The sequence below is a fragment of the Nicotiana tabacum genome, chromosome 15, assembly GCF_000715075.1.
Source record: "Nicotiana tabacum cultivar K326 chromosome 15, ASM71507v2, whole genome shotgun sequence".
NCBI classification, from domain to species: Eukaryota; Viridiplantae; Streptophyta; class Magnoliopsida; order Solanales; family Solanaceae; genus Nicotiana; species Nicotiana tabacum.
The window spans coordinates 42,515,791-42,587,879 of NC_134094.1; positions in this window are offsets into that span (position 1 = coordinate 42,515,791).

Genomic DNA, 72,089 nt, shown 5'->3' on the forward strand with positions numbered 1-72,089 from the left:
GTGAATAATTGGATAATTATTGGTTAGTGAGAGATTAATAAGTTAATCAAGAGATTAGTGGATAATTAATTAAAATTATGGGTAAGCTTAAAATGCCTCAATGTGGTAGCCAAGGGAGTAGGTAATAAGTGACTCTTAAGTCACACTTTTAGGTGGCAAATTAGTGAGCTTAGTTGGCTTACTCACCATACAAAGTGGGGCCCACTCTCTTTGATAAAAGGAACCATCTTCCTACATTATTAAAGAGAAATGACAATGTCCAACGTGAAATGCTACAAGGTCCAACATGAAATTCTGATGGGATGACGCTACAAGGTCCAATGTGAAATACTCTGAAATGCCACAAGGTCCAACGTGAAATGCTAATTCAAAGAAAGCCCTGTACAATCTTTCTCAATAATATCATACAGATATTTCCCTACTTCGATCCGCCGTTACGTGTTTTCACAAAAGAGAATCGGTTCAGGTATGTTAAGGCTATCCCTTCTTTATTTTTGGCATGATCTATACGACACAAACGAAACAAGCAAATGCACAATTTCCATAAATGACTCTATTCATAAAAATACTAGAGATGCTTATGTTCTTGATTCCCCATGTGTAATATTATTCTATCATTTGTTCATGGTTCTCAGAAAATATGTAAGTTGATAAAGTTTATTTCATGATATTAATCAAAGGCGTAATGGTCCTATGACATTTCGAGAGATTTTATTGACGTATTTCATATGCATTGCATTCATTTATACATTAACATTGACCCATAACCAGATGGCATTATATACGCATATATATGGATATGGAATATGGCAAAAGGTTACGGTGTTATATACGCACCACCACCTGAACAACTGGTATACGTTGATATTTTCCCACAGTGGCCGAGATGATATAATGGGATGCCCTCAGAGGCTTGATGATGTTATGAATGCATATACCCATGCATGGTATGAAATTTATACGCATATGCATGACATTACAAGTTTTAAATCTTTCACAGAGCTATTCAGACATACATGTCGAGTCTTTTACTCCATGTTTTCTCATGTCTATTCTTTACTAATTTTCATTCCTTACATACTTGGTACATTCATCGCATATACCCATGCATGGTATGAAATTTATACGTATATACATGACATTACAAGTATTAAATATTTCACAGAGCTATTCAGACATACATGTCGAGTCTTTTACATCATGTTTTTCTCATGTCTATTGTTTACTAATTTTCATTCCTTACATACTCGGTACATTATTTGTACTGATGTCCCTTTGCCTGGGGATGCTGCGTTTTATGCTCGCAGGTCCCGATAGATAGGTCGAGAGTCCTCCAAGTAGGCTATCAGCTCAACGGAAGATGTTGGTGCGCTCCATTTGCTCCGAAATTGCTTATTTGGTCAGTATGATTTAGACGTGTATTGTTTAGTATGGCGGGGCTCTGTCCCGACCTTTATGACAATTATGTATTCTTAGAGGCTTGTAGACAGATGTCATGTACGTAAACGATTGTATGGACTTGTCGACCTATGTTCAGTGTACGAGTGGTTATTTTGGTCTTATAGGCCCGTATGTCTTATGCATAAGTTGATATTTCATGTGGTATTCTACTTATCTCACGGCAGCCCCTCTGGCTCAATTATCTATGATAATATGATACAAAAAGATGTGTTATGTTGGTACTCGGTTGAGTAAGGCACCGGGTGCCCATAATGACACATCGGTTTAGGTCGTGACAAAAGTGGTATCAGAGCAGTTCTGTCCTAGGGAGTCTACAAGCCGTGTCTAGTAGAGTTTTGTTTATGGGTGTGTTGTGTACCACACTTATAAGCAGGATGCTACAGGGCATTTAGGACTGTCACTCTTTCTTCTTACTCTAGATCGTGTGGTAGAGCTCAGTTGTAAGAACTCAATTTCCTAAACTCTATCTTATTCATAATACGACGATGCCTACATCCAGAAAGACGATTGGTAAGGGATATAGCTATGGAAGAATTGAGTCAGAGGAACTCGATTTTTGCATCCTTCTTATGATGGATAAATGTAAGGTCTTCAGCAGATCATGTATGTACTAAGACGTGTAAGCCTCTTGATAAGGAACCTTAAGGCAAGAATATCTATCCACCCCTATGGTGAAAGGCAATGAGAGATTCAGAAGATTGATATAAGTTTTAGCAAGTAAAAGATGCAAGATGAAAAAGGGTACGAGCTACCCAGCTAATGAAGATTATCGCAGAGAAATATAAGCCTTTTGAGTTACCTTCAACAATAATAGAGGTATGTACAATTGGCCACACCCATCTCATTTATTCCCTATGGGGGCTAACCGAAGTAGTATAAGAGAAGGCAGGATATCAGGATCTAACTGGGGTTAAGGTAACCTAAAAATGGTGAATGGATTGTTTGTGTTAGTTGACATTTCCAAAGGATATTGCAAATGTGCTAATAGATCTCCTTGTGAGACGCCCAGATGGTGCACTCTAAAATAGTACAACTAGATATGAGTACTACCAAGATAGGCACTGGAAGCCTGGAAGGGATAAATATTATCTTAGTGTGACTTCCGTCCCTAGTAAAGAAAGAATGTTAGGCAACCCAAAGAGCCAGTAGATGGAGCAAGGGGAGCTAAAAGCAAAAGAATGTCTTGTTCGAGTTTTCAGAATAAAGTGATAGACATTAAGCGACATCTGCTATGGGGGTAACGTCATCAGCAACTGCAACTCGTGTCCTCACCATCTGTGAGAGAATGGAATGATAAAAGTTCAAACTTCGAGACCAATGAACTCGCACGATAGGAATGAAGGAAGTGAAACTGTCCTAATAGTTCCGTAGCCTCTCGAAGATGAGTACAGATGTGTCCGTAACGATCCGCAAGACTCTACTAAACTCGCTTATGACTGGTAGCACCTATGAATTTAGAGCTCTGATACCAACTTATCACGACCCAATTTCCCCTCTGTTGGGTATCGTGATGGCACCTAGTCTTAGGGAATAGGTAAGTCTAATATTTACTAAATAACAGCAATAATTAAATTACATCTAACAATTTTTGAAATGGAAATCTCTATAAAATTTACATTTCCCAAAACCGGTAGTATAAGTCATAAGCTCTACAGAGTTTGCTACAAATTTCTAAATACAACTGTTCAAAAATAGGTAAAACAATGTGAATACAAAATAGGAAGGTGACTCCAAATCCTGCAAACGCAACGGTAGCTTTACCTTGAGTCTCCACAGAAGCAATTCGCACAACTAGCTAATGCTCAACGGACTTCGAAATACCTGGATCTGCACAAAAATGTACGGAAGTATAGTATGAGTACACCACAATGGTACCCAGCAAGTATCAAGACTAACCTCAGTGGAGTAGTGACGAGGAACAACCAAGACAGCTACTGGACTAAATAACCTGAACAAGTATAAGTATAGGAACAACAAAGTATGATATCTACATAAAGACTACGCGAAATGGCAAACAATAAGGTAATTTCAATAAGAAAGGAAAACAACAATTATCCGCGGAATACCATAATAATGACACAGAAGAATGAACGGAAACACAACTTAAATCCAACAATCACAGATAAAGAAGGGACAAGTAATAACTCCACAACAACGACCGCTTTCACATCAGATTTTAGTCAATAAACTCCGCGAATCTCGGGCTAATCACAATTCATGGGTCTCAATAACTGAACCCTAACACTTGGCATCTTGTGCTGTCATTACACTTCATAAATGCACTGACGACTCACGTGCCAAATAAAGCCACTCTCACATAGAAGGCAAGTAACAAGGGTGTACATCTATACTCAACAATATCAAGAAAACCTCGTAACCGATAAGAGTGCTTAACTACGTGTATGATTGTGCAAGTGTCCTAACATAGTTCATACCAGCTAGTAAGCATAAGAAAAGGAACGGACAACACGTAGAATCTTTTCTCACAACTTTCACAAGATAAAGCTCACACAGGTAAGTCTACCACTACACAGATATCGACAGCAAGAATTCCCCCAGGCCATCACAAATCATCACAAATCAATCCCTGACATAGCCCACCTTGTCTCGCCACATGTGCAATAGTAAAATAAAAGCCTGTCTTGTCTCACCACACGTGCATAATAATGTTTTCACCTTGTCTCGCCACATGCGCAACCCACACATATATATATATCCTGCCTTGTCACACCGTATGTGCAAATAACAACAGCATGGCAGAAACCTCGTGCAACCTAATAACACTTGCACGACAGAAAACTCGTGCATCACAATAACAACAACCGCACGGCAGAAACCTCGTGCATCACAACAACAACCGCACGGTAGAAACATCGTGCATCACAACAACAACCGCATGGTAAAAACCTCGTGCATCACAACAACAAGTAGAACAGCAACAATGACAATAAAACAAGGTACGATAAGTAAATCAACTCAAGAACCTTCGATCGCAAGAAACAGTAAAACTAGTTCGCAAGGAATAGCCATAATAAAGAATAATAGGCGTAAAAAGAACAACTCAATAGGGAAGAGAATAATATGAAACAATGATCCCACAATATACGGTTCAACAACAAGAAACTAACACGAGTAAAATAATTCCAAATAAGGGCAAGTCAACTAAGGCATAGGATATCTAAGCTTCTTTTGGTTTGGACAATTACGGAAGAGATACAACCAATTCAAATAAAAGTGGGAAGCGAGAAAATCACCATAACCTCAATTAAGGGTGAACATTTACAAAAAGGGACAACAATAACTTCAAATAAAGATACGCGGTTAGGGAAAAGATAACATAGCAATGGAAGAGATAACAATTTCAATTAAGACACACATGAATCAAGTAAACAGTAAGAGTGGATCATGAAGTAATTGATTCTAATTAAGCTAATTAAGTAGGTAAAGGTGAAATTACATAATCATAACAAGTACAACTGCATATTCAATGAATGCAAGGACCTAGGAACCCTAAAAGGCCAATTTCAACAAATAAGTCCGAGCACGTACTCGTCACCTCACGTACACGGACTACAATCAACATACAAGACTCAAATCCTAAGGGGTAGTTCCCCCACACAAGGTTAGGCAAGATACTTACCTTAAAGAAGACACACCGATACTAAAATTATCAAATTCCGATACCAATTCGTCCCTCAAATCATGATTTTTCATTTTGAAAATTTTCTTCAAAAATCTCCATTTTCCTCAACTAAAAACACAAATTAAATGATAAAAATAAAGATAAAATCATGGAATAAAATAAATTCTAGGTGAAGAACACTTACCCAATCGATTTTCTTGAAAAACCCACAAAGAATCGCTCAAAACCGAGCTTTAGAACTCCAAAAATGTTAAAAATGGCTAACCCTCAGAATAGAGAACTTTATATTGTGCTGAAATATTTGTACATCGCGATCGCGGAAGAAATAATGCAATCGCAAATAAGAAAAATGGCTACAGCCCAAAATATACAATGAGATCGCGTAGTGAAAGAGTTTCCTGCTGCCCAAAGCCACTCTTTGGGATCGCGAGAGAAAAGATGCGATCGCAATTAAGGAAACATACTGCCAAGATGAAGAGCACTATGCGAACGCGGACATAGGTTTGCGAACGTAGAGAAGAAGAAGGCACACCTTCATGATCGCGGCTCTACCTATGCGACCGCATAGAAGGATATCAGATACCATATTTCAGAATTTCCAAAACTTGAGAAAATGGCCCGTGGCCCATCCGAAATGCGCCCGATGCCTCCGGGACGTCAACCAAATATACCAACACGTCCTACAACACGATACAAACATAGTCAAGGCCTCAAATCGCATCAAACAATGTCGAAATTACAAATCGCACCATGAATCGAACTTATGAACTTTCAAATCTTCAAACTTCAAAAACTCGTGCCGAAACCTATCAAATCAACACGGAATGACGTTAAATTTTGCACACAAGTACCAAATAACATAACGAAGTTGTTCCAACTCTCCGAATCGCATTCTGACCCTGATATCAAAAAGTCCACTTCCGATTAAAATCTCCAAAAATTTGACTTTCGCCATTTGAAGCCTAAATCATCTACAAACCTCAAATTCACGGTCCGGACACGCTTCTAAGTCTAAAATCACCCAACGGAGCTAACGGAACCACCGAAACTCCATTCCGGAGTCGTCTTCACACAGTTCCAACTACGGTCCAAATTCTAAGACTTAAGCTTCCATTTTAGGGACTAAGTATCCCAAATCACTTTGAATCATCCGGTATTTGAATTCAACCATGCACGCAAGTCAATACATATAATATGAAGTTGCTCAGAGCCTTATGCTACCAAACGGGACTTAAATTCTCAAAACGACCGGCCGGGTCATTACAAGTAGGTCTGTAATGTCATTTATGACTTTTTTTTACAAAATATAAAGTCAATCGGACTTGATTTGATAGGGTTTGACATCGAATGTAGAAGTTAAAAGTTTATAAGTTTATTAGGATTGAATTGGGGAGTGATTCGTGTTTTTGATGTTGTTGGATGTGATTTAAGCCTCGCGTAAATTTGCATCGTGTTTTAAGACTTGATGGTATATTTGGTTGAGGTTTCGGGGGGCCTCGGGTGAGTTTCAGATGGTTGACGAATCGATTTTTGTACTTAGAGATGTGCAAAAGTTTTCTGGTGTCTGTGTTTGGTTTTCTTGTACGCGATTGCGTGGGAAGGTCTGCGATCGCGTAGGCTAATTGGGGAAGCTGAGGTATTTTGTTCTATGCGATCGCCAAATGTGTTATGCGATCGCGTAAGCTGGAGGAGTCAGTGCATCGCGAACGCATGGGCTAGGCCACATTCGCAAATAGGAATTGAAGCAGCAGCTGAGGTCACGCGATGTTTTTTGCGATCGCATGAATAGGGATGCGATCGCGTATGTTGAGGAGGTAGTTCACTGCGTTTGCCTAGACATGTCTGTGTTCACATAGGGCTAAATTTCTGGGGTGTTGAGTTGTGCTTCGTGATCGCGATCTAGGACTTCTGGGCAAAATATTAAATCGCAAAAACCAGGGTTTGAGTTCATAACACAAATTGATTTTGGAAGCTCGGTGGGAGGCAATTCTTGGAGAGATTTTCAAGGGAGTGATTGGGGTAAGTGATTCTTACTTTGTTTTGGTTACATTCCATGTTTATGTCTTTGATTTCATCATTTAATTAGTGATTTGGGTTGAAAAATTAGGGGAAAATGGAGGAAGGTTCTTAGGTTGAGTTTTGGAGATTTGAGCGAGATTTTGGTATCAGATTTGTGCAATTCTTTTGTGGTTTGACTCGATATCGAATGGGTGTTCGGTTTTTATAATTTTGGTCAGGTTTCGAGATGCGGACCCAGGTTGACCTTTTGGGGAAATTTTCCAATTCTTTGCTAAACTCATTATTTCATTATTTAAACTAGTTTCCTATAGTTATATTTGAAGTATGAAATTATTTTGGCTAGATTCGAGTCGTTCAGAGTTGGAAAATCGAGGGAACGGCCTTCTAATCAATTGATTGAGCGTGGTTTGAGGTAAGTGCCTTGTCTAACCTTGTGTTGGGAAAATTCCCCTTAGGATTTGGTACTGTGGCGATAATTTGTGATATGTGAAGGTCGTGTACGTAAGGTGGCGAGTGCGTACACGGGCTAAATGTTGGAATTCCGGTTTTACCTACGTAGTTTCCTTTTAATGCCTTAACTTAGTTACTTTAGCATGTTGTAGTCATCATGTCTAGCCTAATTTCACATGTCTACTTATCTTATCTCCTATTTGCAACTTGTATCACATGTTTAGTTGAATTACTTGCTTTTCTTGATTTCTGTATTCATTACTTAACTGTGGAATTCTTTACTTGAAATTACTATCCATGAAACATCTTGCTGTTGAGTTTGGTGTAGAATTGCAAGGTCGTGGTTCTTTTGAGGCAAGGTGTAATTGTTAAATATCATTTATTTAGTTGTTGTGTTTTGGCTTTCGTGTTATTGTTGAGGTAATTGTTTAGTTGTTTGCACAAGGTTTCTGCCGTGCTATTATTATTGTTGCACGAGGTTTCTACTGCGGTTGTTATTGTTTGCACGAGTTTTCTGCCTTGCCTTTGTGATTATTGATACGTATGCGGTGGTATAAGGTCTAGGTGTTGAAACACATATGGTGAGATAAGGTGGGATTGATAGGCGTGGCTAGTAGGGGAACTACTAGAAGCCATGTAGTGTGATAAGGTAGGCTCGTGATGCTATTTCGGGAAAATGATTTTTAAAACCAAATATAAAGGCTCCCGCAATGATATAAGGAAGGACTGTGAGTTATTTGATGATTTGGGACTACGAGGCGGTACCTCGGGAGTGCCCCTGTTGATTTTCTTTATTTGCTGTATTCTTTGGTTATTGTTTCCTTAACATGTAAAATTCTTGTTTTCCTTTCGTGTTGTATTAGCTTTCCTTGATTCCGTGTTGTTATTTCCCGTAAATTCCTTATTGTTCACTTCCATTTCATTTTCATTATACCATTATATCTTATGTCTTGTTTCTTATTATTTCCAGTAAGTCCTTGACCTGAGCTCGTCACTACTCTACCGAGGTTAGGCTTGGCACTTAGTGGGTACCATTGTGATGTACTTATACTACGCTTCTACACATGTTTTGTGCAGATCCAGGTACATCCTATCAGCCTTGGTGTTAGACGTTGTGTGGCTTGCTTATTGGAGACTTCAAGGTACACATGCCCGCGCCCGGAGGCCACGGAGTTCCCTTCTATCATGTTCTTTTCTTATTTCTTTACATCTTTATAGACAGTGATGTATAGGAGTGTTCAGTACTGTATCTAGATATTATGACTTGTATTTATACCGGGTTTTGGTAGATGTACATGTTGAATTACATATTTCATTTTATATAGTTGTTCATAGGTGTTATGAGTCACAAGCAGGTTTAGTAGAGTCTCGCGGATCGATACAGAGACGTTTGTACTTATCTTCGAGTGGCTATGGAACTATTAGGAAAAGCTTCACTTCTTTGATTTCTTATCGTGCAAAATCTTTGACTTCAGATTCTAAATTTCTGTCTTTCTATTCTCTCACAGATGGTGAGGACAAGTACAAATAGATTAGATGTCAAGACACCCACGCCGCCTGATAGAGCCACGAGAGGCCGAGGCCGGGGTAGATGCCGAGGACGTCCCCATGGTGCAGCGAGAGCACCAGCACGAGCTGCTACAGAGGAGCCACCAGAAGCTTCAAATGGAGGGCAGACACTTGAGATGCCTATTACTACACCAGCCCTCCAGGAGAATCTTGCCTAGTTCCTGAGCATGTTCGGCATTTTAGCTCATTAAGGGTTTATCCCACTTGCTCCTGCCACATCTCAAGCCGGGGGGGGGGGGGGAGGGATCACCCCTCCTGCCACCTGTACCCCAGAGCAGCGGGTTCATGTTGATCAGGTCCTAGAGGTCATACAAGTACAACCGGTAGACCTAGTTCAGACCAGGGTTAGGGCAGCAACTTCTGAGGGGGAGCAGCTCAGGCTCGAAAGGTACAAGAAGTACCACCCTCCTACTTTCAGTGGCTTGGCATCAGATAATGCCCAGGGGTTTCTTGAGGAGTGCCACTTTAACCTCCATACTATGGGTATTGCAGAGTATAGTGCGGTTTCTTTCACTACGTTTCAGCTTAAGGGAGCGGCTTATCAGTGGTGGTGAGCATATGAGTTAGGTAGTACGACCGAGGTAGCTTCACTCACTTGGACTAAGTTCTCAGATATGTTCTTGAGGGAGTATGTTCCCCAGAGTCTCAAAGATACATGGCGCGCAGAGTTTGAGTAGTTGCGCCAGGGTTCTATGACCGTGTCGGAGAATGCGGTCTGGTTCAGTGATTTGTCTAGGCATGCACCAGCCTTGGTTTCTACTGTTAGAGAGCGGGTCCGTCGTTTTAACGAAGGACTCAACCCCAGTATCAGATTTAGCATGGCACGAGAGTTAGAGATGGACATCGCATACCAGCAGGTAGTGGAGATCGCTAGGAGATTGTAGGGTATGCTGACCCGGGAGAGAGGAGAGGGAGGCCAAGAGGTCTCGAGAGTTTGGCACATATTGTGGTACCTGTTCCCCAGCTGCAACTCATCAAGGTAGGGGCTATGTGAGTCACCCTATTCATTCATCACTTCCAGCTTCTAGTGGTATTCCGGCCATTCCTAGGCCTCGGACTCCTTATTATGAACCACCATTATCTAGTGCACGTCCTGCACGGGGTGCTTTCAGTGGTCAGTCCAGCCAATCAGGCCCGAGCCAGCCTCAACAGCCACGTCCTCTAAGAGCTTGTTTTGAGCGTGGTGACACTCGTCATATGGTGAGGGATTGCCCCAAATTCAGGAGGGGTGCACCTCCAGAAACTACTCAAGCTCGGCGCATTCCACCGGGTCCTCAGGCTTCTCAGTCCATGGTCGTCGCACCAGCTACCACCCAACCTGTACAGCCAGCTAGAGGTGGAGGTTGGGCAGGCAGAGATCGCCCTGGAGAGGGAGGCCAGACCAGATATTATGCTCTTCTTGCTAGGACGGAGGCAGTTACTTCTGACTCAGTCATCACAGGTATTGTTCCGGTCTGTCATAGAGATGCATCAGTCTTATTTGATCCACTTACTCATATGTGTCATTTTATTTTGCTCCGTATTTGGGTGTATCCCGTGATTCTTTGAGTTCTCCTGTCGATGTGTCTACACCTGTGGGAGATTCTATTATTGTTGACCATGTGTATCGGTCGTGTTTGGTTGTTCTTAGTGGTTTTGAAACCAGAGCCGATTTATTATTGCTCAGTATGGTAGATTTTGATGTTATTTTGGGCATGGACTGGTTGTCACCCTATCATGCTATCCTTGATTGTCACGCCAAGATAGTGACGTTGGCTATGCCAGGTCTGCCACGGTTAGAGTGTAGAGGTACTTTAGATTATGTTCCTAGCAGGGTTATTTCATTTCTAAAGGTTCACTGGATGGTTGAGAAGGGGTGTGATGCGTATCTGGCATGTGTGAGAGATGTTAGTGTTGATACTCCTACCACCGAGTCAGTTACGGTTGTGAGGGATTATCCAGATGTATTCTCGGTGGATCTTCCGAGCATGCCGCCCGACAGAGATGTCGACTTTGGTATTGATTTGTTATCGGTCACTCAGTCCATTTCTATTCCACCATATCGTATGGCCCCAACAGAGTTGAAAAAGTTAAAGAAGCAGTTGCAATAGTTGCTTGATAATGGCTTCATTCGGCCTAGTGTGTCGCCTTGTGGTGCTCCAGTCTTATAAGTAAAGAAGAATGACGGTTCTATGCATATGCGTATTGATTATCTCTAGTTGAACAAGATACAGTGAAGAACAAGTATCCATTGCCACGTATTGATGACCTATTTGATCAGCTATAGGGTGCTAGAGTGTTCTCTAATATTGACTTGCCCTCAAGCTATCATCAGTTGAAGATTCGGGAGCTAGATATCCCGAAGATTGCCTTCAGGACTCGGTATGGTCATTACGAGTTCCTTATGATATCTTTGGGCTGACTAATTCCCCAGCAGCATTCATGCACTTCATGAACATTGTATTTTAGCCCTATCATGACTCATTCGCCATTGTGTTTATTGACAACATTCTGGTGTACTCCCGGAGCTGGGAGGATCATGAGCAACACCTGAGGACTGTGCTTCAGACCTTGAGTGAAAAGAAGTTATATGCAAAAATTTTGAAGTGTGAATTCTGGCTAGATTTAGTGGCATTTTTGGGTCATGTAGTATCGAGTGAGGGGATCAAGGTAGATCCAAAGCAAATTGAAGCAGTGCAGAGTTGGCCCATACCGTCTTCAGCTACAGAGATCCGGAGTTTTTTTGGTTTGGCGGGGTACTACCATCGATTTGTAGAGGGTTTCTCGTCTATTGTAGCACCTATGGCTAGATTGACCCAGAAGGGTGCTCTATTCAGGTTGAGTGAGGAGTGTGAGTAGGACTTTCAAAAGGTCAAGACATCTTTGACCAGAACCCAGTATTGGTGTTGCCTTCGGGTTTGGGGTCTTATACTGTGTATTGTGATGTGTAGCGCATTGGTCTTGGTACAGTGTTGATGAAAGATGGTAGGGTGATTGCCTACGGGTCTAGGCAGTTGAAGGTGCATGAGAAGAACTATCATGTCCACGACCTTGAGTTAGCAGCTATTGTTCATGCCTTGAAGATTTGGCGGCACTATTTGTACGGTGTCCCTTGTGAGGTCTACACCGATCACCATAATTTACAACATCTGTTCCAACAGAAGGATATTAACTTGCGACAACAGAGGTAGTTATAGTTGCTTAAGGACTATGATATCACCATTCTATATTATCCCGGGAAGGCCAATGTGGTGGCCGATGCCTTGAGTTGCCAGGCTGAGAGTTGGGGCAGTTTAGCATATCTATTGGTAGTAGAGAGGCCATTATCCTTGGATGTTCAGGCCTTGGCCAACATGTTTGTTAGATTGGATGTTTCTTAGCCGAGCCTAGTTCTAGCTTGTGTAGTTTCTCGGTCTTCTCTTTATGATCGTATCAGAGAGCGTTAGTGTGACGACCCCCATCTACTTGTCCTCAAGGACACAGTTTAGCACGGGGATGCCAAAGAGGTCACTATTAGAGATGACAGTGTATTACTGATGCAGGGCAGGCTATGTGTGCCCAGTGTAGATGGCTTGCATGAGTTGATTCTCGAGGAGGCTCACAGTTCACGGTACTCCATTCATCCAGGTGATGTGAAGATGTATGAGGACCTGAGATAGCTTTATTGGTGGAGGAGAATGAAGAAGGACATAGAGGAGTATGTATCTCGATGCCTAAATTGTCAGCAGGTGAAGTATGAGCATCATGGGCTATGTGGATTACTTCAGAAGCTAGAGATTCTGGAGTGGAAATGGGAGCGGATTACTATGGATTTTGTTGTTGAGCTCCCATGGACTTAGAGAAAGTTCGATGCAGTTTGGGTGATTGTGGATAGATTGACCAAGTCAACTCATTTCATACTAGTGGTGACTACTTACTCTTCGGAGCAGCTGGCTCAGGTTTATATTCGCGAGGTTGTCAGTCTTTATGGTGTGCCTCTATCTATTATCTCTGACCTAGGTACGCAATTTACATCGCGGTTCTGGAGAGCCATACAACATAAGTTAGGTACTCGGGTGGAGTTGAGTACAACATTTTACCCTCAGACAGACGGACAGTCCAAGCGCACTATTCAGATATTGGAGGATATGCTTCGTGCGTGTGTGATGGAGTTTGGGGGTTCTTGGGATCAGTTCTTGCCACTTGCGAAGTTTGCCTACAACAACAGTTATCAGTCGAGCATCTAGATGGTCCCGTATGAGGCTGTGTATGGTAGGTGGTGCCAGTCTCCGGTAGGTTGGTTTGAGCCGGGAGAGGCTAGGCTATTGGGTACAGACTTGGTTCAGGATGCTTTGAAAAAGGTCAAATTGATTCGGGATCAACTCCATACAACCCAATCTAGAAGAAGAGTTATGCGGATTGGAAGGTTCGTAACATTTCATTCATGGTTGGGGAGCAGGTCTTGCTCCGGGTTTCGCCCATGAAGGGCGTTATGAGGTTCGGGAAGAAGGGCAAGCTGAGTCCTAGGTATATCAGGCCTTTTGAGATTTTTGAGAGGGTTGGAGAGGTGGCCTACAGACTTGCACTACCACCTAGTCTAGCTGTAGTTCATCCAGTGTTCCATGTTTCTATGCTCCGAAAGAATCACGGTGATCCGTCTCATGTGTTAAACTTCAGCTCAGTCTAGTTGGACAAGGATCTATCTTATGTTGAGGAGTCGGTGGCCATTTTGGACAGGCAGGTTCGAAATTTGAGGTCAAAGAACATCGTTTCAGTAAAGGTTCAGTGGAGGGGTCAGCCAGTCGAGGAGGCAACTTAGGAGACCGAGCATGATATGCACAACCGTTATCCTCATCTTTTCACCACTTTAGGTATGTCTCTATACTCGTTCGAGGACGAACGTTTGTTTTAAGAGGGGGATGATGTAATGACCCGGCCGGTTGTTTTGAGTGTATTAGCCCTAATCCAATATTTATTGCCTTCTGCGTTATATTGTAGTTACATGACTCGCTGGGGTGCTTGGTGTCGGGTTCGGGAGAGTTTTAGAGTGAAATGGGACACATAGTCCCTAAATTAGAAGTTTAAGTCGTAGGAGTTGATTGTAGTTTGACTTGTATGAAGATGAATCTGGAATAGAGTTTTGGCGGTTCCAATAGCTCTGTGGGGTAATTTTGGTCTTAGGAGTGTGTCCGGATGTTGATTTGGAGGTCCGTAGGTCATTTCAGCATTAATTGGCAAAATTTGGAAAGTTGGAAGATTTTGGAAAGTTTGATCGGGAGTAGACTTTTTGCTATCGGGGTCGGATTCCAATTCCTGAAGTTCGAGTAGGTCCGTTATTTCATTTATGACTTGTGTGCAAAATGTGAGATCAATCAGACTTGATTTGATAGGGTTCGACATTGAATTGAGGTGTGATTCGTGTTTTTGATGTTGTTGGATGTGATTTAAGGCCTCGACTAAGTTCGCATCATGTTTTAGGACTTGGGTGAGTTTCGGATGGTTGACAGATCAAGGTTTGGACTTAGAGATGTGCTGACATTTTCTGGTGTATGTGTCTGGTTTCCTTGTATGCTATCGCGTGGGAAGGTCTGCGAACGCGTAAGGTAATTAGGGCAGCTGAGGTATTTTATTCTATGCGATTGTCAATTATGTTATGCGATCGTGTAAGATGAAGGAGTTAGTGCATTGCGAATGCGTGGGCTAGGCCACGTTCGCGAAAAGGATATGAAGCAGCAGCTGAGATCAAGCAATGTTCTTCGCGATCGCATGAAGAGGGACGCAATCGCGTATGTTGAGGAGGTAGTTCACCACGTTCGCGTAGGGTTAAATTTCTGGGCTGTTGAGTTGTGCTTCGCGATCACGATTGAGGACTTCTTGGCAGAATATTAAATCCCAAAAATGAGGGTTTGAGTTCATAACACAATTTTATTTTGGGAGCTCGGTGGGAGGCGATTCATGGAGAGATTTTTAAGGGAGTGATTGGGGTAAATGATTCTTACTTAGTTTTGGTTAAATTCCATGTTTATGTCTTTGATTTCATCATTTAATTAGTGACGTGAGTTAAATAATTGGGGGGAAATGGAGGAAAGTTCTTAGGCCAGATTTTGGGGATTTGAGCAAGATTTTGGTATCGGATTTGTTTAATTCTTGTATGGTTGGACTCGATATCGAATGGGTGTTCGATATTTGTAATTTGGGTCGGCTTCCGAGACGAGGTCTCGGGTTGATGTTTTGGGGTGATTTTCCAATTCTTTGCTAAAATCATTATTTCATTATTTAAACTAGTTTCCTATAGTCATATTTAAAGTATGAAATTGTTTTGGCTAGATTCGAGCCGTTCAGAGTTGGAAAATCGAGGGAAAGCCCTTCTAATCGATTGATTGAATGTGGTTTGAGGTAAGTGATTTGTCTAACCTTGTAAGGGGAAAATTCCCCTTAGGATTTGGTACTGTGGCGATAATTTGTGACATGTGAAGGCCGTGTACGCAAGGTGACCAGTGCGTACACGGGCTAAATATTGGAATTCCGGTTTTAGCTACGTAGTGTCCTTTTCATGCCTTATATGAGTTACTTTAGCATGTTGTAGTCATCATGTTTAGCCTAATTTCAAATGTCTACTTGTCTTATCTCCTATTTGCAACTTGTATCACATCTTTAGTTAAATTACTTGCTTTTCTTGATTTCCGTATTCATTACTTAACTGTAGAATTCTTTACTTGAAATTGCTATCCTTGAAATATCTTGTTGTTGAGTTTGCTGTTGAATTGCAAGGCCGTGGTTTTTTTTAGGCGTGGTGTAAGTTGGGAAATATCATTTATTTAGTCGTTGTGTTTTGGCTTTCGTGTTATTGGTTAGGTGATTGTTTGATTGTTTGCACGAGGTTTCTGCCGTGCTGTTGTTATTGTTGCACGAGGTTTCTGTTGTACGGTTGTTATTGTTTGCACGAGGTTTCTGCCGTTCCATTGTGATTATTGATACGTATGCGGTGGTATAAGGTCTAGGTGTTGAAACGCATGCGATGAGATAAGGTGGGCTTGATATCCGTGGCTAGTAGGGGAACTACTAGAAGTCATGCGATGTGATAAGGTGGCTAAAACGCGGGATGCTATTGCGGGAAAAATGATTTTTATAACCAAATATAAAGGCTCCCGTGGTGATATAAGGAAAGACTGTGAGTTATTTTATGATTTGGGACTACGAGGCGGTACCTCGGGAGTGCCCCTGCTGATCTTCTTTATTTGCTGTATTGTTTGGTTATTGATTCCTTAACATGTAAAATTCTTGTTTTCCTTTCGTGTTGTATTAGCTTTCCTTGATTCCGTGTTGTTATTTCCCATAAATTCTTTATTGTTCACTTCCTTGTCATTTTCATTATACCATTATATCTTCTGTCTTGTTTCTTATTATCTCCAGTAAGGCCTTGACCTGACCTTATCAATACTCTACCGAGGTTAGGCTTGGCACTTACTGGATACCGTTGTGGTGTACTCATACTACGCTTCTGTACATGTTTTGTGCAGATCTAGGTACATCCTATCAGCCTCGGTGTTAGAGCGTTGTGTGGCTTGCTTATTGGAGACTTCAAGGTACACATGCCCGCGCCCGCATGCCTCGGAGTTCCCTTCTATATGTTATTTTCTTATTTCTTTAAATCTTTATAGACAGTGATTTATAGGAGTGTTCAGTACTATATCTAGAGCCTGTGACTGGTATTTACACTGGGTTTTGGGAGATGTACATGTTGAGTTACAAATTTCATTTCATATAGTTGTTGATGTTTTGAGATTTAAAATTGTTATTCCATTACTCCGCATGTTTTGTTAGGCTTACCTAGTCTTTGGAGACTAGGTGCTGTCACGACATCTTACGGACGGGATTTGGGGTCGTGAGAAATCATGAAGACATCAGGCTGTTGATATACAACAAATTGTTCTAAACGAATTATATACAATTTATATACATAGAAGTTGCAATCTATAAACAAAATGCTATTGACAAATAAAATGTTCTTAACTTCTTGCACTAGACCTTTTCACCCTAAATTTGAACTTATTCATAACAGCTGTCACGACCCAATTTCTCCTATAGACCGTGATGGCATCCAACGTCGCCGCTAGGCAAGCCAACAGTGAACTAACTACGTATTTACTCCTTTTAATAGGTTTCCAACTAAATAAATTCCATTTATTAAGAAATTTAAGAAGTAGAAAGTGTAATAAATAAAACAAAAGCAACTAAGTGCAATCATAGATATATAAATACTCCAATACCATAATGTCTACTAGAGTGTGTACCAAGACCTGGTGTCACAAGTGTATGAGTACTAGTAGAATATACAAAACTCTAACTAATGTATGAAATAACATAGACAGAAAATAAGTACAAAAGAAAGGCTTTAGGTGATGTAGAACGGCTCAGGAAGCAACTCACCACTAGGCCTCAGGGTATCGGGGATGCACGCCGGTGTGACCGCCAGATGCACTTGCCTCAGATCCTGCACAATTAGTGCAGAAGTGTAGCAAGAGTACATAAACAACATATACCTAGTAAATATAAAGTCTAACCTCGAAGGAGTAGTGACGAGGGGTCGACATCGACACTTACTATGGGCTAACAGTAAAGAAATACATAATTCTAAATAAGCATGGGTTATGTAAATAATAATAATAACTCAATAACTAGCAGAAAGTAAATAATTCTTTCATGTATGGTATGTCCCAAATAAATATCTGTCTTATATAATTTTAGCCTCTCAAGCTAGGGAAAGATATCAAATATATAATTACACTTCGAGTGTTATCATGCACGATTATGCTGAGGTCGTACGACCCGATCCAGAATTATGTGTACACTGTCGAGGGTCGAGTGGCATGAACCATAGATGGATCTATCTACTGTCGAGGTGTTCGGCCTGCTCCACAAGTATAGAGGATACTTTATAAACAACCGGTTTAAGAGCTAATACAAGACTAATGCACAATGAAACACGATTTTTATTAAGGGTGAAGTAACCCGCCAAAACTCAATAAATAAAATTCGGTCTTCCACAATTCCTCTAACAAGTTCCGATATAATTTAGGCACTTTAATTAACAAGTAGGGTGCAAACATTACAAGTATTTCCTGATTCGGGTCCTAAGCTACCCGGACATAAGCATAGTTAGTAGCTACGCACGGACTCTCGTCACCTCGTGAGTACGTAGCCCCCACAATTAGAAGCAAATATCAATTTAAATCACCTATAGGGTAAATTCCCTCTTATAAGGTTAGGCAAGAGACTTATCTTGTCTCAACGCTCACTTTCCGGCCTCAAATTCACCCTAAAGCCTCAACTCGGTGCCGAACAATCCGAAACTCGGCAAATGTTGTATAAATTAATCAATATACGCTCAAAAGTTAATGATTTTGCTATTAGAGTAATTCCCCAACCCAAATTGGAAGATTCTTAAAATTTACCCCCAGGCCCACGTACCTAGATTCCGGAAATGTTCGAAGAAAGTTGTTAACCATAACGTCACGAACTCAAATATATAATTTTCACTCAATCCAATAACCATTTTCGTGGGTAAATCCCATTTTATTTATCAAAACATAGGGTTATTCATCTAAACCCATAATTTTTACAAATTTTCATGTTAAAATCTATCCATAATCTATGTATTTAACTCACATTGGATAGATATTACTTAACTCAAATAGCTAGGTGGAAACCCGTCTCCAAAAGCTCCAAAATCGTCCAAGAAAATGAAAGAAATGAGTCAAAACATTGGTCTAAGTCCGTCTTAAACGACATCATCGTTTCTGCGGACGGTCTATCGCATCTACAGAACCGCTTCGGTGGAAGTTAGGCCGCATCTTTGGTCAGACCTGGATAGCCTCCAAGCGCACCTGCGGTCCCTTCCTCGCAGAAGCGAGTCTGCTTCTGCGATCTATAGGCCACAGCCCAGGCCGCTTCTACGGTAGGAATCCCGCACCTGCGCCTTCGCAGATGCGGCCCTTTCCCCGCTTCTATGACCACAAAACAGCCCCTCCCTTGCACTTATGGGGCCTAGGGCTCGCTTATGCGAGCTCGCATCTACGGCCAAAAGCTCGCAGATGCGGGCACACCAGAATTGGTGCACCAGCAGCCCTTTTGGGCTCTAAATCGATCCGAGCATCGTCCGGATGGCCCCCGAGGCCCCCGAGGCATCATCCAAACATACCAACAAGTTTGTAAACATCAGACGGACTCGATCGCATACTTAGAACCCGAAAAATAACATTAGAACTAAGAATCGCAACACAAACCCAATAGGATCAACTTATGAACTTCAAATTCTTCCAACTTACTCCGAACGCGCTGATACATACTTCAACTACTCAGAATGGCACCAAACTTTGCATGCAAGTCTTAAATCACCTACGCAACTATTCCCATGCTCGAATAACAAACAAACCTCGATAACACCAAAACGTACCACAAACATAATTCAAAGAACTTTTAAACCTTCAATAAGCCAACTTTTAACATTAAGCGCCGAAACTCTCCCTGGTCGTCCAAAATCCGATCCAAACATACGCCTAAGTCCAAAATTGACATACGAACCTATTGGAACCGTCAAATCCCGGTTCCGAGGTTTTTACTCAAAATGTTGACCAAAGTCAAACTTAGACGTTTAAAAGCCAAACTAAGGAACCAAGTGTTTCAATTTCAACCCGAACCCTTCCAAATTCCGAACTACCCATCACCGCAAGTCATAAAACAATAAAAGCACATATGGGGAGTCTTATTTAGGGGAGCGGGGATCTAGAAAGCAAAACAACCGATCGGGTCATTACATTCTCCACCTCCGAAACCAACATTCGTCCTCGAACGGGTCTAGAATCATACCTGGAGTGACGAATAGATGTGGGTATCTGCTCCGCATGTCCTCCTCGGCCTCTCAAGTCGCCTCCTCGATTGGTTTGCCCCTCAACTAAACTTTTACCGCTGAAATCATTTTGGACCTCAAGTGGAGAACCTGCCTGGTCAACAATGGCAACTGGCTCCCCTCATAACCCAGGCTCTCACCTAGCTGAACCGTGTTGAAGTCTAACACATGCGACCTGTCGGCATGATACCTCCGGAGCATAGACACGTGGAAAATCGGATGAACTCCTGATAGACTGGGAGGCAAAGCAAGCTCATAAGCAACCTCCCCAACTCGTCGCAACACCTGAAATACACCTATAAACCTTGGGCTCAACTTGCCCTTCTTCCCGAACCTAATGATTCCCTTAATCAGCGAGACTTTCAAGAGAACCTTCTTGCCCACCATAAATGATAAATTGCGCACCTTCTGATCCGCATAACTTTTCTGTCTGGACCGTGCTATACGAAGCCACTCCTGAATCAACTTTACCTTTTCCAAGGCATCCTTCACTAAATCAGTACCGTATAACTTAGCCTCGCCGGGCTCAAACCATCCGATTGGTGAATGACATCGCCGACTATATAAAGTCTCAAATAGAGCCATCTCGATGTTGGACTGATAACTGTTGTTGTAAGCAAACTCAGCCAAAGGCAAGAATCGATCCCACTACCGTCCTAAGTCAATCACAAATGCTCTGAGCATATCCTCCAAGATCTGAACTATCCGCTCTGACTGCCCGTCGGTTTGCGGATGAAAGGCTATGCTGAGCTCTACCTGGGTCCCCAACTTAGTCTGTACTGCCTTCCAGAAACGCAAAGTAAACTGAGGGACTCTTTCTGATATAATGGAGACCGACACACCGTGCAACCGAACAATCTCTTGAATGTAAATCTGAGCCAACCTCTCTGAAGAATACGTGGTAACAACCGGAATGAAATGTGCCGACTTGGTCAACCTATCGACAATGACCCAAAATGCATAAAACTTCCGCAAGGTTAGCAGCAACCCAACTACGAAGTCCATAGTAATGCGCTCCCATTTCCACTCAGGTATAGTCATCTGGTGAAGTAGGCCACCTGGCCTCTGATGCTCATACTTAACCTGTTGGCAATTTAGGCACCTCGCTACATACTCAACTATGTCCTTCTTCATCCGCCACCACCAATAATGCTGCCTCGGGTCGCGATACATCTTCGTAGCACCTGGGTGAATAGAATACCGAGAACTGTGTGCCTCCTCTAGAATCTTCTCCTTCAAATTATCAACATTAGGAACACATAGGCGACCCTGGAGTCGCAGGACACCATCCTCACCGATAGTAAACTCCTTGGCACCACTCTATAGTACCGTCTCTCTGAGAACCAACAAGTGTTGAGCATCAAACTGGCGAGCCTTGATCTGCTAAAATGGTGAAGACTGGGCGACAACGCATTCAAGAACTCAGATGGGCTTTGAAATATCCAACCTCACAAGTCTGTTAGCCAAGGACTGAATGTCCAAAGCTAGTGGCTTCTCCACTGCTGAAATAAATGCCAAACTGCCCATACTCTCTGCCTTTTGGCATTAACCTTGCCCGGATGATAAAGGATGGTAATATCATAATTTTTTAGTAACTCCAGCCACCTGCGCTGCCTCAAATTGAGATCCCTCTACTTGAAAAAATATTGCAAGTTGTGATGATTGGTGTAAACCTCACAGGACACCCCATAAAGATAATGCCTCCAGATCTTGAGAGCATGATTAACCGCGTCCAACTCCAAATCGTGTACAGGGTAATTCTTCTCGTGCAGCTTCGGCTGACATGAAGCATATGTAATAGCTCACCACTCCTGCATCAATACACAACCCAAGACAATGCGTGAAGCATCATAATACACTGTATACATCCCTGAACCGGAAGGTAACACTAACACTGGTGCTGAAGTCAATGCGGTCTTGAGCTTCTTAAAGCTCGCCTCACAATCATCGGACCATCGAAACGGAGTAACCTTCTGGGTCAATCTAGTCAAAGGTTCTGCAATAGATGAGAAGCCCTCCACAAACTGACGATAATAACCTGCTAACCCGAGGAAGCTCCTGATCTCAGTCGCCATGGTAGGACGAGGCCAACTTTGAACTTCCTCGATCTTCTTGGGATCTACCTTAATACCCTCGCCTGATACTACATGTCCCAAGAATGCCACAGAATCTAGCCAGAACTCACACTTGGAGAACTTAGCATATAACTTTTGTTCCCGTAAGGTCTGAAGCACCACTCTCAAATGATGTTCGTGCTCCTCCATGCTACGTGAGTATATCAAAATGTCATTAATGAAGACAATGACAAACGAATTAATATATGGCCTGAACACCCGGTTCATCAAATCCATAAATGCCGCCGGGGTGTTTGTCAAACCGAAGAATATCACTAGAAACTCATAATGGCCATATCTAGTACGGAAAGCCGTCTTCAGAACATCCAAATCCCGAATCTTCAACTGATTGCACCCCGATCTCAAGTCGATCTTGGAGAACACTCTAGCACACTGTAACTGGTCAAGCAAATCATCAATACGCAGCAACGGGTACTTGTTCTTAATGGTAACTTTGTTCATCTGGCAATAATCAATGCACATCTGCATAGTCCCATCTTTCTTCTTCACAAATAACACCGGTGCACCCCAGGGTGACACACTCGGTCTGACGAAGCCCTTTGCTAACAATTCCTCAAGTTGTTCCTTCAACTTCTTCAATTCTTTCGGAGCCATTCGGTATGGTAGAATAGATATAGGCTGGGTACCTGGAGCCAAATCAATACAGAAATCGATATCACGATCGGCTGGCATGCCGGGAAGATTAGAAGGAAACACATCGGAGAACTCCCGGACCACGGACACTGAATCAATCACCGAAGTCTCTGCAGTAGTATCCCAAACATAAGCTAGATAAGCCAAACAACCCTTCTCGACCATGTGTCGAGCCTTCATAAAGGAGATAACCATACTGGATGTACAGATAGATGAACCCTTCCACTCCAATCTAGGCAACTCTGGCATCGCCAAGGTAACAGTCTTGGCATGGCAATCAAAGATGGTGTAATATAGAGACAATCAATCTATGTCGGGATGACCTCAAAGTCGGTCATATCGAGCAATAGAAGATCCGCCCGGGTCTCATAACCACAGAAAGTAACAATGCAGGACTGATAGATCTGATCCACAATAATAGAATCGTCCATTGGTATGGACACATAAATAGGAGTACCCAAGGACTCACGAGGAACTCCCAGGAAATGAGCAAACAGAGATGAAATATATGAATATGTAGACCCTGGATCATATAGTACCGAAGCATCTCTACCGCAAATAGAAATAATACTTGTAATCACGGCATCTGAGGCCACTACATATGGTCTGGCTGGGAAGGCATAGAATCTGGCTGAAGTGCCTCCTAGCTGGCCTCCAACTCTAGGACGACCCCTACCCACCTGCCCTCCGCCTCTGGGAAGCCGGATGGCTGGTGGGGCAACTGGTGCTAGAATCATAGGCTACTGACCCTGCTGCACTGCATTGCCCCGAAGCCTGGGTACAACTTTCGCACATGACTAAGGTCCCCTCACTCGAAATAATTTCTCGGTACGGTGGACTGCTGACCTGAAGTCTGACCCGGATGTCCTGAATACCCACTGGAGGAACCTTGATTAGCTGGTGGGCGGTAGGAACTCTCTAGCATGACACTGAAATAAGGTCGCACTGGAGCACCCCGAGGAGGAGGCGGTGCTGGATATGTGGGCCTGCTAGACTGACCCCTGCCCTTAGTCGGGACACCACTGAACTCTCTAGAATATCGAAACCGCTTATCCCTCGTCGCTTGCTCTTGGCTCCACTGACAGACACCCTCGATCCTCCAAGCTATCTCCACAACTAGCCCATAAGAAGTCCCCATCTCCACCTCCCGAGCCATGTTGGCCTGAATACCAGAGTGCAACACGGCAACAAACCTCCGCACTCTCTATGCATCGGTAGGAAGTATCATAAGTGCATGGCGAGAAAACTCAGAGAATCTCACCTCATAGTCGGTCACTAACATTTGGCCCTACTGAAGCTGCTCGAACTAAAATCGCAACTCTTCCCTCTAAGACAGGGGAATATATCTATCCAAGAAGAGGTGTGTGAACTATTCCCAAGTCATGGGAGGAGAACCTGCTAGTCTGCCAAAAAGATAGGACTGCCACCATCTACGGGCCCTGCAATCCAGCTAAAAGGTGGTAAAGTCCACCCCATGGGACTCCAATATCCTCATGTTGTGCAGTCTGTCCCTGCACCGATCAATAAAGTCCTTGGGATCCTTATGTCGCTCACCTCCAAAGACAGGAGGATGAATCCTGGTTCATCTGTCCAAAAGCTTCTACAGATCACCGGTCGCAGCTGGTATGGGCTCAAGTATAGCTGTTGCAACTGGCTGAGCTCCGCCACGGGTAGTGCGCCCGGGGTATGATATACGGCAGTTGCATGCCCTGGAGCCTGAGAAGTAGGGGTCTATGCTCCCCCTTCCGCATGAGATGTGGCTGGGTCTGCTGGAAATAAACCGGCCTGAGTCATAAAATCCATGAACCGCAGCATACGGCACATGACCTCCTGGAATCCCGGTGCGGACATGAAATCCACCAGGGCCGGCTCTACTGCAGGCACCTCGCTCAGCTGCTCAATAATAGGATCCTTTACTAGATCAATTGGTGGCATGACTAAAATGACTCTAGGACTCCCTCGTCCTCTACCACGAGCTGGAGCCCTCCCTCGGCCTCTGCCTCGACCTCTAGCAACAGAGGGAGCAGCTCCTCTATGGTCGGGTACATCTGCCGCGCTCGTTCTCACCATCTGTGACAGAATAAGAGAATTATACCTAGCACAACATCAACTGCACGATAGGAGATGAAGAAAAAAGTAGTTTCCTAACACCCTATAGCCTCTCGAAGATAAGTACGGACGTCTCTGCACCGATCCGTAAGACTCTATCAGGCCTGCTCATAACTTGTGAGACCTACGTGAACCTAGTGCTTTGATACCATGTTGTCACGACCCAATTTCTCATATAGGCAGTGATGGCGCCCAACGTCACCGCTAGGCAAGATAACGGTGAACTAACTACATGTTTACTCCTTTTAATAGGTTTCCAAGTAAATAACTTCCATTTATTAATAAATTTAAGAAGTAGAAAGTTTAATAAATAAAGCGAAAGCAACTGAGTGCAATCATAGATATATAAATACTCCAAAACTATAATGTCTACTATAGTGTGTGCCAAGACCTGGTGTCACAAGTGTATGAGCACTAGTAGAATACACAAAACTCTAACTACAATCTGAAATAACATAGACAGAAAATAAGTACAAAAGAAAGGCTCTAGGTGCTGCAGAATGGCTCAGGAAGTAGCTCACCACTAGGCCTCAGGGTATCGGGGATGCACGCCGGTGTGACCGCCAGATGCACTTGCCTCAGATCCTGCAGGGTTAGTGCAGAAGTGTAGCAAGAGTACATAAACAACATGTACCTAGTAAGTATCAAGTCTAATCTTGAAGAAGTAGTGACAAGGGGTCGACATCGACACTTACTATGGGCTAACAGTAAAGAAATATGAAATTCTAAATAAGCATGGGTTATGTAAATAATAATAATAACTCAATAACAAGCAGAAAGTAAATAATTCTTTCACGTATGGTAAGTCCCAAATACATTTTTGTCTTATATAATTTTAGCCTCTCAAGCCAGGAAAGATATCAAATGTATAATTACACTTCGAGTGTTATAACGCACGATTATACCGAGGTCGTACGGCCCGATCTAGAATAATGTGTACACTACCGAGGGTCGAGCGGCACGAACCATAGATGCATCTATCTATAGACGAGGCATTCGGCCAGCTCCACAAGAAGAGAGGATACTTTATAAACAAACGGTTTAAGAGCTAATACAAGGATAATGCACAATGAAACACGATTTTTATTAAGGGTGAAGTAACCCGCCAAAACTCAATAAATAAAATTTGGTCTTCCACAATTCCTCTAACAAGTTCCGATATAATTTAGGTACTTTAATTATCAAGTAGGGTGCAAACATTACAAGTATTTCCTGATTCGGGTCCTAAGCTACCCGGACATAAGCATAGTTAGTAGCTACACACGGACTCTCGTCACCTCGTGAGTACGTAGCCCCCACAATTAGAAGCAAATATCAATTTAAATCACCTATAGGGTAAATTCCCTCTTATAAGGTTAGGCAAGAGACTTACCTTGTCTCAACGCTCACTTTCCGGCCTCAAATTCACCCTAAAGCCTCAACTCAGTGCCAAAAAATATGAAACTAGGCAAATGTTGTATAAATTAATCAATATACGCTCAAAGGTTAATGATTTTGCTATTAGAGTAATTCCCCAACCCAAATTGGAAGATTCTTAAAATTCACCCCTGGGCCCACGTACCCGAATTCCAGAAATTTTCAAAGAAAGTTCTTACCCATAACCCCACGAACTCAAATATATAATTTTCACTCAATCCCATAACCATTTTCGTGGGTAAGTCCCATTTTTTTTAATCAAAACCTAGGGTTATTCATCTAAACGCATAAGTTTAAAACATTTACGTACTAAAATCTACCCATAATCTGTGGCCAAAAGAAAACCCCTCCTTTACGCTTCTGCATCCCTGGGCTCGCTTCTGCGAGCTCGCATCTGCGGCCAAAAGCTCACAGATGCGGGCACACCAGAATTGGTGCACCAGCAGCCCCTTTGGGCTCTAAATCGATCTGAGCCTCGTCCAGATGGTACCCGAGGCCCCCGAGGCCTCGTCCAAACATGAGACGGACTCGCTCTCACACTCGAAATGTAGAAAACAACATTAAAACTCAGAATCCTAACCCAAAACCAATAGGATCAACTTATGAACTTCAAATTCTTCCAACTTACTCCGAACGCGCCAATTCATACTTAAACTACTCGGAATGACACCAAATTTTGCGTGCAAGCCTTAAATCACCGTACGAAACTATTCACAGGCTTGAAATCACAAACAAACCTCGATAACACTAAAACCTACCCTAAACCAAATTCAAAGAACTTTTAAACCTTCAATAAGCCAACTTTCAACACTAAGCGCCGAAACGCTCTCGGGTCGTCCAAAATCGGATCCAAATATACAACCAAGTCCAAAATCGATGTACGAACCTATTGGAACCACCAAATCCCAGTTCTGATGTCGTTTACTCAGAATGTTGACCAAAGTCAAACTTAGCCTTTTAAAGCCAAACTAAGGAACCAAGTATTCCGATTTCAACCCGAACACTTCCAAATCCCGAACCAACCATCCCCGCAAGTCATAAATCATTAACAGCATATACGAGAAGTTTTATTTTAGGATTTAGGAAAATGGGGATCGAGAAAGCAGGTCGGGTCGTTACAACAACATAGTGCTTCATTGCACTGACAATTGTTTGCTTGTCTTGGTAAACTTGGCGTACTTGAATTAATTTTGGCCTATGTTCTGTTATAATTATACTTTCATACTCCATAATTACCGGGGATGTTGGTATATCAATCAACTTGACTATTCCTGATACTTCTCCAAATGTGTTACAATTACTCGATAATTGTACTACATAAGTATTACGATAATCAAAAGTACCTGGACTCATTTAAAAGTATAGTAATTCAGATCTCTGTATATTCGGGTGTTTACTATTTGACAAAATTTGAATTTGTAGTATTGTTGTAGATAATTTGTTTTGTGATCATAATTTGCAATTTTTCATCATAAATAATTATGTAATAATTGCGCTACAATTCCGTCAACATCAAAATCTATATATCTCCCGAAGCTATCCCACCGACTATTGAGTTGAAGCATTATCGCCAATTTTGACATTATATCCCCAAATTCAATTCACATGTAGAGAAAACGATTTCGCAATCCTATAAAAACTTTAGAAATCTAGCTATATGTTCAGAGCCGATTGTGAATACTTCACATTAATCTGCAATTGTTTTCTTCAGAAAGTATTTTTTTTAATGTTTTGCCTTGTTTATGGAAAACCAGAGGAAATCTTTATTAGAGAAGGATTCTGCAGAAATTGGGGCGATGATTGCGTATTATGTTCATTGTAGATTTTATTGTTTAAATTTTGTAACTGAAATATATTCTCTCCCTTCAATCGCGCGTCTAAAAATAGAAGCCTATAGAAATAAGGAGTCTATTTTAAACGATTGTATTTTTTTGTAGGGAAAACATGTTTATGGCGGGTAATTTCCAAAATTGGGACAATTTAGGTAAATAGGTTTCATATAGTGTATAGGAAAGAAAAATACCCTATTTAAAAGTATAAATTGTTAAAAAGTCTCTGCTTAAAAAAATAAATTATTAAAAAGAGTACACTTTTATTTAGTTAGTTATATCTCAACATGCCTCCTTATATGTGATTTAGTTTTTGATGATGGATTGTGGTAATAATGAGCTGCAGTGTGATTCGAACTCAAAAATATTTGCCTAATCTAATACCATATTGAATTATTTGTCCATCTTATTTAAGAGGTTAAATAAGTTGTTAATGAATTATGTCCTATCACGATTAACAGGGATTCGTAAAAATTGCTTGGGGTGCCCTATTTGGTCGCCCCATTTTAACTTGTACCCGCTTTATTTTTTTGTTTGTATCCGTATCCTTTTTTTTGTTAAAAACATTTTAAAAAGACAATTTTGCCCTTATTTAGTAAAAGACTACTTTCTCTCCAAGTATACGACATATTGTCTCTTGTCTCTGTCTCTCTCTCCTTCTTCCCAGTTTTGATTTGTTCTTCTCTGAAATCAAACGGTTTTTGGCATTGCATTCTTCTTGATTTTGCAACTGTTTCTTCCCCAACAACATTAAGTATAATCACAGGTACAATTTTAATGATTGGTTTTCTACATTGCATTAACTTTTATGGGGTTTTAATTTAGGATTAGTTTTATGATTTAATTTCTGGGTTTTTTGTTGATAGTAATCTTAGTTGAATCGTTTTCCTTTTCTTATTTGTGCTAAAATAGTTTCCTAGTGTTTACTTTGATTAGTGCATTAGTTTTTTAGGTTTTACTTTTACGATTGTGTTTTTAGGTTTTTTGAAACTGTGTTTGTGTTTTTGATGAAAATTCTATATATTCTTTAGTGATTTTTGGAGATGTTGAAATTTTTCAAAATTTTGAGACTTAAATAGATGATGCTATTAAAGTGTGAAGTTTATAATACTTCAAGGATAACTTAATTCTAGGAGCTGAAGTTTTGTTTTGTGTTTCGTACAAGTAAAGTATGTTTTGCCTGCAGTTTTTGTTTTGTTTTTGATGAACTTCAGCATTATTGGAGTTCAATTTGTGTTTTGTATTTGTAAAAACTACAACATGTTTTGGATGATAATTTGGTTATGTAATTGCTGAACTTCATTATTATTAGAGCTGAAGTTTTGTTCTATATTTGCTGAACTTCAGCATTCTTAGAGCTGAAGTTTTGTTCTGTATTTCTCTGAAGTTAGATGGTTTTAAAATATAACTTAAGCCAAATAGTGCTGAAGTTTTAACTGATTTTTTTGATAATGTTCTGAAGCTATTTTTCCTACCTTTAATGTTTTTGAACAGATGCCATCTACGAAATCCAAAGCACCTAAAGATCCTAAAGCACCTAGAATACGTAAAGCTCATTCAGTTCCTGTTGTTGTACCTACAAAACCAGGGGAGAGATATTATGAGTTTCGAGATTGGTTTAACTGTCGTTCTTACTGGAAGGGGGGACCACGATTTAAAGGGTTTAATTGCAAGTTTCTTGACTCCTGCACAACAAGAGAAGCTAAATAATGGTACATTTAGGTATATTATGGCTATGGGGAATTTCCATTGCAGCATGAAGTTGGTTCATTGTTTGATTCTTTCTCGCGTATTCACCAGTGATCGAGATTCCATAAGTTTCATGATTTTTGGCTGTGATGTGTCGTTCAGCCTTGAAAACTTTCACATTATGTGCGGTTTGAGGATCACAGCACATAATGTTAAAAAACCAATTAAACGAGAGAGTAAGATTCTGAAGCGCTATTTTGGGATGTATAAGGGTGCGATCTTGAAGGACATTCGAGAGTATATGATACTGAATCAAACTAAAAAGGATGATGTGAATTTCAAAGCACGTATGCGAGAGTGATGAAGATGTTGTGAAGCTTATGGAAATTCTTGTTGTGGAGTCTATTTTGTTCGGAAGAAAGAATGAATCAACTGTGTTGGAGGAGTATGCAACTATTGCTGAAGATGATGAGGCTTATCTTAATTATCTTTGGGGTAATGCGTCTTATGAGAAGCTTATTACCTCAATGAAACATGCTTTGGACAACCTGCGCAAAAATAATTCAACTGAGTATATTGTAGGCGGATTTATATATCCATTATATGTTTGGTTCTATGAGCACTTCCTAGATATTCGGGACAAGTATTTAAAAGATGACGACTTCCTTGATGCCCCTCAGGTTCCCGGGGTGTTACATTATACATCTTTGGGAGAGCCTAAATTTAAAGAACTTCATGAGGATTACTTAAGTAATCATGGTGTAAGGTAATGTTCTTTATTTTTCCTTTTTTCTTTAGTTTTGTTAATATGTTGACGTATCAGTTTTATTTTATTTTTGATAATATACTTTTTTCTATTAAACAGAAATATCAGACATTTAGGGTATTGGATATAATTCCTACCGAAGAAGAATTGAATTCAATGCCTTTAATTGGACAATTACAATGCAGCCGCATTCGTTTGAAGGTACTGAATCTGGTTCCTTCAACTGGTGAATCACCACGTAGTCGGAGTCAATCAAAATAAACCAATCAAACTCCTGTAATTGGAGAATTACCTCGTACCTAGAGTCATTCTAAATGTTCTACAATGACATTTGACGATGAATTAGTCAACACAATATGTCATGTCAGTTTTATTTTATTTTTTTGTGTTTCATCTGAAGTTTTTCATACTATTTTTTGCTTAATTATAGGATATTTTATGCGATGTTTTTTTGAGTTGAAGTTTTTGTTCTGTGTTTTGTAAAACTAAAGCATGTTTTGTCTCCAGTTTTTGTTTTGTTTGTGATAAACTTTAGCATTCTGGGAGCTGAAGTTTTGTTTTGTGTTTTGTAAAAGTAAAGTATGTTTTGTCTGCAGTTTTTGTTTTGTTTTTGATGAACTTCAGCATTCTTGGAGTTGAGGTTGTGTTCTGTATTTGTAAAACCACAACATGTGTTGGCTGAAGTTTTTGTATTGTATTTGCTGAATTTCAGTATTCTTAGAGCTGAAGTTTTTGTTCTGTATTTGGTGAGCTTCAGCATTCTTAGAGCTGAAGTTTTAGTCTGTGTTTCTATTTTTTGAAATTGTTGTGATGTTTCTATTTCTATACTAGAGGGTAAGGAGGGAGGTTAAAAACTATGCAACAGAAGAAAGGTTCATGATCGCGAAAGAAGTTGTTCAAGGGTTTCGACGGGATGAGCGATCTGCTATTGTGGATGAGGTTGTGAAAAAAGTCAAGGTAAGTTTATTTACAAAGAAGTCTTTTTTTCCTTCTAATTTTATTCTTTTATTCAGAATAATCATTGTTAGTAATTCTTTACAGGAATATTTTGATGAGAAGTTTGAAAAGTTGTCTAAGATTGTCGACAAGTCAAAAGGAAGAGATGATAGCGATGCAGATTTTGAATTCATGAACTATCAACAATATGATAGGATGAACGGCTCCTTCGAACCTCAATTTGAAATTAATGCTGGTCATGATGGACTGCATAAAGTCGCAAATGAAAATGTAAGAGGTGAGGAAGCAGCTCTTGAAGGCCACGTTCAAGTATTCGAGCAAGTTCAATGTGTTGAACAACAAGTTGAAATGGAATGTTCTAGTGTTGATAGACTGAGCAAAGTTGCTGGATATGATGAACAGTTATCAACCGAGAATGTAGGAAGCAAGAAAGGTGTAGATGATGAAGTTGTCGGTACTGAAGAACATGTACTGACTTGTGCTTTGGGTAGTCATATTGCAAAAGGCAATGTGTTTGCGGATGCAGATCATGAACTTGTTGTTACTAAAGAACACGCACCGAGTGATGTGGGTACTCCTATTAGGACAGGCAATGCGTTTGGTTTTTATCAGTCAGACATTGTATTCATATTAGATTCTTATGTACTCAGTGACACCAGGTTTTGGGAGTGTTATATTTGTATTTATGAGATTTCTTCCGCTGAATTTAATTATCATGTTTTCAAACATAAAAAATATGATGGTTTATTGAGATTGTCGGCTTGGATAGTATTGAGATAGGTGCCATAACGACATGTGAGATTTTGGGTCGTGACAAGTTGGTATCAGAGCCTAGGTTACAGAGGTCTCACGAGTCATGAGCAGGTTTAGTAGAGTCTTGCGGATCAGTACGGAGACGTCTGTACTTATCTTCGAGAGGCTGTCGAACCCTTAGGAAAATATCATTTTCTTGTATACTATCATGCAGAATTGATTCAGCTTGAAACATAACTCTTTGAATTTCCTTCCACGCATTCGTGTGCGCATGTGAGCTCTCAGTATCAGCTGTGCATTGCTGGCTTATGATTATATGAACGAGGTTCGAGATATGTATTCTGTGTTTTGGTGATGGGACAGTCTGGAGGACTTGAGGCCAGGGTTAGACCGCAGCTTAAGCTCGGTAGCTTCAGTTGTAACGTGTACATTTGGACTCATATGTCCGGTAATGTTCCTACTAGTGAAATTTGTGGCTCGATGAGCGATGGAATGGATTTGTGATGAGTATGATGTGACTGAGGTATATGTTAAGACGATTTGAATGTGACGAGAAGTGTTTCCTTGAAATGTAAAAAAGGGCCATTAGGTGCTTGATTTTCGTTTTGATGTGACGTACAGTCTCGAGTATGAATATTTCGAAGGATCTTTCACGTTATTAAAGTGGGACAAATCAAATTCTCATGTCTTGTTAATGCGTTTTGACTCAGAAAGATTAAGTGATTGCATAGTAATTGTGATTGGGAAAGGGTATAACAAGATGCCAATTTGAGGTTAAGCAGGTGGGTTATCCCCTGCGGAGTAATCTACGTAGGTGTGTTCCTTATAATGTTGAGTGGGGAGTTTCTTTTCTGCCAGCGGGGTGTATGTGTTGACATTTGAATTTGAATCTGGTCGAGAAAGTTGACTTGACTGTCACGAGAAAAAATGCGAACTTAGCGGATGATTGAGGTATTTTATGGTGGGTGTTGCATAAGCTTGAGAAGAATTTTCGTTGAACTGACTACAGTATTATGGCAGTAATAAAGTATGGGTATTGTGATTTATCGAGTGTTTTGTTCTATGGCTTTAAGCCAAGTGGGGGAGTCTACTATCTATAATGTGATTGCACGATCATGCGCGGTATTGGTTTTGGTCTGAGGCATATTTGTTGATTAGTTATGACTTGAGATCGGGGATGGCTCGAGTAAGAAAGTTTCTTGAATGCGGGTTATATTGCACTGTGTGAAAATATGAAAAATCATGAAATGATTAAATTGTTATTTTGAAGGATGTAGTGCGCACGAAGTATGAATTTGATTGGTGGTGTTAAGGCAGGGTTACTTCTTTGGGGGCTGTTGTGCTAATGGGGCTTGTGTCTTTCGGCCCGTTTGGGCGGTGCGATTTAGATTTGGGCATAGTGGGTGACTTTCGAAAGGGTTCTAATTGATTCAAAATATATATGTGGCAATTGAGAATTTTTTTGGATTTGTGCATGGATAGAATCTGAGATTAAATTTAATGGTGCCGGGATTTGTGATAATTCTGTATAATTATGGATTCTATATTTTAGTATAAGAAAGATAAGAAGAATAATTTTAAATTCACATAAGGTATTTTCAGAGTGAGCGTTACAGTTGTGGTATTTATGGAGGTACTTAAGAGGAATGCAATGGCTTATGGGCCTTATGGCGGTATGGTTTTATTTTAGAGTGTCTTGTAGTGAGCTTTGGGTAAGGATCATGGAGTTCTGACAAGTAGAAGTATCAAATGGAGGATAATTCAGAAGAAACTTGAAGTAAATAGGACAACTGGGTAGTAGGCTAGACCAGTATGGTAATGGCATGCTCGGTTCCTTTAGGTAATAATGATGTGGAGGCTTTACAAAACGAGCGAGGAATTTTTTTATCCTTGGTACAAAAGGATTACCGCGAGGCGAGTAAGGATCATCGATGATGTGAAAATATGCCAAAGATGAGAAGGTAAAACATCTATACGTAGATCATCTTAACACTAAATGTTAGTGCTCCCCTAAAGGGGGGAATATGGAGTGATGTGGCATTAAGTCATAATTAAGTGGTTCTAGTAATTATGGAATGGTAAAGGAAGAATGCGATGAAAATGAAAAGGGAGTGAGTTTGCACTTACCCAAATCCTACAAATATGCTACCATTCCAGAACAGTATGCAAGCACGACGTCAAGGAGAGAAAGTAAGGGTTTCTGCCTGAGATATTATTGATAAATAAGGAGCCAGTGCGAGACGTAAGTTAATGCAAAGGAAATAACCCAAGAAAGATTACGCGGAATATTGATATGAGAATGGTCCAACGAGTAGTTAGTAGTTGATCCAGGAAGAGCCTAGTTATGGCTAAACAAGAGGACACAGACAAATCAACAGATTGTGCAAGATGGACATAGTGAACCCCAACATGGGGAATTCAGTCTCGCAGATACGACATCGTGATCCTTGAGAAATATTCAGATAGGAGTTGGGGTAGTAAAGGTACCGAATGAGTGTTACGGAAATAAAAAAGAGTCCCACTGGGAAGACACTCAAAATATCAGTTCACAAGCAACCCTACAAGCACAAAGGCATGGAGGTAAGTAACTACGGTTAATTATAGGAAAGGAAGGACATCAAATATTCCATCGGGTATAAGATGTGATAAGCTCACAGCTTTACAAGAATCAGAGGATCCTCCCTAAATACTACAATGAAAGACTAGTTGAGGAAGTAAGGAAGAAGGCTTCAACCTAAGCTCAGTAACCTAAGGAGGAAATGGTCTTGTAACAACAGTCTCACAACAACATTGTATGCACTCCATAAGGAAGTGGCACCTACCGTGGCTAAGGAAAGGGAAAAAAATAAAAAGTAATATTCGAGATCATATGAGTTGCACGAAAATTTTGGCATGCGTGGGAACTAAGATAAGCCAAGTATACATGCAATAAGTGGCAAAACAACAAGGAAAAGTAATTGCTTACATTTAAAGAAAGTGGAGAAGGAACGAAAGGAATTATTCGATCAGTGATCCAGAGTGAGTTACGTTATGAATGCACGTAAGATTTTGGAGTATTATCCATGCAGCATATATGTGACAATCATACAGCCGTAGAAGACTCCGGTATAAGTAAAAGAAAGAATTGAGCCCAGGGCATAGACAAAGGATTGAATTGTTAGAAGATTGTGTCATGGATAGTCCATAGCGCCCATGAAAGGCTAAAGAAATAACTAATCCCAGGAGCCGCATATGGGAAGATAGTTTAAACTTACATGAAGGCTGATCAGAAGGAAGAGGAAACTAAAGAATTACATCAACTCAGTAAATCAGGAGTCTGATTATTGGACCAAGAAAATTGTAGACCTCGTTATTGAGAACATTGCAGGATCACTCTTAAATACAAGAGAGATAGTACGTTAGCCATATTCTATAACGGCTCTACGATAAAGTCAGTCAGAAACGTACCAGCCTTATAAGAAGTCAGTATGAAGCTCCCACCGAATTGTGTATACACCAGAGGTGCAAGTATTATAATAGAGCTTCAAGTTGTGGATATGAATTATACCTATGTGAAAGGGAGGTCATGAAAGAGATAGAATATATGATGCGAGATTTTAAGGTAAGTAAGGTAAAAGTGAACAGCGTACGAGATACTTAAATGCAGAAGGTTGGAAATAGTTCGTACCGCAGATAGAAGGCTAGAAGCGCAGGGATTCAGTATCCAGGAATGATAGCGGCGACGTCAGTGACATATCTTCCAGTCGATGATTTCTAGGTATCGAGAGGTCTAGTTACGAGAGTAAAGAAGAGTTGGAAATGATGTGATGTCTCGCTTGATGTTCCAGAATAACACAAAAAAATCTATGGTGCAAGAAAGTTGAAGGAAGGTTGCGAACAATATAAATAGATATGTGTAGGTCGCAAGCTAAAGTATGGTAAAACGACAAGGTTTTAGGAAGACAGGAGTAAGGATAAGAAAGGGCAAGTATGGACAAGTCCTCAAGATTAAGCCAGTGAAAAAAAGAGAGATGATGGTTTCTCTAAGATATAGAAAGCTCAGTATAGCCTAAATGAACTCAATGGAGTCTAAGACTAGTAGCATTTAGAAGAGATGGAATGCTGCCCTGGTAGTAGAATAAGGGTGTGATTGTGATAGATAAAGTATAACGTTTGGGCCTTCGATTGGGTAATGACTTGAAGAGTATTTCATGAAATGTACGGGATTAAAATACCCATGTAAGGTGAATCACATTGGGATACTATAAAATACGATTAATTAAGTACAGTATTGCCCCTAAGTGGATCAGGAGAATCACTTCAAATCTTCCTCGATGCAACATAAGCCCTAGCGACAATGTATTACGTAAGAAGTTTCAAGTTATCAATGGAAAATTGTAAGATCAATATTGAGGTGAATCGACAATGGATGGACAAAAGATACAAAGTACGAGACGAGATTAGGCCATCAGTCTTAAGATGAATAGTAATGAAAAAGCGTTAAAAACGTAACTTTATGCATATAGGATAAGAAACGAGAGTAACCTGGAGTTTGGTAGCAGACCTCAGTAACGATTAATCGAAGTAAGAGTTATGGTATAATATGACCTACCTAGAGCAGTAAAGTCATTCGGATGGATAAACTGATCTATGAAATAAGATATAGCAATATTCGTAAGTTCAACAAAGTACCGAGCGAAGAACTTCAGTATACTTATAGATGCCCAGAAGAACATCTTATTGAGCTCTATATATGTTTACAAAGTAAGGTCTAGAGATTGGCTAAAAGCTGGAGGAAGAAGGAGAGAGGAGTCGCATATGCGCACTTACAAAGTCATAGTCGTACAAGCTAGATGATAAAAGGTAGCAACAGTTACAAGATTGGAAGGATTCCAACCACGAGTCGTGGTGTGAGAAAGAGGCCTAAAGGGAGGAATGCCCTGGCCTTTGGGATTCATTCACAGAACAGTTGCCTAGATGGCAAGATGTTACAGTATTCGCAAGAGTTATGGGTTATGAGAATGATAAGTGCATCAGTCAACATTTGAGGACGAATGTTCCAAAAGGGGGAATAATGTTACACCCTATATTTTTTTTGTACGTAAAAGTACGACATAAATAAATTGGTGAAAGCTCGGAAATGAGATGTTACATCCTGTATTTTTGTACGTTAAAGTTTCATCGTAAGTTAATCGACATAAGTTCGAGAATGAGATTATTTTGGAATTATAAATATTATGCTATTTCAAACAAGTGATAAGTAATTTCGTGAAGGTGAGAGGGTAAGAAAATCAAAGAAAATGAGTTTCGTCGAAGTTTGACATTTTGGGATAAAATACGGTCCGAGCTATAATACCCCGTATTTATGGACTAATGCCATACAAGGTACCACATGACCATGATAGCAAGATGTATAAAGTGTGTTATAAGTGAGTAGTATTTTGAGTAACTTGAGATAATTCTTGATTATGTGGATAATTGGGTAATTATTGGTTAGTGGGAGATCAAAGGCATAATGGTCCTATGACGTTTCGAGAGATTTTATTGACGTATTTCATATTAATTGCATTCATTTATACATGAATATTGACCTATGACCAGATGTCGTTATATATGTGTGTGTATATATATATATATATATTTATATTATATGCATATGGGATATGGGAAAAAGGTTACGACGTTATATACGCACCACCACTTAATCAGCTGGTATACGTTGATAATTTGCCCATAGTGGCCGAGATGATATGATGGGATGCCCTCAGAGGCTTGATGATGTTATGAATGCATATACCCATGCATGGTATGACATTTATACGCATATGCATGACATTACAAGTATTAAATGTTTCACAGAGCTATTCAGACATACATGTCGAGTCTTTTACTCCATGTTTTCTCATGTCTATTGTTTACTAATTTTTATTCCTTACATACTCGGTACATTATTTGTACTGACGTCCCTTTGCCCGGGAACACTGCGTTTCATGCCCACAGGTCCCGATAAATAGGTCGAGAGTCCTCCAAGTAGGCTATCAGCTCAGGGGAAGATGTTGGTGCGCTCCATTTGCTTCGGAGTTGCTTGTTTGGTCAGTATGATTTAGACGTGTATTGTTTCGCATGGCGGGGCTCTGTCCTGACCTTTATGACAATTATGTATTCTTAGAGGCTTGTAGATAGATGTAATGTACGTAAAAGATTATATGGACTTGTCGGCTTATGTTCAGTGTACGAGTGGTTATTTTGGTCTTATAGACCCGTATGTCTTATGCATAAGTTGATATTTCATGTGGTATTCTACCTATCTAACATCAGCCTCTCTGGCTCAGTTATCTATGATAGTATGATACGAAAAAATACGTTATGTTGGTACTCGGTTGAGTAAGGTACCGGGTGCTCGTCGCGGCCTATCGGTTTGGGTCGTGACAACAGTAATGATATGATGCATCAATAATGAACAATAGAGACTGATATAAAATAACAAGTAAACTGTGACTGAGTACAAAACAACAATTTAGCAGATAATTCAACATGTACACGACCTCTGTGGGTCCCTACAGTGCCAACACATAATCTAAACATGATTTTTAATATGATTTACAGTCAAATTTTTACAACACATAGAGAGCATATGGCTAACAACAAGTTATTCAACTTTACAGTTTCACGGGACGGACCAAGTCACAATCCCCTCGATGCATGCCCACACGCCCGTCACCTACCATGTGCGTCACCTCCAAAATAATCGTATGACACAAAAATCCGGGGTTTCATACCCTCAGGACCAAATTTAAAACTGTTACTTACCTCAAAATGCATAATTCTATATTTCGCTATGCCTTTGCCTCGTGAATTGGCCTCCAAACGTCTCGAATCTAGCCACAAATAATTCGATTCAGTCAATAACATTTATTGAAATTAATTTCATAAGAAAATACTAATTTTCCATAAGAATCCGAAATTTAACTTAAAAATTGCCCATGGGGCCCACGTCTCGGAACCCGACAAAAGTTACAACATTCGGAAGCCCATTCAACCATGAGTCTAACCATACCAATTTTACCAAAATCTGACCTTAACTCGACCTCCAAATCTTCAAATCTTATTTTCAGATCCCTAAGTTCAAACCCCCGATTTACACCTCAAAAACATGTAATCTAGTCAGATTATTCGATGATAATTCAATATTATGGAGTACGAAGGCTCACAAGGGACTTACCTCAAAATTTCCGGTGATTTCTCGCTCAAATATCGCCTCACCCGCTTTTGGAAATGTCAAAAATGACAAAATATCGGACTCCTCTGTTTTTAACATTTGTCCCAGGAGTCTCGCACATGCGGAATTTGAACCGCTTCTGCGCATCCGCTTCTGCGAAATTTTCGCTCCTGCGATCACCTACGCTTGCACCTGCGAGATGCCTTTCGCATATGCGCTCAAAAATCCCCATCCCAGGTGCCGCTTCTGCGTTCCTTCTCGTGTATGTGCGATTCCGTACCTACAAAGTTCCTTCCGCACCTACGCACCTCGCTTCAGCGCACCTCAGCTCGCACTTGCGAGATCGCACCTGCGACCGCTATTCCGCAGATGCGATTACACCAGAAGGCTTCAGCTTCAACAGTCTTCCAAATTCAAAAATCGATCCGCTAACCGTCCGAAACTCACCCTCGGCCCTCGGGACCTCAACCAAATATACCAACCAGTCCTAAAACATCATACGAACTTAGTCGAACCTTCAAATTACCTCAAATAATGCTAAAACCATGAATCATACCCCAATTCAAGCCTAATGAACTTTGAAATTTCAAGTTTCTACAAATGATGCCGGAACCTATGAAATCAAGTCCGATTGACTTCAAATTTTGCACACAAGTCACAATTGACATAACAGAGGTATTCCAATTTTCAGAATCGGATTCTGACCCTGATATCAAAAAGTCAACCCCCGGTCAAACTTCACAAAATTCAACTTTTGTTATTTCAAGCCTAATTCCACTACGGACCTCCAAATAATTTTCTGGACACGCTCCTAAGTCCAAAATCACCATATGGGGCTACTGGAATCATCGGAATTCGAATCCGAGGTCGTTTACACATAGATCAACATCCAGACAACTTTCTTAACTTAAATTTTCAATTATGAGACTAAGTGTCTCATATCACTCTGAATTCCCTTCGGACCCGAACCAACTAACCCGGTAAGTCATAAAACAATTGTAAAGCATAACTTGAGCAGTAAATGGGGGAATGGGGCGGTAATACTCAAAACGAACGGCCGAGTCGTTACATTCTCCCCCACTTAAACATACGTTCGTCCTTGAACATGCCAGGAGTTGTTTCCAGGCCATCAAATCACTATTCCATCTTACAACGCACGTACCCAATGGTGATCCCAAGCCACCCTATTCCATAGATCTGACAACACAACATAATTGAAGATCGTTAATTTAACCTTAGCCCAAAAACCTTGGATCCAAATTTCTAACATTTAGAATTCTTTTCAAGACCCGAATCTCGCATCTACCCACTGTATAAGCCTGAACAAGCTGTCCTCATCCATAACCATAATCCCAGATACAATCGCATAACATACTACACAACTCTCATACTCATAACACCATTTCTGATCACAGTAACTACTCAAAACCAACCAAGTACCAATATAAAACCCCACATTCAACAGGACCTCATTCCAAACCTTTCGTACACTGCCAAAGATGAAAGAAACAATCAAAACTCATAATCGTTCATTAGATCAACTAGCCATGGAGCTTTCTCGCCCCAATAAGAACCACAATCCTCTCCTAAGCCGACTTTCAATGTCGTCTTCCCAAATATACCGGAATCAAACCTGACAGTACCCATTCTGGGTCCAATGACCTAATATTATTAAACACAACGATCCCACAGACATGCCACACCAATATGACTCAGAGCCACAAACCGTGACATCCGTGCGCCAATACGCAATAATTCAAATGTATTCAGTCATGGAAAATGACTCAAATGAGAGAACTGCCCCACCAAATTAACAAGTACTGCCACAAAGAAATGCTGAAAACCCATCACACACCGTAGAACCATCACACGATTCTAACGCAAGGTTCATACCTTAATATAACTCCGCTGCAATGCGTGACCCCATCCAAATGCTGGTCCATATTATCTACCTCGATCCACCCTGCTCAAAATCAATAACGACGGAGAGGCAAATGACAAAAATTCCACACAAAACCTGAAATAACATAACCAATACGCAATCGATCATGCAATACCCAAATACTCATCTCGCTCAAATTCTGCCATAAGGCCCCCAATAGAACCGCACCATGTGTGCATATAACCATTGAAACACAACTTCTTGTAGCATAGAAGAGTAACTCACAGATCATTTCAGACCACGAATAAGTTCATCATCAATCGAATGGCACATCACTCAATAATCGCAGTATGGAGTCAACCAGTCAGACTCAGTGTAGAATACACATCCTAATTGGCCTACCAATGGACCCCAAATCAATTCTGGTCACCCACAAATAGATAAATAAGCCTCCGAAAGTCAACAATGACTGAATCATAACACATACTATCATCTGGCTAGCTTCGGCCATGACTTCACAGTCCACAACCATGAAATAATTTGTTCCTCAGAACTCCTACTCTCTAAATCCATAGAACACACGAATCACCCTATCTGACCCAACTCCACTGCCGAGTGTCTAACACATCTCTCATATACGATCATCCCACGAGGAATACTTCTATAATTCTCCCGTGCCATATAACAAAATCTAGATATCAGCAGTCGATCAACCAGGAGAGTGCCGCAATACCAATGAAGTATCGATGAATCAAAACACATTGCCCCTTCTGAAATGTATACTCTCACCAGGCCATAGAAATTAATAATATCATTTACCTAGTCATCTAAAGCCATCCATGCTGCCTATGAATTTATGTCCTTCCCTTCAAAACTGAACTGTGACCTTGCACAAGCAAATCTCAATCCCACACAATACACCGCGTCTACCATGCCATCGTGTGAAGAGTACAAGAATCTCATAATCACTCTAAGTCACAAGCAGAATGCATACCCAATCAATCAGAAACCTTCCATTTGATCTCCTCCCGGAGAAAATCCCAATACGCAACATATTCCTCGCGCCGACAAGAAATATACTCCTCGAATCGTGGTAAAAACCATTGAAAACTCTTCGAAACCCATTTGCACACAACCAAGCTATTAGAAACCGATCATATCTATTACCAGACCGATCCAACCTACTACCAAGTTGTCCTATTTCTCCGAGTCCCTTCCAAATTTGTCTTCAGATTGATACTTCTCCTTGCTAAATCGCCATGATCTTTAGCCACAACGCACCCAACAAACCTTAGCATAGAGCCACAACACCCTACAACCCTTAAGCAACTGTATTCTTCTTAAGCACCTCCATAAATACCACAACTATAGCACTCACTCTGAAAATACCATATGTGAATTTAAAATTGTTCTTCTTACCTTCATTATACTAAAATATAGGATCCATAACCATACAAAATTTCCGTAAGTCCAGGCACCATCAAATGCAAATCTCAGATTTTATCCATACACAAGTCCGGAGAAATTCTCAATTGCTATATATAAATCTTGAACCCATTAGAACCTTCTAGAGACTCCTTCACTCTGCTCAAATATAAATTGCACCACCCGAACAGGCCAAAAGGCACATGCTCCCTTAGCTTGACCACACTTAAAGAAATACCCTACCTTAACGTCACCAATCAAATTCATACTTCGTGCGTACTACATCTAACAATAACAACTTGATCATCCTATGATTTTCATATACTCATAAAGTGCAATATAACCTGTATTAAGGAATTTCTTTACTCGAGTCATCCTTGAGCTAAACCTCTGAAGTCATAACTAATCCACAAGTATGCCTCGTACCAAAACTAAAATTTAACACATAACCATAAAATCCAATTATCAATAGCAGGCTCCCCCACTTAGCTTTAAGGTGCAATTATATAAAATTAGAACCCGCAAGGATTTCTTCTTCTTAATTACCAAGATCTCGCACCGTTAACCCGCCAGACTTCTCGAAGTCTTTTGTTAAGCTTTTCATGAACATTCTGAATCACCAGCCATAGTCACACACTCAACCTCTTACCGAGTAGCAAGTAATATTCCTCGCAGAAGCTTCATCAACATCACACCACTACTTGCTCACAAGAGATAACCCACATATGGAATTCCTTACCAACATCTTCCAACGATGCTGCACTGGACGCAACGACCACGTAATCAGTAAATTCTCTTGAGCTCATGCTCGTCCACCAGTTATATAAGTCTGCACTTTCCCTATTGACATCAACTGAAAGTTCAACAATACCTTCCGAACTCAAGTCATATTGCGCCTGAAACAATAATCAGATCTTCACATCCTTCTTCATTTCAAACAAACTCCTTTCCGCCATATTCAATCTTTCTTTGTACAGTAACCATTACTCCAAATAAAGTCTGTAGGCCATATCACTTTCTATCACGATTCCAAACCATTCTACACTTTCTCAAGGCGCACGACTACCCTACCGTTGAATTCATATGCTAATCTGCCACTCTTACTTCGGTTAAATCATCTCCTTTAAGAAATTTCTCAACCTCTACTTCTCCTACTTGACCTGCTAGTACTTCAACCACCGCGAAACACTTCCCGTCGTGTCCTCCCTCACACTTTGCTGCCCAACTGTTGCATCAAATCCAAAATGCATCTCTGTCGCACTTGAACCAATAAAATGTTACCGACTCTAGGTCTCTTCGAAGGTCATCTTTTTCGAGCCATCAACATCAGATATACCCATTTGCAACCACAATTACTACATAATCACTTACTCTTCTTGAGTCCAAACTCATTGACAAGACATGAGGATTTAATTTGTCCCAAAATTTAACAATGTGAAAGATCCTTCAAACATTCACACTCGAGACCGTACATCACATCAAAATGAAAATTAAGCACCCAATGGCCTTCCTTTACATTTCAAGGAAACACTTCTCGTCATATTCAAATCGTCTTAACACATCCCGCAGTTACATCATACACCTCACAAAGCCATTCCACCGCTCATCGAGCCATAAATTCCACTCATAGGGACATTACCGAACATATGAGTCCAAATGTATAGGTTACAACTGAAGCTACCGAGCCTAAGCTATGGTCTAAACCTAGCCTTAAGTCCTCCAGACTGGCCCACCACGAAAACACAGAATACACATCTTGGACCTCGTTCATCAAATCACAAGCAAGCGATACACAACTGACACTGAGTGCTCACATGCGCACACAAATGCGTGGAAGGAATTCAAAGAGTTATGTTTCAAGCTGAATCAATTCTGCACGATAGAATACAAGAAAGTAAAATTTTCCTAAAGTTTCGGAAGCCTCTCGAAGATAAGTACAGACGTCTCTGTACTGATCCGCAAGACTACTAAACCTGCTCATGAGTCATGAGACCTATGTTACCTAGGGCTATGATACCAACTTGTCACGACCCAAAAATCCCAACCTGTCGTGATGGCGCCTATCTCAATACTAGGCAAGCCGATAATCTCAATAAACCACATTTCTTTGTGTCACTGAGTATATGGGCATCTAATATGAATACAAGTCTGGAAAATACATTCTATAATAGTCTGAGACCAAATACAGTAAATAAGTAGATACGGAAGGAGAGACAAGGTCTGCAAAACATGACAGCTACCTCTAAATCTCCGAAAAATCAACTGCGCGAAAGAATCAACACCCGCTATGTTCGGGAACACCTGGATCTGCAAACGAAGTGCAGGGTGTAGTATGAGTACAACCAACTCACTAAGTAACAATAATAAATAAAGAACTGAAGATAGTGATGAGCTACACAGTTATAGTTCATTTTCAGTAATTCCAGCAAAGAATAAACATGCTATCCCATCCAGCAGTTTAAGTCAAATCAATTTTTATACAGTTCAAGTTCATGTAATCCGGATATAAACTTCTTCAGAAAAAAATTTCACAACAATAACAGATAGCAACTAAGTGCAACCACAAATGAAAAGCAAGTACAGCCTCTCAAGGCAACAGTCACTCAACTCATCACAACAGCTCAACCATTCAGCTCTCAGCCCTCAGCACTCACACTCAAATGGGTACCCGCGCTCACTTGGGGTGTTCAGACTCCGGAGGGGCTCCTACAGCCCAAGATCTATAAGCACGGACAACTCACGTGCTGCACGGACAACTCACGTGCCATAGTATAAATACCTGGATCCGCACGGATAACTCACGTGCTGCACGGACAACTCACGTGCTACAGTATAATATAAGGATACGCACGGACAACTCATGTGCCGCACAGACAACTCACATGCTATAGTATAATATCTCACAATCAGGCCCTCGGCCTCACTCAGTCATAAATCTGGTACCCGCGCTCACTGGTGGTGTTCAGACTCCAGAGGAGCCCCTACAGCCCAAGCGCTATAATCACGGACAACTCACGTGCCATAGTATAAATATCTGGATCCGCACGGACAACTCACGTGCTGCACGGATAACTCACGTGCTATAGTATAACATAAGGATCCGCATGGACAACTCACGTGATGCACAGACAACTCACATGTTATAGTATAATATTTCACAATCAGGCCCTCGGCCTCACTCAGTCATAAATCTCTCCAGTCTCTCGGGCTCTCAATAATCATGAAATCAGCCCAGACAGCAATGACATGACACATCAATAATGAACAATAGAGACTGATATAAAATAATAAGTAAACAGTGATTGTGTATAAAACAATAATTTAACAGATAATTCAACATGTACACGACCTCTGTGGGTCCCTACAGTGCCAACACATAATCTAAACATGATTTCTAATATGATTTACAGTGAAATTTCTACAACACATAGAGAACATATGGCTAACAACAAGTTATTCAACTTTACAGTTTCACGGGACGGACCAAGTCATAATCCTCTCGGTCCACGCCCACACGCCTGTCACCTAGCATGTGCGTCACCTCCAAAATAATCGCATGACACAAATATCTGGGGTTTCATACCCTCAGGACCAGATTTAAAACTGTTACTTACCTCAAAACGCGTAATTCTATATTTCGCTATGCCTTTGCCTCGTGAATTGGCCTCCAAACGTCTCGAATCTAGCCACAAATAATTCGATTTAGTCAATAACATTTATTAGAATTAATCCAATAAGAAAATACTAATTTTCCATAAAAATTCGAAATTTAGCTCAAACATTGCCCGTGGGGCCCACATCTCGGAATATGACAAAAGTTACAAAATCTGGAAGCCCATTCAACCACGAGTCTAACCATACCAATTTTACCAAAATCCGACCTTAACTCGACCTCTAAATCTTCAAATCTTATTTTCAAATCCCTAAGTTCAAACCCCCGATTTACACCTCAAAAACATGTAATCTAGTCGGATTATTCGATGATAATTCAATATTAAGGAGTACAAAGACTCACATGGGACTTACCTCAAAATTTCCCGTGATTTCTCGCTCAAAAATCGCCTCACCCGCTTTTGGAAATGTCAAAAATGACAAAATCTCGGACTCCTCTGTTTTTAACATTCTGCCTAGGAATCTCGCAGCTACGGAATTTTAACCGCTTCTGCGGATTTTTCCCTCGCTTCTGCGAAATTTTCTCTCCTGCGATCACCTACGCGCAGGTGCGAGTTCACACCTATGAGATGCCTTCCACATTTGTGCTCAAAATTCCCCTGCCCAGGCGCCGCTTCTGCATTCCTTCTCGTGCAGGTGCGATTCGGCACCTGCGAAGTTGCTTCTGCACCTGCACACCTCGCTTCAGCGCACCCCAGCTCCCACCTGCGACCACTGTTCCGCATGTGCGATTACACTAGAAGGCTTCAGCTTCAGCAGTCTTCCAAATTCAAAAATCGATCCACTAACCATCCAAAACTCACCCGAGGCCCCTAGGACCTCAACCAAATATACCAACCAGTCCAAAAACAATATACAAACTTAGTCGAACCTTCAAATCACCTCAAACAACGCTAAAACCATGAATCATACCCCAATTCAAGCCTAATGAACTTTGAAATTTCAAGTTTCTACAAATGATGCCGGAACCTATCAAATCAAGTTCGATTGACCTCAAATTTTGCACACAAGTCACAATTGACATAACGGAGGTATTCCAATTTTCAGAATCGGATTCTGACCCCGATATAAAAAAATCAACCCCCCGGTCAAACTTTCCAAAATTCAACTTTCGTCATTTCAAGCCTAATTTGACTACGGACCTCCAAATAATTTTCTGGACATGCTTCTAACTACAAAATCACCATATGAGGCTACAGGAATCCTCAAAATTCGAATCCGAGGTTGTTTACACATAGATGAACATCCAATCAACTTTCTTAACTTAAATTTTTGATTATGAGACTAAGTGTCTTATTTCACTCCGAATTCTCTCTGGACCCGAACCAACTAACCCGGTAAGTCATAAAATAACTATAAAGCATAACTTGAGCAGTAAATGGGGGAAAAGGGTGGTAATACTCAAAACGACCGGCCGGGTCGTTACAGGCGTGCAGCCCGATCCACATATGAACATAAGGCCCGTTATAGCGTGCAACCCTATCTACATATATATAGTCGACTACGCTCAGTGGGGTGTGCAGACTCCAGAGAGGCTCTTTCAGCCCAAGCGCTATATCGCTGCGGCGTGCAGTCCGATCCCATAAAATGTAATCAATATAACATGCTGCGGCGTGCAGCCCGATCCTAAAATATCACTCACTCAGGCCCTTGGCCTCACTCATGCATCAATCTCTCCAGTCTCACTCACGGGCTCACAATGTCATGAAACTAACCCGACAACAATGATATGATGTATCAATAAATAATAACTGAGACTGAGATATGGTATGAATGCATGGATATGACCGAGTACGAAATGTCAATGAAATCAGTGAGATGACAATCTGAAACGACCACTATGGGTCCAAACAGTATCGGCATAATGCCTAAACATGATATCTAGCATGATTGACATCTTAGCTACGTTATCACATGGTGGAAACACGGATATCAACAAAGTAGGACCACTATACATTGCCATAGAAGCAACAGAGTCCCGATTCACATGGTGCACTCCCACACGCCCATCACCTAGCATGTGCATCACCTCAATACCGATCGCATAACACGTATTACAGGGTTTCATACCATCTGCACTAAGTTTAGAAGAGTTACTTACCTTGAATAAGCCAATACCAATGCCGAGCAAGCCAAGCGATGCTCTAAATATTCCATCACGTGCGTAGCGACCTCCGAACATCTCAAAACTAGCCAAAAGCAACTCAAATACATCAAATAAAGCCCGAGGAAACAATTCCAAATGATAAAGATCGAATCCTTAATCAAAACCCAAAATCGGCCAAAACTCACACTCAGGCCCGCACCTCAGAACCTGGCAAAACTCATAAAATCCGACAACCCATTCAATTACGAGTCCAACCATACTAGCTTCACTCAAATCCGACTTCGAATCGATGTTCAAAACTCAAAAATTCACATTATGAAACTTTAGGCCAAAACCCCCAATTTCCTCTTTAAAATTGACAATCCAATTACCAAAAACGAAGATAGATTCATGAAATATAATCAAAATCGAGTAGAGAATATATACCCCAATTCATATGGTGAAAATTGCTTCACGAATCACCTCAATCCGAGCTCCATAGCTCCCAAAATGTAAAAATGGCCGAAACCCTCGAAATAGAGTACTTTATAATCTGCCCAGGCCCTCTCTTTCGCGAACGCGGGAAATTTATCTCGTTCGCGATGAATAAAACTCACACTGCCACAAAAGACTCTACGCGTTCGCGATACACCCCATCCGAACGCGATGATCACTGCTGCCAAAGCTTCGCGAACGCGACTCACCTTCTGCGAACAGACCTACTGGAACCATCAAAACCCCATTCCGGGTTCAAATTCACAAAAATCCAAACTTGGTCAACTCTCCCAATTTAAAGCTTCAACAATGAAATCCATTCTTTCAATTCGATTCCGAATAACCTAAAAATCAAAACCAATGATTCACATAAGTCATAATATATCATACGGAGCTACTCATGCCCGTAAACTACCGAGCGAAGTGCAAATGCTCTAAATGACCTGTTGGGTCGTTACACAAGTTGCTATTGATTATTTCTCTAACTCTATGCTTAATTGCTTGATTGTTTGTTAAATAGTTAAGTTCTATCAACTAAGTAGATTATACTTGAAAAACCATTTTTAGATAAGAGAAGAGTTAAAGAAAGCATAATCTCATCTCTAAGATTATGGGTTGTGACGACCCGCTAGGTCAATTTGAGTTCTAGCTCTTATTTATGTGTTCTGAGACTTCTATTAGCTCTATTTGATATTTCTTAATTTGCGTGCGCAATTCGTGTCTTTTTCCATAAAGTTTTTACGTAAAACATTAAAGAAAATATGATTTTTGGCTTTAAAAATAATTTGAGTTAATTACGGTCAACATTTTATGTAAACGACCCCGGATCGGTATTTTAACAATTTTGGTAGGTCCGTATTGTGATTTTGGACTTGGGCACATGCCCGCAATTAAAATTGGAGGTACCTAGGTTGATTTGTCTTATTTTGCCGAAAGTTAGCAATTTGAAAGTTTGGAAACTTCCTAGGTTTGACCGTAGGTTCACTTTATGGCTATCGGGTTTGGATTTTGTTTTTTAGACTTGAAATAGGTCTGTTTTTCTATTTGAAACTTGTCTGCAAAATTTGGTGCAAATCGGAGTTGGTTTGACAGGGTTCAGACGCTTAGTTGTAATTCTAGAGGTTCTTGAGTTTTTAAATTCCATGCGTTTTAATGCATGATACGTAGTTCTAGATGTTATTTTGGTGTTTCGATCAAGCGAGCAAGTTCATATGATGTTACTACACTTGTGTGCATGTTTGGTTTGGAGCCCGAGGGGCTCGGGTGAATTTTGGGTAAGCTACAGACCATTTTTGAACTGAAACTGTTTCTGGTGTCTGATGCATTCTGCTTCACGATCGCAAAAGGAAAATTGGGGTTGGGGCAGATTTTTTTTGCGAACATGTGGACAGGGTCGCAAACACGAAGTAGTGGAGGGCTTACCCTTCGCGAGCACGATAATCTTCTCGCGTACGCCTATGTTTGTGGTATCTGGGGGAGGTTAGTCAGTTACTCTTCACGAACGGGGGCCTTGGCTCGTGAACTCGAAGACAAAGGTGAGATAAGCCTTCGCGAACGCGAAGGTTGCCTCTCAAACGCGAAGGCCTTTTGGCTGCTGCTCTTTGCGAATGCGTCAGGTGCTTCGCGAACATGAAGAACACCTGAACCCCGGGTATTAAAACATTTATAAGTCGGGGTTTGAACCATACTTCACTATTTTGAAGTTAGAGCTCGACCTAGAGGCGATTTTGAAGAGGTTTTTCATCCCAACTTCATTAGTTAGTAAATTTTAACTTGTTTTGTTATATTTCCATAAACACCCATTGATATCAACCTTTAATCTAGGAATTTTCATGGCAAAAATTAGGGATTTCGGTAGAAATTGGGGATTTTATAAAAATTGAGATTTAGACCTCAAATTGAGGTCGGATTTTGAAACAAATCACATAATCGAGAACGAGAGTAAATGGGTATTTGGGTTTTGGTCCGAATCTCGGGTTGACTTTTGTTGACTTTTTTCAAAATCATTAAAGATTGAATCTTTTTATTTCGTGGGTAGTTTCTAAAGCCTATTTTGAATTATTTGAACTATATTTTGCTAGATTTGATTGGTTTGGAGACTAATTCTAAAGGAAAAGCCGTGGTTGAGCATTGATTTGGTTGTGGAGTGAGGTAAGTATTGTGGTTAACCTTGACTTGAGGGAATTAGGACTAGTTGGTCTATTTTCTACATAAATTATATATGGGGACGGCGTATATGTAAGGTGACGAGTATATATGCGTTCTCGTTGGGTTAAAGCATGCGGGTGAAAATTATTTTACTGTATTTTGTGGATTCATTGATTATGTTTTCCATGTTGTAGATAGATTATTGCTTATTTAATTATTCACCTTCATATCTATTGCTTATTTTGAAGTTATTGAGATTTTTGAAGGATGAGTTGAATTATCATTACACAATGATTGAAGTGAAATTTCTTCCCACCTTGTTTTCTTATCTTGGATTAATGTTGTTGCTTGGTGAGGAAGAGAGAAAAGCACAAAGGGTATTGTCGTACCTTATTTGCATACAATATCATAGTGGTGTTTTTGCTTAGAATTCAACTGTATTGGAGATTTGAGATATAGCTGCACGACAACCGCAACCCTAAAGTCCCCTTCTTTATCCATTTTACTGTTTATCTAGTCTCAAATGATTGTACTTTGTTTTAGACCGTATATTAGTATTCTAGCTGCTCTTGTACTTGTGACTCCGAATTTCTGAGAGTAGTTAGCATCGCGTTATTTCTATTAACAATGTGTTAAATTCTGAATTTATTAATCGTTAAATATCATTACTCTATGATAATTGTTAAAGATTGGTTAATTAATTCAATAAAGTCGGCTTGCCTAGCAAGTAGATGTTAGGCGCAATCACGGTCCCCAGGTTGGGAATTCCGGGTCGTGACAAGTTGGTATCAGAGCACTAGGTTGCCTCGGTCTCACGAGTCATGGGCAAGCTTAATAGAGTCTAGAGGATCGGTACAGAGACGTCTGTACTTATCTTTTAGAGGCTATAGAGCTTTAGAAACATTTCACTTCTTTCTTTCTCTATTGTGCTACTTTATTCGATTACTGAAGTTTGAACTATTCTACTTTTGTTCTCTAGCAAATGTTGAGAGCACACACAACATCTACAGTCGGGCAGGAGTCAGAGCCCCTTGTTGCAGCCACTACTAGGGGTAGGGGCCAGGGCCGTGGCCGAGGTAGAGGTTGGGACTGAGGCAGAGCTCAGCCTAGAGCACGTGCAGCACCACCCATTGCAGAGCCACAGATCGAGCATGAGGAGGAGATCCCTATTCAGACCGCACCAGTCTGACCCGCTCCCGGAGGGATTTATAGCCACTCCCATACTACAGGACGCCCTAGTCTGCCAAGTTTGACTTAAGGAGAGTGTGTCTCAGGCTGGAGTATTTCCTATTGCACTAATTATCTCTCAGGCTGAGGGATGAGCACATACTCCAGCCACTCACACGCCGGAGCAGATGGTTCCCATATATTAGACTCCGACGATTCCAGCAGTTGGAGTCATTCAGCCTATTATTGCTACACAGACTGGGGAGAGGCCCGCAAAGTCTTCTGAGGGATTGATGAGGTTGGTTAAGTTCACAAAGTTCTTTCCTATTCATTTTAGTAGTGCAACTTCTAAGGACCCACAAGGTGTTATACAACATGGGTATTATTGAGTCCAATGGGGTCGACTTTGTAGTGTTCCAGATGACCGATTCCGCCAAGAGGTGGTGGCAGTATCATAAGCGGAGGAGACCAGTAGGTTTTGCCGCCCCTCACTTGTGTCACGCCCCAAAACCGAGGAGCGCGACCGGCGTTCAACCGAATGAACTCGGCCGAGAAAACCTATTAGATTTCCTTCTGCCCAACTCATTCATGAATAAAGAGAATATATGTTTTCATTAATTGCAAAATAAAGTGGTCATGCCTGAAATTACCAATTTCTTGCCATATGTTTCATCATTTTTAATGTCTCAAATGGACAAGTAATATAACCACAACATAGCATAGTTTAACGTTTCCAGCACCAATACACAACCCACACTATGTCTACAGAGCCTCTATGGATAAAGAAGAGTACAATGATACTGCCGGCAACAAGGCCCCGACTATACCTCAAACAGGATACACAAAGTACAAAAGATACATGACCCCGGGATGAAATGGGGCTCACCGAGTCTACTGAGAATATGATGATGTACCACTAACTACGATCAACACTGTCTACTATGTAACCACCTGCATCCATTTAAAGATGCAGCACCCCCGGCAAATGGGGCGTTAGTTCCGTCGAATAATACTAGTATGTAAAGCTAAAACACCATCTCAATAGAATGGACAATAATACAAGGGGGAAACAGTCATGAGTTCAATAAGAGCTTCAAAACAATACTAAGACATCAAGTGAGGATCACATAAGTTCTCAAGTCAATTTCCATCTTATTAGGTTGGGTAATCTTTAGTGCCATATGCCACAATCCACAATACCACCGTGTTCTTACACAGAGTCTGATCTCGTCCCGATCGGCTAGGTCATCTCATTTGAGACATCAACCATATCCGTAATTTCAATTATCTTTAGTGCCATATGCCATAATCCACAATACCACCATATTCTTACACGGAGTCCGATCTCGACCCGATCGGCTAGGTCATCTCATTTGAGACATCAACCATATCCACAATTTTAATTATCATTTCCAGCACAGTTACCATCATGTGTGCGGCATGGCATCCGATCACGGCCCGATCGGCTAGGCCATCTCACTTGAGACATCAACCATTTTCTGTCAATCATTTCACATCGAAATTCTTTCATATACTTTCAATTCATTGGCACTAGTAATTTCAATTACAAAGTCATTCTTGGCACTTGGCCGTATTTCATAGTTCCAGTCGCCTTTATCTATATTCAAATATCATTATCATTATCCTCAACAATAAGGTTTCCCATTCAAGACATTAGATTCACATATGAGCAAGTTTGAGAATCTTAGGCACATAGAGGCTTTTCATACAATTTGGTACAACAACCTTTATTTCGATCTTGACATGAAGTCTTAACATTCCTAACACATATTCCACATTTTGAACAATTTCTCAAATGGCAAGATGACATGATGAAGCATTTGGAATGAACATTGAAAAAACATCCTTCAACACAACCACATTAGGAATAGCCAATTCAATTATGATCAAGGACTTACTCCAATTACACGAACACAGTGGGATTGATTCTAAGAAGAAGGGGGTTTAGCCAACATACCTCAATCGAGCTTCCTTAAACTCTAAAATGTTCCGGAATTCTTAGAAACTTCAATCTATTGTAGAAATATAACAAATTGAACCAAAATTAGGAAGATGCTCATGGTTCTAGCTCATTTGAGCATTTTATCAAACACTAGGTGTGCATTAAGGTTTCAAAGTCCGTTTATGGAAGATTCCATCAACCCACAACCCAATCTTTACCATTTTTAGCTCAACAATCTTCCTACACCATTTGATAACACATGCATGTAAAATAAACAACTCTCATGCCCAAATATTATCTTGCTAATTACCCATTTCTAGACAAAATTCGAAATTGAGGGTTAGGGGTGTAGAATCTTACCTCTAGGATGAAGACCTAGTGAGTTTCCCTTCTTAATCTTCTAAAACCTGAGCAAGAATTGAAGAACAATTATTGAAAAATACCTTCTCACTCTAGGACTCTCTCTCTCACTCTAAAAATATCACATATTTTGGCTAAAATGACTTAACCCCTCTCTATACCCGGTATTGGGGTTATTTAATGAGTTCCTACGTGCGCGACCGTGCATTGGCCGCGCACCTGATGCAAAAACTCTCAAATATGCGCGGCCGCGCATCTGGGCGTGCATATGACATAGGTACAGTAAAATGACCATAACTTTCTGTATACATATCCAAATGACAAACAATTTGATGTGTTGGAAAGTATATTCAAAGGGCTTTAATTTGATAGGTATATTACCACCTAATTCATTATATTGAGGGGGTTATATGCATTTGAAGTTGGGTCTTGTGCCAATTGAAACATCCTTTCCACTTAATGTGCCCAACTTGTTCCTCACAAGTTCTTTCCATTCCCAAAACACCTTAGTATGTTCAAACACACCCTTAACATACATTATCAATTCAACATGATGTGGATCTATCCCATACGTCTCCTTTAATACTCAAATATGTTATTCCCAAATACCGTTGGCGCACTTTAAAATCTTAAATCATTAGAAAAGTTTTTTACGGGGCCTTACAACTTGGGATCAGTTTTTGCAACTATTTCTGGAGAAGTTTGAGTACCACAGGTAGTTCGAGCGCCTTCGATAGGGTAGCACGACTGTTACCCAGTATGAGACCAGATTTGTGGACCTAGCTCGCCATGTAGTTATCGTACTCCCTACAGAGAGGGAGAGAGTGAGGAGATTCATTGACGTCCTTACCTTTGGTATCGGTCTGCAGATGGCCAAGGAGACATGGGATGATATTCCTTACCAACGGGTGGTAGATATTGCTAGATGGATCGAGATGAATCGTAGTCAGGGTAGAGAGGCAGTATCTGAGAAGAGGCCTCGTCACCTTGGAGGTTTCAGTGGTGCCACATCTGGAGGCAGAGGTTCATTTGGCAGAGGACATCCTGCTAGGCCAGTTCAGTCAGCACTCTAGGCATCCCACGATACTTCAGGTAGTCGTGGTTCATATGGGTATCATCCGGAGCAGCCAACCTACAGTGCACCTTCAGCTCCCATCAGCGCACCACCAATTCAGAGCTATCACAGTGAGTATCCAAGTCGCTAGGGTCAGTCTCAGCATCAGCAGCCACAGCAGCTGAGGGCTAGTTATACCTGTGGATATCCGAGGAACGTTGAAAGGTTTTGTCCTAGGTCGTTGATCAGCATACCACAATAGAGTTCTCGTGCCGTGATTCCGATATCGGTTTCTCCACTGCCCGCTAAGCTAGATAGAAGTAATGGCCAGGCCGTTAGAGGTGGAGGCCAGCCAGTTAGAGGCCGTCCAAGGTTTGGATGTCAGAGTGGTGGGGCTCAGTCCCATTTTTATGCATTCCCAGCCAGGCTTGAGGAAGAATCATCTAACGTTGTCATCACATGTATTGTTCCCATTTGCCATAGGGATGCCTCAGTTTTATTTGATCCAGGCTCTACTTATTCATACGTATCATCATATTTTGCTTCATATTCGGTTATGCCTCGTGATTCTTTGAGTGCTGTTGTCTATGTGTCTATGATTGTGGGAGATTCTATTGTAGTAGATCGTGTTTATTGCTCGTGTGTGTTTTCTATTGAGCACTTTGAGACTAGGGTAGACCTTCTACTTCTTGATATGGTGGACTTCGATGTTATCTTGGGTATGGATTGGCTGTCACTTTATCATGCCCTTTTGGACTGTGTCACGACCCAAAATCACACACGTCGTGATGGCGCCTATTGCAATACTAGACAAGCCAGCAATTTACAAATAACCATGCATCTTTAATTTAAAACATACTGAAATAAGCTTAAAGAGTAAAAATCTCATAATTAACTGAAAGGAAAATACCGCGACTTAATACAAAATCCCCCAAAATCTGGGTGTCACTGAGTACATGACCATCTATATGACAACATAGTCTCACTCCTAAAACACTGTCTAGAAAGATAGAACAGTACAAATAAACTAAAAAGAAGGAGAGTCAAGGTTTGCAGATGCCAAGGCAACTATCTTGATAGTCTCCGACAGATAAATCTCCAAAGCTAGCAACCGCCGTACCCGGAAGTACCTGGATCTGCACACAAAGTGTAGAGTGTAGTATGAGTACAACCGGCCCAATGTACCCAATAAGTAGCAAGACTAACCTTGGGTTGAAAGCAGTGACGAGCTCAACAGATACAGTCCAAATACAGATTTTTAACAATACAGAAGTGTATACATGCTCTCAAGTTTAACAGTTTAAGATCAACACGGATAAAATATGCCAAGTGTGACTGATATGAGGAATGGTACATCACTATATCTACATGTCAATTTTGCATGCCAAATGTAATGCAACACAATGATAAAGTCATATGCAAACACTCGGAGTATTTAATCTCACTCAGCACGCTCAATTGCTCCGTCCTCCCAGTCACTCAGTCCTTCCAAATCACTCGGCACTTGCACTCAATAGGTACCTGTGCTCACTGCTGGTATGTCAGACTCCGGAGGGGCGGATCCTGCCCAAGCGCTAATATAAGCCAATCATGACATGAATCAATAAAGTAAGCTGCATCGTGCAGCCCAATCCCATAAATATAACTCACAATCAAGCCCTCGGCCTCAGTCAATCATCAATCTCTCCAGTCTCTTGGGCCCGCAAATCTCATGACAATCAGCCCAAACAAGGATGATATGATGTAACAATAGATGGCAACAGAGACTGAGATATGATCTGCAAATGATAGATGTGACTGAGTACATAATTGCAAATTAAGCAAGTAATTCAATAGCAAAAACGACCTTTGTGGGTCCCAACAGTACCATCATATAGCCTAAACATGATTTCTAACATGAATCACAGCTCAATTCCTCTAACACATGGAGAGTACATGAATAATACAAGACTAGATGACTACACAGTTCCATGGAATCAACCGAGTAATAATTACTACGGTGCACGCCCACACGCCTGTCACCTAGCATGTGCGACAGCTCAACATTAACCTCATAACATGTAATTCAGGGGTTCATACCCTCTGAATCAAGTTTAGAAGTGTTACTTACCTCAAACCGTGCAAATCTTTACTCCAACAAGCCCTTGCCTCGTGAATCGGCCTCCGAACGACTCGAATCTAGCCACAAACAACTAGATACAATCAACACAAGCTATAGGAATCAATTTCATATGATAAAGCTAAGTTCTTTAACAAAAGTTAAAAAGTCAACCCCGTGCCCACGTTTCGAAATCCAACAAAATTAAAAATATTCGAATATCCATTCAACCATGAGTCCAACCATACCAAAATTACTCAATTCCGATCACAACTCGACCTTCAAATCCTCAATTTAAAGCCTATTAAGTTTCTAGAATTTTCCCCAAATTTTCCAACCCAAAACACTAATTAAATGATAAAAACAATGATAGATTCATGTATATCAACCAAATCACGTGAACTCCCAGCCTCCTCCTTTCTTCCTCGCGGATGCGACCCAACACCCGCATTCGAGATTCATAAAATGCCAAAGCTCCACAATCGCAGACCTTTTCTCGCAATTGCATCGAATAAATCCACCAGTCGCCCAAATAAACCTCCGCGATCGCGAACCTTCCCATGCGATCGCGATTAATGAAACCAAAAAGACATACATCATCACCTTCACCAACTCTTCCAAGTCAAATATCAATTTGTTAACCATCCTAAATCCACCCGAGGCCCCTGAGACCTAAACCAAACATACTAATGAGTCCTAAAAGATCATACGAACTCGCTCGAAGACTCAAATCACATCAAACAATACTAAAACCATGAAACGCACATCAATTCAAGCTTAATGAACTTATGAACTTCTAACTTCCAAAACTAATGCCGAAACCTACCAAATCAACTCCGATTGACCTCAAAATTTGCAAACAGGTCATAAATGACACGATGGACCTATTCCAACTTCCGAAACCAAAATCCGAGCCTGGTAACCATAAAGTCAACTCGCTGTCAAATTTCTCAACTCTCCAAACTTCTACTTTTCCAACTTTTGCCAATTCAAGCCAAAATCATCTACGGACCTCCAAATCAATAACCAGACACACTCCTAAGTCCAAAATCACCATAGGAAATATTGAAACCATCAAAACTCCATTCTGGAGTCATTTACACACAAGTCAACATCCGGTCAACTCTTTCAACTTAGGCTTCCAACTTTGGGACTAAGTGTCCCAACTCATTCTGAAATATATTCGAAACCAAACCAGCCACCCCGGCAAGTTATATAATAATAAATGAGCACATTATTAGTAATAAATGGGGGAACATGGCTATAATACTCAAAATAACCGTTCGGGTCAGTATATTCTCCCCATTTTAAACAAACGTTCATCCTTGAATGGGTCTAGAATCATACTTGGGGTCTCAAATAGGTGTGGATATCTGCTCCTCATCTCCCGCTCGGTCTCCGAAGTAGCCTCCTCGATTGGCTGACCTCTCCATTACACCTTCACTGAAGCTATGTTCTTTGACTGAATGTTCAAACCTGCCGATCCAAAATGGCCACCAGCTCCACATAATAAGTCAAATCCCCATCTAACTGAACCGTGCTGAATTCCAAAACATGAGACGGATCATCGAAATACTTTTGGATCATGGAAACATGAAACACTAGATGAACACTCGATAGACCAGGTGGCAATGCAAGCTTGTAAGCCACCTCCCCAATCCTCTCAAGCACCTCAAATGGGCTAATATACCGAGGGCTCAACTTTCCCTTATTCCTGAACCTCATAACACCCTTCATGGGCAAAACTTTGAGAAATACCTTCTCTCACACCATGTAAGCAATATCACAAACCTTCCGATCAGCGTAACACTTCTGTCTAGATTGTGCCGTGCGAAGCCGATCCTAAATCAACTTAACCTTGTCCAAAGCATCTTGGACAAAGATAGTGCCCAATAGCTAGCCTCACCTGGCTCAAACCAACCAACTGGAGACTGACACCATCTCCCATATAAAGCTTTATACGGAGCCATCCGAATGCTCGATTGGTAGTTGTTGTTGTACGCAAACTCTGCAAGCGGCAAAAATTGATCCCAAGATCCCCCGGAATACATCACGCAACCGCGTTGCATATCCTCCAATATTAGAATAGTGCACTCAAATTGTCCGTCCGTCTGAGGGTGGAATGTTGTACTCAAATCAACCCGTATGCCTAACTCTCACTGCAGTGCTCTCCAAAACTGCAATGTGAACTACGTGTCCCGATATGAAATGATGGACACTGACACACTATGAAGGTGAACAATCTTGCGGATATAGATCTCATCTAACTGCTCCGAAGAATAGGCACTCCCAACTGGAATGAAATGCGCGGACTTGGTCAACCGATCCACAATTACCCAAATAGTATCAAACTTTCTCGAAGTCTGTAGGAACCCAAGTACAAAGTCCATGGTGATACGCTCCCATTTCCACTCCGGAATCTAAAGCCTCTGAAGCAAACCGTCCAGCCTCTGATGCTCGTACTTCACCTGCTGATAATTTAAGCACCGAGCCACAAACCCCACTATATCTTTCTTTATCCTCTCCGCCAATAGTACTGCCTCAAGTTCTGATACATCTTTGCGACACCCGGATGAATGGAATACTGCAAACTTTGGGCCTCCTCAAGAATCAACTCACGTAGCCTATCCACATTGGGCACACAAATCTGACCCTGTATCCACAACACCCTATCATACCCAATAAAAACATCCTTGGCATCATCGTGACAAACCGTGTCCTTAAGGACAAGCAAATGGGGGTCATCATACTGACGCTCTCTGATGCGATCATATAGGGAAGACTGAGAAACCACACAAGCTAGAACCCGAATAGGCTCCGAAACATATAACCTCACGAACTGATTGGCCAAGGCCTGAACATCCGATGCAAGCGGTCTATCACCAACTGAAATAAATGCAAGGCTACCCATACTCACCCCCTTTCTACTTAAAGCATCGACTACCACATTGGCCTTCCTGGGATGATATAGATTGGTAATATCATAGTCCTTTAGCAACTTTAACCATCTCCGCTGCCTCAAATTTATATCCTTTTGTTTGAACAAGTGCTGGAGACACTGATGATCCGTAAATACCTCACAAGACACACCATAGAGATAATGCCTCCAAATCTTCAATGCATGAACGATGGTTGCCAACTCCAAATCATGAACAGGGTAGTTCTTCTCATGAGGCTTCAACTGGCGTGAAGTATAAGCATTCAATATTGCCTCTTGCATCGACACACACCCAATATCAATCCGAGAAGCATCAAAATACACTGTATAAGAACCCAACGCTGAAGGCAAAACTAGAACAAGAGATGTGGTCAATGCAGTCTTAAGCTTCTAAATGCTCTCTTCACACTCATCTGACCACCTGAATGGAGCACCCTTCTAGGTCAACCTAGTCAAAAGCATTACAATGGATGAGAAACCCTCCACGAAGCGACGATAATACCCAGCCAAGCTGAGGAAACTCCGAATCTCAGTAGCTGAAGATGGTCTGGGCTAACTCCGAACCGCCTCTATCTTCTTTGGATCCACCTTGATCCCCTCACTGGACACCACGTGCTGCAAGAACGCCACCGAACTGATCCAAAACTCACACTTGGAGAACTTGACATAAAGTTTTTCCTCCCTCAACCTTTGTAGTACAATCCTCAAATGTTGTGCATACTCCTCCTGGCTATGTGAGTACACTAGGATATCATCTATAAATACTATGATGAACGAATCAAATTATGGATAGAATACACTGTTCATAGCGGGTACTAAATACCGTCTTCAGAATATGTGAGTCTCGAATCTTCAACTGGTGATACCCATACCTCAAATCAATCTTAGAGAACACTCTCGCTCCTTGAAGCTGGTCAAAGTAATTATCAATGCACGGGAAAGGATACTTGTTCTTAATTGTAACTTTGTTCAACTGCCTATAGTCAATGCACATCCGCATAGTACCATCCTTCTTCTTCACAAACAGAACCGGTGCACCCAAAGGTGACACACTAGGCCTAATTAACCCCTTATCAAGAAGCTCCTGAAGCTGCTTTTTCAATTCCTTCAACTCTGCTGGTGCCATACGGTACGGAGGAATAGAGATAGGCTGAGTGCCCAACACCAAGTCAATACAAAAATCAATATCCCTGTTAGGTGGCATGCTCGACAGGTCTGCAGGAAACATATCTGAAAAGTCTCGTACTACCGGAACAGAATCAATAGTAGGGGTATCAGCACCAACATCCCTCACAAAAGCCAAATATGACAAATACCACTTCCCAACTATCCGTTGGGCCTTCAAATATGAAATCACCTTACTGGGAACATAGTCCAGAGTACCTCTCCACTCGATCCTAGATAACCCCGACATCGCCAACGTCACGGTCTTAGCGTGACAATCCATAATAGCATGACATGGGGACAATAATCCATACCGAGAATCATGAAAAAATCAACCATACTAAGCAATAAGAGATCGACTCTAGTCTCCAACCCTCCAATGGTCACCACACACGACCGGCGTATATACATGAACTGATGAAACTAAGGACTCAGGGGGCATATCCAAATAACGAGTAAAATAGGATGATACATATGAATAAGTAGAACCAGGGTCAAATAAAGTGGAAGCGTCCTTGTGGCACACTGAAACAATACTTGTGATCATTGTATCTGAAGCAACGACCTCTAGCCTAGCAGGGATAGCATAGAATCGAGCTTGACCGCCACCTGATCGGCGTCCCCCTCTAGGCCGCCATCTAGCTGCCTAAGCCGCATACTGAGCTGGCTAGGCGGGTAGTGAAGTAATTGGTGCGAACGTCATAGCCTGACCCCACTGCTGAATTGAACCTCCCAAGAGACGAGGACACTATCTCTACACATGAACAAAATCCCCGCACTTGAAGCAACTCCCCGATGATGGTGGGGACTGGATCGGACCCCGAGAACCAGACTAACTGCTAGAAGAACCTGACATAGATAAACCCTGAACAGATGGAGCACGAGATGAACTATGAGTTGGAAAGGCACTGTGAGATGACTGACTTGGACGAGTACTATATGAACCATGGCTAGCTGATACACTACAATGAACCATATGAGTCATCTGAGCGGGCCTATAAGGATGACCCCTGTTGTGTAGGACTGCCCTCCAGAAGAAACACCACTGAAACCATCGAAACCTTGAGGCCTCTTGGCCTCCCTCTCCTCACGCTCCAGACTACGGACCTGCTCAAGCCACCTAGCAATATCAACCACCTCATCGAACCTAGCACCTGATGCAATCTCCCGATTCATAATAAAGTGCAGTCCATAGTTGAAACCATCAATAAACCTCCTAATCCTCTCCTTATCTATGGGAACCAACCAGATCGCGTGACGAGCCAATTCTAAAAAATCTCATCTTATGCTGGGTCACGAACATACCCTCTTGGCGCAGCTACTCGAACTACCTATATAACTCCTCCCTGCGGGTCGGTGGTACAAACTTCTCCAAGAAAAGAACAAAGAACCCGTGCTATCTATGTGGTACAACATCGGCTGGCCTACTCCGCTCATAGGCCTCCCCCAATATGAAGGCTTCCCCCGATAGCTGAAAATTAGTAAATGAGACCCCACTAGTCTCCAGAAGACTTGCCGTGCGGAGAATCTGTTGGCACCTATCCAAGATGTCCTAAGCATCCTTTGACTCAGCCCAATAAATAATGGAGTCTTGAGCCTCCCAAACCTCTCTAGTCTCTTCTGTTCCTTGTCACTCATAGTGGGACCTACCTGGGCCTGAGAAACTGCAATAGGCTGGGCTGGTAGTACCCCCGGTGTCTGAAGTCCCTGAACCACCTACTCTGGAGTACGGGCGGTGGGAGTCAGTGCAACTCCCCAGGCCTTAAAAATGGCTGGATTGGCTGGAACTGAAATTGCATGAGCAAGGCTAGTGCAAACAGTCAATATCTAGGCTAGAGCCTCCTGAAGGCCTAGAATCACAATGGGCACAGCAGGTGCCTGAGCTGGTCCCACCGGCTCAACCACATCTGGAATCTACTCCTAAGCTGGAGCAACTGGTGGATCTACAAGTGTTGCTCTAGCTGCAGTACGAACTGCACCTCGGCTTCTACCGCGACCCCGACCTCTCGTGGCCCTAGGTGGTGGCACTGGTGGCAATATGCCCGGTCCGGTAGCACGTGTCCTCACTATCTATGTGAGAATAGAATAACAAATGTTTAGTTTCCCGAATCAACAAATTCGCATGACAAGAATACAAGAAAGTGAAGTTTTTCTAATGGTTCGGCAGCCTCTCGAAGATAAGTACAGACGTCTCCATACCGATCCGGAAGACTCTACTAAACCTTCTCATGACTCGTGAGACCTATGTAACCTAGGCTCTGATATCAACTTGTCATGACCAAAAATCACACACGTCGTGATGGCGCTTATCGCGATACTAGGCAAGCCGAAAATTTACAAATAACTATGCATTTTTAATTTAAATCATACTAAAATAAGCTTAAATAGTAAAAATCTCATAATTAACTTATAGTAAAATACCGTGACTCAATAAAAAATCCCCCAAAATTCGGGTGTCACTAATTACATGTGCATCTAAATGACAACATAGTCTGACTGCTAAAACACTGTCTAGAAAGATAGAATAATACAAATAAACTGAAAAGAAGGAGAGTCAAAGTCTGCGGATGCCAATGCAGCTACCTCGATAGTCTCCAACAAATAAAGCTCCAAAGCTAGCAACCGTCGTACCCGAAAGTACATGGATCTGCACACGAAGTGCAGAGTGTAGTATGAGTACAACCGACCCAATACACTCAATAAGTAGCAAGACTAACATTGGGCTGAAAGCAGTGATGAACTCAACAGATATAGTCCAAATACAGATTTTTAACAGTACAAAAATATAGACAGGCTCTCAAGTTCAACAGTTTAAGATCAACGCGGATAAAATATGGCAAGTGTGACTGATATGAAGAATGGGACATCACTATATCTAGATGTCAATTATGCATGCTAATTGTAATGCAACACAGTGATAAAGTCATATGCATTCTCTCGGATTATTTAATCTCACTCAGCACGCTCAATCGCCCAGTCCTCCGAGTCACCCAATCCTTCCAAATAAATCGGCACTTGCGCTTGGCACTCGCACTCAGCACTTGCACTTAGTAGGTACCTGCGCTCACTGCTGGTATGTCAGACTCTAGAGGGGCGGATCCAGCCCAAGCACTAAAGCTAATCATCGCATAAATAAATAAAGCATGTTGCGGCGTGCAGCTCAAACCCATAAATAATACTCACAATCAGGACCTCAGCCTCACTCAGTCATCAATCTCTTCAGTCTCTCGGGTTCACAATGTAATGACAATCAGATCAAACAATGATGATATGATGTATCAATAGGTGGCAACAGAGACTGAGATATGATATGCAAATGATGGATGTGACTGGTACATAATTGCAAATTAAGCAAGTAATTCAACAGCAAAACAACCTCTGTGGGTCCCAAAAGTACTAACATATAACCTAAACATGATTTCTAACATGAATCACAGATCAATTCTTCTAATACATGTAGAGTACATGAATAATACAAGATTACATGACTACATAGTTCCATCGAATCGAGCGAGTCACAATTACTACGGTGCATGCCCACATGCTCGTCACCTAGCACGTGCATCACCTCAACACCAATCACATAACACGTAATTCAGGGGTTCATACCCTCAGAACCAAGTTTAAAAGTTTTACTTACCTCAAACTGTGAATGCTAGGTGACGAGGGCATGGGCGTGCACCATGTGAATTATGACTCGATTGTTCTGTGGTATTGTGTAGTTCCCTAATCTTGTTTTATCCATGAGATATCTACTTGTTAGATTAATTGAGTTGCGATCCATGTTAGAAACCATGTTTAGGATATATGCTTATTCTGTTAGACCCACTGAGATCATATCTACTGTGGAGTTATTTGCTTAAATTATAGTTACATGCTCAGTCATACCCATTCATTTGCATATCGTATCTTAGTCTCTGTTGCTATTTATTGATATATCATATCATCATTTTTGGGATGATTTTCATGACATTGTGAGCCTGAGAGAATGGAGAGATTGATGACTGAGTGAGGCCGAGGGCCTGATTGTGAGGATATTGATGGGATCGGGCTTTACCTCACATCAGTTATTATTGATTCATGCCATGATTGGATTAATATAGCACTTGGGCTGAATAAGCCCCTCCGGAGTCTGCACACCCACAGTGGGCACAGTGGATATCACATTTGGGATGGAGTTCCCTGGGCATGGAGCTGCCTTATATATATTCACATTTGGGATGGAGTTCCCTGGGCATGGAGTTGCCCTATATATTCACATTTGGGATGGAGTACCCTAGGCATGGAGTTGCCCTATACATTTATATTGAGGGATGGATCCTCCCTGGGCTAGACCTACCTCGTACAGTACAATGAGATTTAGTACTCTAAGAGTCTGAGTACATGAGTTCATCATTGAGATGTATTGCATTTGACATGCGTACTTGAGATACAGGCATAGAGGCGCATTTCCTCATGCTACCCGGTTTTGGTGACATTCATGATTTCACATGTATATTGACATATAAGCATAGAGATGTATTTTCCTCATGCTATCTGAAAGTGAAACATCTTATTTATTGTTGAAAGATTTTTGGGAAAATCACGATTTTACAAACTTACTCATATTTTGGTGCTTTCGGTAAAAGATTTGGGTTTTCACTGTTATACTTGAAAAGCATGTCTATTTTCCTGAACTGTGAACGAGTTGAACACTATATCTCTGAGTTATTCCTGTACCACTTTTATTATATTATTAAGAGTTGTTGTTGGCTATTGGTGTTGGACTCCGACCTTTGTACTAGCTCGTCTCTACTTTCAACCTAAGGTTAGGTTTGTTACTTATTTAGTACATGGGGTCGATTGCACTCATACTACACTTCTGTACCTTGCGTGCAGATGTTGGATGTTGATGTTGCTTTGCATGGCGGGAGCTGGATTGAAGATATACCTGTGTTCTAGTCATAGCTGACTCTCGGACATGGTAGTATTAGAATTTTAATCTGTTCATGTATATTTCAGACAAATGATGTAATGTATTTCATATCGGCTTTGTCATTTCTTAATCTTAGAAGCTCATGATTTATACTACTAGTCCTTGGAAAATGTATTAAGATTTAGTTATTTTATCTTTTATTTGTTTCAATAAATCTCATTAAATTGGATAGTTGTTAGTTGGCTTACCTGACGGGTTGGGTAAGGTGCCATCACGGCTGGTTGGATTTTAGGTCGATAGCAACAAATGAGCACAATATAAGTAATAAATAGGAGAACGGGGCTATAATACTCAAAACGACCGGTCAGGTCGTTATAGACTGTCATGCCAAGACGATGACCTTAGCCATGCCGAGGTTGCCTTGATTCAATTGGAGGGGACTCCTGGCCATTCTACTAGCGGGGTTATTTCTTATGTGAAGGCTCGGTGTATGGTAGAGAAGGGATGTCTAGCATATTTGGCCTATATTCGTGATCCTAGTGCGGAGATTCCTTCCATGGATTCGGTATCCGTTGTGCATGAGTTTCCAGAGGTGTTCCCTACAGATTTATCGGGGATGCCACCCGATAGAGATATCGACTTCTGCTTTGATTTGGCTCTGGGCACTCAGCCCATTTCTACCGTACCATACCGTATGACCCCAGCTGAGTTGAAGGAATTGAAAGAGCAATTGCAGGATTTGCTTGACAAAGTATTATTAGACCTAGTGTCTCGCCATGGGGTGCGCCGGTGTTGTTTGTGAAGAAGAAAGATGGGACGCTGAGGATGTGTATAGATTATCGGTAGTTGAACAAAGTCACAATCAAGAACAAGTATCCGTTGCCGAGAATTGATGACTTATTTGACCAGCTTCAGGGTACCAAAGTCTCTACGAAGATCGATTTGTGGTCTCGCTACCATTTGTTGAAGATTAGAGCATTGGATGTCCTAAAAATAGCTTTTTAGACTCGGTATGGTTACTACGAGTTCTTAGTGATGTCATTTGTCTTGAAAAATGCCCCAACAACATTTATGGATTTAATGAATCGGGTGTTCAAGCCCTATTTGGATTCATTCGTGATCATATTCATTAATGATATTTTGGTCAACTCCCGCATCCAAGAGGAGCACGAGCAGCATCTGCGGATCGTACTTCAGACTCTGATGGATCAACAGTTATATGGCAAGTTTTTAAAGTATGAGTTCTGGGTGGACTCGGTTGCTTTTTGGGGCCATGTTGTATCTTCCCAGGGTATTAAAGTAGATCCTAAGAAGATTGAGGCAGTTCAAAACTGACCTAGACCTCCTACAGCTAGAGAGATTCGGAGCTTCTTGGTTTTGACAGGTTATTATCGCTAGTTCGTGGAGGGGTTTTCATCTATCTCAACCCCATTGACCAAGTTGACCCAGAAGGGTGCTTTTTCAGATGGTCTAAAGAGTGTGAGTTGAGCTTTCAGAAGCTCAAGACTACTTTGACTACAACCCCAGTATTGGTGTTGCCTACATGTTCATGATCTTACACCGTGTATTGTGATGCATCATGTATTGAGCTTGGCGTGGTATTGAAGAAGGATTGCAGGGTGATTGCCTACATGTCTTGGCAATTGGAGGTTCATGAGAAGAATTACCCTGTTCATGATTTAGAGTTAGCAGCCATTGTTCACGCACTGAAGATTTGGAGGCACTATTTTTACGATGTTCATTGTGAGGTCTATACCGACTATTCGAGTCTTTAGCACCTGTTCAATCAGAAAGACCTTAATTTGTGGCAGCAGAGATGGTTAGAGTTGCTGAAAGACTATGATATCACCAAATTATATCATCCCGGGAAGGCCAATGTTGCAGCCAATGCATTGAGTAGGAAGACAGAGAGCATAGGTAGTTTAGCATATTTATCGGTAGCTGAGAGGCCACTAGCCATGGATGTTCAGGCTTTAACCAATCGATTTGTGAGATTAGATATTTCGGAGCCCAACCGTGTTCTTGCTTGTGTTATGGCACAATCTTCTTTTTTGGAGCATATCAAGGCTTGCCAATTTGATGATCCTCACTTGTTGGTGTTGAAGGATACGGTGTAACGAGGTTGTGCCAAGGATGTTGTGATCGGTAATGATGGTGCTATGTGGCTTCAAGGCCGGATTTGTGTTCTAAATTTTGATAGTTGAGAGATTTGATCCTTGAGGAGGCTCACTGTTCACGGTATTCTATTCACTCAGGTGTCATGAAGATGTACTGTGACTTGAAATAACACTATTGGTGGTGCAGAATGAAGAAAGATATTATTGACCATGTATCTCGGTATTTGAATTATCGATAGGTGAAATATGAACATTAGAAACTGGGTGGACTGACTCAGAGATTAGATATACCAGAGTGGAAGTAGGAGCGCATCACTATGGATTAGGTGGTAGGCTTTCCACATACCTCAAAGAAGTATCATGCAATCTGGGTTATTATGGACAGGTTGACTAATTCGGCGCACTTCATTCTAGTGGCGGCTACTGATTCTTCAAAAGGTTGGCTCAAATTTACATTCATGAGATTATCCGCATGCATGGCGTGCCCATTTCCATCATTTATGAACGGGGCATGCAGTGTGAGTTGGGCACGCGGGTTGATCTGAGCACATCATTTCATCCTCATATAGACGGACAGTCCGAGCGCACCATTCAGATCTTGGAGGATATGTTATGTGCTTGTGTTATGGATTTCATAGGTTCATGGGACCGGTTTTTACATCTTGGAGAGTTTGCCTACAACAACAGCTACCAGTCGAGTGTTCAAATGGCACTGTATAAGAACTTATATAGGAGGCGATGCCATTCGCCGATTGGTTGGTTTGAGCCCGAAGAGGCTAGGTTGTTGGGCACTGATTTGGTCCGTGATGCTATGGAAAAGGTTAAGATGATTTAGGAATGATTTCATACAGCTCAGTCCAGGCAGAAGCGTTATGTGGACCGAAAGGTTCTTTTCCGAGTGTCACCTATGATGGGCATGATGCGGTTTGGGAAGAAGGGCAAGTTGAGCCCGTGGTTTATTGGGCTATCTGAGATCTTAGAGAGAGTTGGGGAGGTTGCCGACAAGCTTGCATTGCCTCCTAGCCTATCACGAGTACATCCGATATTCCATGTTTCCATGCTTCAGAAGTATTATGAGGACAACTCGGTGTTTTGAACTTCAGCACGGTTTAGCTTGATGAGAATTTAGCCTATGAGGAGGAGCCAGTGGCTATTCTAGCCCGACAGGTTTGAAAGTTGAGATCTAGCAATTTTCTTTCTACGAAAGTGCAATAGAGAGGTCAGCCGATCGAGGCAGCTACGTGGGAGTCCGAGTCCGATATGCGGAGTAGATACCCATACCTTTTCACCAGTTCGGGTACTTTTCTATGTCCATTTGAGGACGAACATTTCTTTTAGAGGTGGAGAATGTGAGGACCCGATAGGTCAATTTAAGTACTCGCTCTTATTTCCGTGTTTCGAGACCTCTATTAGCTCCATTTGATGTTTCTTGATTTACGTGAGCAGTTCTTGTCTTTTTTCCAGAAAGTTTTTAGGGAAACATTTGAAAAAAATATGATTTTTGGCTTTAAAAATAACTTGAGTTGACTATTGTCAAAATTTTATATAAACGACACTGGATCGGTGTTTTGATGATTTTGATAGGTCCTTATTTTGATTTTAAACTTGGGATTATGCCTGGAATTGAAATTGGAGGTCCCTAGGTTGATCTGTCTTATTTTGCCAAAAGTTAGCAATTTGAAAGTGTGAAAACTTTCTAGGTTTTACCGTAGATTGACTTTGTGGCTATCGGGTTTGGATTTTGGTTTTGAGATTTGAAATAGATCCATATTGCAATTTGAAACTTGTCTGCAAAATTTGGTGTAAATCGGAGTTGGTTTGATAGGGTTCGGATGCTTAGTTGTAATTCTAGAGGTTATTGCATTTTTTTTTAAAATTTCATGCGTTTTGATATCCGTTTGTAGTTCTAGATGTTATTTTGGTGTTTGGATCACGTGAGTAAGTTCGTATGGTGTTATTACACTTGTGTGAATGTTTAGTTTGGAGCTCGAAGGGCACATGTGAGTTTCGGGTAGGCTTGGAGCTGGGGTAGATTTGCTCTTTGCGAACGCGGGGACTGGGTCGTGAATGCGAAGTAGTAGGGGCTTATCCTTCGCGAACGCGTAAGTTTGTGGGATCTGGGGGAGGTCAGTTGGCTTCGCGAACGCAAAGGCAAGGGGGAGATAAGCCTTCCCAAATAGGAATGTTGCCTCGCCAACGAGAAGGCCTTTTGGCCGCTGCTCTTCGCGAATGCATCAGGTGCTTCGCGAACACGGAGAACACCTGACGCCCAGGTATTAAAACATTTAAAAGGCGGGATTTGAACCATTTTTCACTATTTTGAAGTTAGAGCTTGGCCTAGAGGCGATTTTGAAGAGGTTTTTCATCCCAACTTCCTTAGTTAGTAAACTTTAACTTGTTTTATTATATTTCCATAAACACCTATTGATTTTAACTTTTAATCTAAGATTTTTTATCGTAGAAATTAGGGATTTGGATAGAAATTATGAATTTTGTAAAAATTGAGATTTAAACCTCAAATTGAGGTCGGATTTCGAAACAAATCACATAACCAGGCTCGGGTATGAATAGTTAATTGGATTTTGGTCCGAATCACGAATTTTGACCAAGCGGGCCCCGAAGTTGACTTTTGTTGACTTACTTCAAAATCATTAAAGATTGAATCTTTTTCACTCGTGGGTTATTTCTAAAGCCTATTTTGAATTATTTAAACTAGATTTGATTGGCTTGGAGGCTAATTCTAAAGGAATAGTTGTGGTTAAGCATTGATTTGGTTTCGGAGTGAGGTAAGTATCGTAGTTAACCTTGACTTGAGGTAATTAAGACTAGTTAGTCTATTTGCTACATGAATTATGTATGGGGACGACGTATATGTAAGGTGACGAGTATATGTGCGTTGTCGTTGGGCTAAAGCATGCGGGTAAAAATTATTTTATTGTATTTTGTTGATTCATTGACTATGCTTTCCATGCCGTAGTAGAGATTATTACTTCTTTAATTATTCACCTTCATATCTATTGCTTGTTTTGAAGTTGTTGAGATTTTGAAAGTTGAGTTGAATTATCACTATACTATGATTGAAGTAAAATTGCTTCCCACCTTGTTTTGCTA